Raw genomic sequence first — 72,089 nt, forward strand, 5'->3', positions numbered from 1 at the left:
TTTTCTGTAAAGAGCCAGAGAGTAAATACTTCAGTATTTGCAAGTCACAGAGTCAGTCTCCATCACACTACCCAATTCTGTCATCGTGGCCATAGATGACACGTGAACAAGTGAACATAGTTGTACTCTAATAAAACTCTATTTACAAAAAAAGGCAGTGGCTAGATTTGGCCATGGGCTGTATGACTTCTGGTTGAATTCATCTGATAGCTGTAACAACTCTAAGGTATTATTCTTAACCCCAATTTATTGATTAAGAAACTGGGGTTCAGTTAGGACCAATAACTTACTGGGATGCTGAGGGGCCAGTATTCTAATAGTTGTCAATTTGATCACAATGTAAATGTCATTATCCTTGCGTTGAATTTTCCCCTCACTTGTGACAACAAAGGTGGCTTTCTTGCCTGTTCTACCCCCTTTCACAAGAGGAACCACTGGACCTAGAGAAGACACGTTGGTTCTTTTAGTTCCTATTCAACCCCAAATTTCAGTAGGGAATGTGCATACTGTTTCTCAAGGACAGTTCCTGCTCCAGTGCCCAGGGGTGCTTGCTGACTCTGCCTCTTCACCCCATCTCTGTTGTTCTGCCTACACTGAAAGCCTAATAGATGAGCCTTATTTTAGTGTCAAACTCAATTTGTCAATGCTACCATCTTTCCTTGTGTAGTTCTGAAAAACAAGGGAGTGGGTTTGAAACCAAGGGCACACTCACTGAATACTAATCAACTATGATGACGTTCCTTCTTGTTGGGAAGAAAAGAAAAATCATGCTGGATAGTTGAACTTTAGCCAAGCGTGGCAAAGGAAATAATAGGAAAGGCAATATTTTCTGGAAGGAAGAATGGAGGGCCAAGGAGTCAAGATTTGCTGATTCCGTAGCTTTCACCTAAGCTTCATGGGCTTGGCTATGCCCCTTGAGTGTCATTATAATTGACTATAAGCAACATATTTTCAAAGAATGACCTTTCCAAGTTCCCAGAGCTCACCTGCCATCTTCTGTACATTGATGGGGATATTACCAGCCTCAGGAACCCTGGTGGGCACAGGTATTAGAGGGCAACTTCCCAACTTTGCAGCTCTTCTTCAACATTAACTCCAACATTAGCTGCATCCTAACACCTGTCCTCATTGTCCTTCTCTTGGTCATCATGCCCCTTTCTCATCAAGACCACAAATGTCACCCCTACCTAGAGCTTTTTGTTAGTTCTGGTTTCCACGATGAGAAACAACAGTCTCCCCAAAGGGCTGACATCAGGAGTGACTTATCCTTCTTAGGAAAATCTGTCCCCAACCTAGAGGAAAATAGCATTTTCCCACCTGCAATTTCAGTGGCATATAACAGTATTCATAGCACCATATAACAGGAACCAGGTATAAGTTGCAACTGTTCCCTCAAAGAATATCAAGGTCTCTTGTCAAGTTTTACTTATAAAACAACCTTATGGAAAACTACAAGAAACACTCCCATCAGGTCCTGCCTTAAATAGAAGAGCAATTTTCTAACATTAACTCCAAAGAATTACATTAACATGCAAGCCTCACCTCACTCAATTTTAACATCCTGTTTTCTTTAAAACCAGGCAATCAGAGCACATTCTGAGGTTGGCCCTAATACTAAAAAAGCAAATCTACAGTTCCATTGAGATTAATGTGTTTATTTGTACAACTGAAGGTGTGTGGCCAAATGTCACAACCTTCAGGTTGGAATGCCATGATTTTTTTTTTAAGTAAAATATAAATTTCATTTTTAATGGCAGCAGTTTAAAGAAAGCAAGCATTTTGCCTCCCTCCCCACCAAGGGCTCTTTTGTAAATTTGGGGAATGAATTGTTCCACTGTCCCTTTCCACATTACTGTTTTAGTTTCCTGGAACTGCTTAGAGCCTGTTTTTCCATTGGCAGTCAAAACTGCTCAGGCTTGATGCTTCCTGGAGTGTGTAAAATGTCCAGCTTTGCAGGAGGCTGAGTGTTGGCTCAGGTAATGTGACTGCATATACAAGAGCTTGCTTTATAGGGCCAGTTCATGTGAAATGCTTGCTGAAGAATGCTATTATCTGCCTCTAATGAAGGGCTTTTCCTTCACCAAATGGAGAAACTGTCCTCCAAACACTCAGAGATTTTCTTTTTTTTAAAGGGTTCATTTTTTACGTTCCTCCTACCTTGTCATCAGGTCCTTCAGATGTAGAGGGAAGAAAAAAGAAGCATGAGGCATCCTAATTGAAATTTCAAATTACAAAATAGTGGAAGGTATACTGGGTAGCAGCATGCTCTTTCCAATTACGAAGAGTTTATTTATGCTTTTTAATAAGGAAACTGACTTTTTTCGGTACGTACCATGTGTTCAATGCTTTACATTTTATATTTGCTATCTTTCACAATCCCTGTAAGATACATATTACTATCCAACCCCCACCACTCCCCCACTTACATAAATCAGAGAAGCTAAGTTACTTGCCTAAAGTCTCATAGTGTTATAACATGGGAATTGAGGGCAAAAAATCCATATTTGGAACCCTGGGGTTCAAATTTCACCTCCATCACTTGCTGATAGAATTGAAATTTCAGTCATAGAGCCTTCAAAATGGGGTTGGTTGATCTTTCCACATTAAAACAAAACAAAACAAAAACTATTGATAAGTTATGGTAAGCTATCATCAAATGAAAATATGGTGCTCAAAATTATTAAAAATTAATTTAACATGTGATAGAAGAAGTTTGACAAATAAGATACAGGAGAGCTTAAAATCTAAAACAAACAGAAACAAATTTAAAAGCAATTAAAATAGACAGAATATATAATTAGTCAATGGAGTAATATAAATAAACAATGAGCATAATTGTTTTTTCCCATTAACTACCGAATTTTAAAAATGCAGTAAGAAGTTATCATGTTATTTTAATATATCGTTGAAGAATAGTAAATGATTTTTAACACTGGAGAAATAGAGAACTTTCATAAGCAAAAGTATTAGAGTAACAGTACAACTTTCTCAGAGGGTAGATTTCTGATATTTTCTTACATATTCATACTAGTAAAACATGGAATACCTAAGTATTTATACTGAAGAAATTACTGGTGTATTGGAGTGAATTTTGTCCCTGCCAAAATTCATAAGTTGAAGCCCTAATCATCAATGTAATGGTATTTGCATATGGGGCTTTTAGAAGGTAATAGGTTTAGATGAGGCCATGACCATAAAGAACTCATGATGGAATTAGTGTCCTTGTAAGAAAAGGAAGAGACACCATAGCTCTCTCTGCCACGTGAGCACAGAGCAAGAAGGTCTACAAGCCAAGAGGAGAGCTCTCACCAGGAACCAAATCAGCCAGCACTTCAACCTTGGACTCCCAGCCTCCAGAGCTGTGAGAAATAAATGTCTGTTGTTTAAACTACCCAGCGTCTGAGCTGCCTAAAACAATTGGCCAAAAATATCAGAACGTTGGATAAGAATGGGGGTATTTACAAAACATCATTCATATATTTTAAACTCTTAAGAGCAATCTAAATACCATACAACAGGGAATTAATCAATTGATTTATGGAAAATCCAAACAATGAAGTTATCTTCATTCATGTAAAGATGTGGTTTGTTATTTTATTCATTGACTTGGAAAATGGTCTACATGTTCTTAAGTGGAAAGGAACGTTGTGAAAGACTGTATCTTGCATTCAGTAGGAAAAGCTATGTTACTACCATTGCCCATGAAAGGTAACACCTGCTGAGCCGGTGAGCCAGGGAGCATGCTAAGTTACATGTTTACATAGTCTTTTTTTTTTTTTTTAAGATTTTATTTATTTATTTGACAGAGAGGAGACAGCCAGAGAGAGAGGGAACACAAGCCGGGGGAGTGGGAGAGGGAGAAGCAGGCTCATAGCAGAGGAGCCTGATGTGGGGCTCGATCCCAGAACACCAGGATCGCGCTCTGAGCCGAAGGCAGACGCTTAACGACTGAGCCACCCAGGTGCCCCACATGTTTACATAGTCTTAACTGATAGGTAAACTCTCTTTGTTCATGGTGCTTTATTATTCCTTATATAGAGATCAGAAAATAAGCATAAAATTTTAAGGGGCTTGCAAAACATTTCTCAAGTAGTATGTGGCAGAATCTCGATTTGAACCCCGCGCTCTCTGATCTCACAAGAGTAATTGAAGTCGCTGGGCACCAGCTTGTTTTAGCTGTAGACCCACCCAATAAATGCACATGAATATTTTAGATATGAACTTGTATTAGAAAAAAGAGAAACGTTAGCTCTAGAAGCTTCTTTGTTGAACTTCCTAAGCCATTTATTCACCATGTGACAAATAGCTTACATAAACTAGATCATATAAACTAAAAATCCACTGAACTGGGCCAGCACAAACTTCCTGGTATCACAATAAGCAGAAGGAACATCAAGAAGGGAGGAGACTTATGCAAACTCTAGTTTTTAAAGTTTTGCTACTTCACTACTATGCCTTGTCTATTACACTGACAGTTAAGTTAGTCGGATCCAAAGGAGATTTAATAAATAGTCTCCTGTCTAGCCTGAATAGAAAGAGAAATAGGACAAAGAAGTAAGAAGTCTGCTCTATTCCTTATCTTTGTTTCTCTGTATAAAATGTATCTTGCTTTCCCTGGATGTTTTAAAATTTCCCTTTAACATTTATGTTGATCATTATTTCTTCCAAAAGTTTTTCTTTCTTCTCCTTCTCTGTATTCCAACTGAATGTCTTACCGCATCACCTAATATTGTCCCACAGGTCACAATTATAGATATGTAATAACAGACAATTCTATAATTATACAATTGTCTGCACAGTTATAAACAATTATGTAATTGTCTATATATTTGGTTGTGTCTACATACACAGTTGTGCATACATATACATACACATATATATACATGCATGTACATGTTACACAAATATGTGTGTGTATTGTACACACACACAGAAAGAGTATATTAGTGTATTATTCAGGGTCTCCAAAAAACAATAAAATATGTATCTCCATACATAAATATATGGATAAAGAGAAAGAGAGAGATTAATTGTAGGGAACTGGCTTAAATGATTATAGAGGCCAAGAAGTCCCAAGACCCACAGTTGGTTGGCAAGCTGGAGACCCAAGAGAGTGGATGGCGTAAGTTCCAGTCTGAACGCTGGCAGGCTGCAGACCCAAGAAGGGCTGATGTTTCAGTCTGCATGCAAAGGCAGGAAAAAACCGATATTCCATCTCAACCAGTCAGCCAGGAGCTGTTCAGGGAGGATCAGTCTTTTTGTTCTGTTCAGGCTTTCAATTGATTGGATGGTGGGACACTAAGAGGACAATCTGCTTTACTCAATCGACCAACTCAGAGGTTAACTCATTCAAAAACACCCTCACAGACAGACCCAGAATAGTGTGTGGTCAAGTTTCTGGTACCCATAGCTCACCTACATTGATGCATAAAATTGACAACCATATATATACTCCTTCAGATTCACTACATATAGCATTTATCTTCTCTCTTTCAGTTTAGGTTGTTTCTATTGCTGTGTCTTTAAGCTTGTTGATCTTTTCGTCATGAGCATCTAAACTATTATTAATCCTATTCAGTGTATTTTTTATTTCAGGCATTATGTTTTTCTTTTTTTTATGTCTTTATTTATATATTTATATATTTATATATTCCATTTATATATTTATATATTTATATATTCCACTTTTCAAGTCATTATCATGATTCCCAATACCTATTGAAATACCTGGAGCATATTATAATATCTGTTTTAATATCTTTTCCATTAATCTATCATCTCTGTTATTTCAAGATCTGTTTCTACTGAAAAAAATTTTCCCCATGGGTCACATTTTCCTGCTTTCTCATAATCTAGGGATTTTTAATTGAATGCTGGAGTTTGTGAATGCTGTATTTTTGATTGCTAGATTTTATTTTATGACTTTACAGAGTATTGGGCTTTATCTGGCTGGTAGTTTGTTACTTTTGTGCTAGTTTAATAATGTAAGGATTTTTTTAAAGCAAAAAGGAAGTGACTACTCTTTATTTTACAGAAAGATTCCCAAGTTTTAAAAAAATTACCAGTTTCTTTAAATTATCTGATTCCCTTGTGCTTTTAAGTCAAGATTTGATTTAGGGTATTTATTGTCCAAAGTAAGATATAATGGTAATTTACTGAAAAATGCCTTACTGCATCCAACCGAAGTTATTTTTATCATAGTCCTTGCCAAAGCTTCATAGAAGACTGTAAATGGAGATTTAATCTAATACTTGGTAAACTGGTCTTGTTAAGCAAACAGACTTTTTAATAAGCTATACAATTCCTAGAAAATAAAAAATTACTTTATGCCTATGCCACGCTGGGCAATATGATGAAATAAACGTGGAGCATAATAATAAGTCAGAATAAGCATTAGTTTTTAAAAGCTATAAAGACAGTTTTTCAGAAGGGAAGAATTGAGGATAGCATTTATTATAGAAAAAAATATATTTACTTTTACAGCACAGTTCCTCCCTTGTCTTTACTGATTATTATTAGAAAGATCTCTAATAGTGCCCAATTCTGTATGATCTCAGAATTATTTGGCTTATAGTTACCAGTGATTTTTTCCCCCCTGGGGATCTTATCTGCGCCCTATACATGGGGAGTTTGGTATTCACCTGAAGACTCAAGAAGACCCCAGTGAAGACATCTAGGACTCCTACACATCGCCCTTCTCCTGAGCACTCTGCTCCACATATTCTAGCTGCCATGGTTTTCCTCACTCTCTCCTTTCCCTCTTCTTTTTTTTTTTTTAATGATTTTTTATTATATTATGTTAGTCACCATACAGTACCTCCCCGGTTTCCGATGTAAAGCTCAATGATTCATTAGTTGCGTATAACACCCAGTGCACCATGCAATACGTGTCCTCCTTACTACCCATCACCGGTCTATCCCATTCCCCCACCCCCCTCCCCTCTGAGGCCCTCAGTTTGTTTCTCTGAGTCCATAGTCTCTCATGCTTCATTTCCCCTTCTGATTACCCCCCCTTTCTTTATCCCTTTCTTCCCCTACCGATCATCCTAGTTCTTATGTTCCATAGATGAGAGAAATCATATGATAGTTGTCTTTCTCTGCTTGACTTATTTCACTTAGCATTATCTCCTCCAGTGCCGTCCATGTTGCAGCAAATGTTGAGAATTCGTTCTTTCTGATGGCTGAGTAATATTCCATTGTATATATGGACCGCAACTTCTTAATCCAGTCATCTGTTGAAGGGCATCTCAGCTCCTTCCACGATTTAGCTATTGTGGACATTGCTGCTATGTCCTTTCCCTCTTCTAGTCAGTGAAACTTCTGGTCTCTGATTAACTTCCTCAGACCTCATTCTGCAATTCCCTTCAGTCAGAAAGCTGGGACGATCACGGGACTCCCCTGGTTGGTTTTGTTTTGTTTTCAGACATCAGGATTTTTTGCTGCATGTTGTCCAACATGTTAAAATGTTATTTCCTATATTTTGTCTATTTCTTTTTAGTTTATATTGCAGAACAATAATTCTGCACTTTTTCATTCCATCATGGTTACAAACTGAAGGTAAGGATTCATTCCATATCCTACTTTCCATCTTGAATGATGTCCAGCCACGTTGGACAGTATATCGTAGTACTGATTCTGCAATGATATTAAATGCTATTAAGATGCTCAAAATGCCAACAATATGAAAATGTCCCCAAATTTAATTTAAACTCTGTCCCATAATTTCAGGAAGAAATTGAAGTCCAAACATTAAAAATTAAATAATCTTGCAAGTTAAAGTCCAAAGGAATTAATGCTTAAAATAAAATTCTTCTTTGTGAGTTGAAGTCCAAGAAAATTCAGGTGTAGGGGCGCCTGGGTGGCTCAGTCGTTAAGTGTCTGCCTTCGGCTCAGGGAGTGATCCCAGCGTTCTGGGATCGAGCCCCACATCAGGCTCCTCTGCTGGGAGCCTGCTTCTTCCTCTCGCACTCTCGCTGCTTGTGTCTCTCTCACTGGCTGTCTCTCTCACTGGCTGTCTCTGTGTCAAATAAATAAAATCTTTAAAAAAAAAAAAAGAAAAGAAAACTCAGGTCTAAAATCTATCTTTGCAACTTCTTATTTGGCTCAGTTTCAACAGGATGCTCTTAATGTCTGGTTGGGTCAGGATCCCTTCTCTCGCAGCCAACAGCCCTTCTGTTTCTCTGTCTCTGTGTTTCTGTCTCTGTCTCCGTCTGTCTGTCTTTCTCCTTCTCTATCTCTCTCTCTCTCCCTCTCGCTTTGTTTCAGTTCCATGGTAAGTTGAATCTTTATTTCACTTCTGAGAGTCTAAAGATAATTCACCCTATCACAGCACTGACAATCAGAGAATGTCACATGAGTTATTACTAACTTCTTTCAAGGTTAAGAATGTGCAGTAATAGTGACCCCAGTCACCAGGTACTTTGAATAGGTTTGTCTCTATCTAGTGTATATTTATAAATTTATCTATATCCATATTTATAACTGTGTCTCTATCTATACCTCTTACTTTCCATTTCTCCTTATATCCTTGAATACAGTTGCTGATGCACGGGGTCTTTCTGGCAATATAATGTCCACTCTTTCCTGTTTAGCCATTTTAAGTCCTTTGGCTCAGTGCCTGCTCCCACTGCCACTTTCTGTGGAATTTGTCCTAGCCAGGCTTTAACGCTCATGAGGAATTACTTATTCTAGAGCTGACTTGAGACCCTCTGGCAAGGATGAACCGGTGGACAGGGTCAGATTCAGGTTTTGTGGGGTCTGAAGTTTATACAATTCGTGGCATTCTCTGACAAATAAAATAAGATGGAATTTCAATTACAAAACCAGCTATGCCCTCTGGTCCTGTTCCTGTGTGTAGAGCCTATAATGCATTAGCACAGAGATGGGAGGGACATTCCTGGAGTCACAGCCTCTGCCAGGACGGCCCACAACACTATGGCCTTCGGGAAAGTGACCATGATCTGCAAACATATATTCTACTCAACCCAAACTAAATGTGTCCCCACTTTAACTTCCTTTTAATTGGATCCCCAAAATGTCATGGCACCTCCCATCCCACCCATCAGTTGCAGAAGAGAGATGAAGGGGAGTCCGAGTTTAAATAGCAAACATCATAACAGATTGTGGCTAAAATATCTAACTTTTGCCAATTTTACAAAACATGTGACCTTATGAACACGTTGCTGGGAAGCCTCAGAGAGCTTTGGGGGGGAAACTGTGCAGAAGCCTACCCTGAAGCCTACATTTTATTAGCTTCACCGTAAAGCCACTTACGGAGAGGTGTGTTCATGAATCCGGGGTCAGCTCCTGGCCCTAAAAGAATTGAATCTGGAGCCCCTAATGTAACATCACATGGCTACTCTTGGCATGAACCCTTTGAAATCAGAGCTGCACTACTTTTATCTACTTCATGGGTAACACATGTGCCATTTGAAAGCAGAGAGTATTGTTCTCTAATACCAGAAAGGTCAACGAGGCTCCTTCTCTTATGGTGAAGTGTTTGCCTTGGCCAACCACGCTCAAGAAAAGCTGCATTTTCATAGCTTGAGATCAAGTCACAGAAATTTGGCCTACCCCTTTGCTGAGGTCACTTATAGCTTGACCTGATTTGTGACAATGCTCCAAAGAGCTAGTATCCGCTGGGGCCATTGTCGTGGGCAGTGTATGACTGGGGCTTCCAACAAAACCTACATTGGGCTATGGCCATGGCTTCTGCAGTGTGTTGTCAGGATTTAACAGCCACCCCATGCCTTCTACCATGGAGCCTGCAATCCAGAGCTTTACTGAAATCTCTACCTTTTCTGAGGGTAATGTGTCCAATATTTGCTTGCCAGACATTATGGTATGGTATTGTTGAAGAACCAGAACTTCTATTCCATTACTGAGTCTAGTGGCTGTCGTTTGACTGGACCGTGTGGCCCACATCTTTTCTGAGGTTCACTTTTGCATGAAACAAACAAGGCCTAATCCCCTATTACATAAAAATCTGTATGTATGGTGGTTCTGTAAAACATGCTGCTTGTCTTTGCACAGAATTGTCCTATAATGTAGAGCTCAATTAAAATTCAAAATCCCGTGGGCTTTATGGCCTAAGCTAGGTGCTTAGATGGCAGTGGTTAAAATCCAACTGAAGAAAAGTAGCTTGTGTCCCAGGATAAGCCTGCATGAATTATGAAACTTAAAATGCCATATCCATACAATAGACCCAACACTAAGCACGTTGAACCCAACACTAAGCATGTTGAACCCAACAAAACGTTTCCACGTATTATTTTCTAATCTAAATATCTGTTGTAAAGATAAAGCTTAGTGTTAAAAATATTAATATTAGAGACACAATACTGGGGTTGGAATCCTTGCTCTTCCATTTACTAGCTATGTGATCTTTGGCAATTTGCTTCCTTTCTCTGTGCCTCAAGTCCCTCATCATTATTTTTTTTAAAGATTCATTTACCTATTTGAAAGAGAGAAATAAAGAGAGAAGGAGGAGCAGGGGGAGAGGGAGAGAATCCCAAGGATACTCTGCATCCAGCGCAGAACCGAAGGTGGGCCTTGAACCCACGATCCCGAGATCAGGACCCCAACTGAAACAGAGTCGGATGTTGAACCAATTGAGCCACCCAGGTGCCCCCTTATCATTATAATGAGGGTAACACTGTGATCACGCTATGCTATAGTGTTGCTATAAAGATTGAGTTCATGTTTATAAAGCACACAAGTGCTCTCTAAGTGTTCGTTAAGCATACACACATATATAAATCAATCTCAGCCTATTTCTCAAAGTCTACAGGTTAATGCACCCAGTGAAGCACACTCGATCTCCAAACTCCTGCTCTTTCACCGCCATCACCAACACCATGGAGACTTGACCATTACGTTCAGGACTTGGAACATTCATTCCAGTCACTCTGGCCCATGCTGCATATGCTGAGATTGAAGACAATCCATGATTGGCATCCTTCTTTTTCTCCTTACATCTGAACAAATTGACAAAAAAAAGATAAGGAAGGAAGATGAGGCTAAAATACCAACGTTTTTTTTTTTTTTTTTGGTTTTTTGTTTGTTTTTTACTGATGAAGTTAATATTATGGAGGATGGCTTATTTTTGTGCACCTGTGAGCTTGGTCATACTGAACCTCAAATTATTTAAGTGACTTACCCACTCAGCCTGACCATCTGAAACTGGAACAGGTCTTTCGATGTGTGTTGTGTGTGTGTATGTGCGCATTTTTTCCACTCTATAAAACTTAAAACAAAAAGTAGAGTATCTCTTCAGGCTCCATGCACCCAAGAATAATGGAAGGAGAAATCTGTCTCCGATTTCCTCTTCCAAATTCAACAATCAGGCAGTTCCTCACTGAAAGAGAAGAAGTGAGAGGATGGGAAGAGGTAAGAAGCATTAGGCTAACAAGTGATCACTCGGACATTGCCCCTGAAAGAATGGGTCATAAAACACATCCAAACTCAGTGGCTAAAGGCAACAGTCACTTACCATTACTGATCTGAAACTCAGATAAACTGTGGATGATCTAGGCTGGGCAGTGCTGGGTGGCTATGCCTCAACCCACAGGTTTGCTGTGTGGGCTGCGGTGACTCTGCCCCATGTGCATTTATTCTGGGACAGCAGACACAAAGAACATTCTCCCTGAGGTGATGGCAAGAAAGAGAGTGGCAACTCACAATCCCTCTTCAGACCTAGACTCAGCTCTGCACACCATCACCACACCCACATACCATTTGACCAAGTAAGTTCCATGTCCAAGCCAGAGTCAAGAGGTATTGTAGGCACAATACCCTCAAGGAGGCCACAGAAATGGAGGGAGGCAGAGAAAAGTGAAAGATTAGGGCCAGTAATTCAATCCACTTCAAGTCCCTAATTAAAGTGTCTGGCATGCGAAGCCAGATTCCTCGTACTAATCTCCATCTTAAGTACTACTTACAGCACACACACCCACTTTGCAGACCCTTGCTCCAGACAACCAAAACACAACAAACACACAACCACTGGATCCTTGCCGGAATTAATACTGTCTAGCATAGGTAGGTACTCGATAACTTTTTGATGAATGAATGAATGATGAATAGTTGCATGCCTTGAATGTTACTTAAACTCACTAAGTCCCATATTGGAAACACAGTTATGAATAATGTAGCTATTAAAATGATCATGAATAAAATATTTCTTGTTATTAATTCATAGGTTTGTGCATTGATTTTTATATGTGCTTTTGAAAGTGTATGTGTGTGTGTTTTGTTTTATTTCTCTGGTATCTCAATCTTTGCCTTTGTATTCAAGGTTTGTTTTTCTGTACTAAATTATCCAATTTGTCACTTTAAAAAATACTCTGTCATCCGTATCTTTAAGGCTTTCCCTTTACTCCTTAATCTTTTGTTTAGGGCTCTGAAATTTAAAGATACGGTTTGGAAATGAGGATGAGTGGCCGAAAATAGAAGGCCTTAGAGCTGTAGGGCCTTGCCTTCAAGTAGGCAGAGATAATATCTTGATTTCATGTTATTGTGGGGTTTTTTTTAATATTTTTTTATTATATTATGTTAGTCACCATACAGTACATCCCTAGTTTTTGATGTAAAGTTCGATGATTCATTAGTCGCGTATAACACCCAGTGCACCATGCAATACATGCCCTCCTTACTACCCATCACCAGCCTATCCCATTCCCCACCCCCCTCCCCTCTGAAGCCCTCAGTTTGTTTCTCAGAGTCCATAGTCTCTCATGCTTCATTCCCCCTTCTGATTACCCCCCCTTTCTTTATCCCTTTCTTCTCCTACTGATCTTCCTAGTTCTTATGTTCCATTGATGAGAGAAACCATATGATAATTGTCTTTCTCTGCTTGACTTATTTCACTTAGCATTATCTCCTCCAGTGCCGTCCATGTTGCAGCAAATGTTGAGAAATTGTTCTTTTTGATAGCTGAATAATATTCCATTGTATATACGGACCACATCTTAATCCAGTCATCTGTTGAAGGGTATCTTGGCTCCTTTCATGATTTAGCTATTGTGGACGATGCTGCTGTGAACATTGGGGTGCATACGGCCCTTCTTTTCACTACGTCTGTATCTTTGGGATAAATAGCCAGTAGTGCAATGGCTGGATCATAGGGTAGCTCAATTATATTGTGGTTTATTTAAAAAAAAAATCTATATTTATTTTTTTAAAAAAATCTATAACCTAAAAGGATAAGATAAATATTGTGACAACAAAAATGTCAACTGTGGCTGAAGATTGACTTAGAAGTCCCATATTTCTAATAAATTTGCATATATTTGGAAAAACTACAAAGCAGTTTTGAGCAAACCTCAGAATACATGAATGCATAGGAATGTAAATGACATAAAAATTCCTGAATTGGAAAATCAGAACGGTTTTAAATAGTTGGATCTCCTCAGTGTTTACTGAGCGGGTACCACACTCTAACATCCGCTAATCCCTCAGGAATGTGAATTTGAACCATCATGGTACAGAGGACTTGGCAGAACTCTATCACTTACTCACTGGCCTGTGGCAGGAGCTTCTTTTATTTGCAAATACTTGCTCATTGTTCAAATTCACATTTGAAGAAACTGAGAAAGTATAAACCACGTAGGAACATCATGAAAATAACACCCAGGAGGAAGAAGATCAGATGTATAAATTCAAGCTCTGGAGCCTGGCCAGGTTCAAGTCAAGACTGTCACTTATTAGATATGAGAAATAATTATTACTGTTGTCTATATGTTTTCATGGAAAATGGTACAGTGGAATTTTCTATCTCATGGAAATGTTGTGAGGAATGAAAAGGGAACCCAAGTAAATTGCTTAGGACAGTACCCATAGGTGTTCTGAGCTCAGCACATTTTACTACGATTGGGGGTGAAATCCTTCATTGGCTTCCCCCGACACCATAGTCCATGCCGCTTTGACGTGCTCAGGGTTTGCAGAATGATTAAATAAAATTACCCTTGGCATTCGCTTTCATAGTGCCTGACAAGCAGTAAGTACTCAACAAACTTCTATTTATTTATTAAATAAATAGATGCAGCTCTTACTCTTTGGGAACTTAGTGGGGAAGTGTAAATACCTATTTGCATCCACTCTTTAAATTTTAATCCTTCGAGTCACAGTGACGTTCAGATTCAGCTTGTGAGCAAAACAGGAAATGCTGCCCTCCTGTTTTAGGATTAATCATTAGCTAATTAAAATCAGTATTTCCTAATCAGATCATACGTCTTCTTACTAGCCTTGTCTCTTTCTTGTACCGTTTTTAAATTGCCTGAAGAAAGATCAAGAAGCCTTCTCTGAAACAAACTGTATAACAACTAGGCGATCACTAACTTAACAAATTTGGTGCCAATACCCAAATCGGTCTAAGGCAACAACTCTTCTGCCAGGGCTTACTTTGCACCAGGCAGCATGGTAGGGGCTGGGCTCTAGCAAAATTAAGATTGGTCTTCTTTCCTCTTGAGGAAAACTAGTGTGATAAGCTGGGGGAAAACAGGCAAGGATAAAAAAGTATGGTCCATTTCATGGTGAGAAAACCCCAGCTGCTCATAACCCAAAGTTCTGTCAGCACCTCACAGAGGACAAGCCCTCATCTGGTAAGAAATAATATTTGGTGAATTCATCAAAAATGTTTTATTAATGTGAGGGAAAGATTTAAATGACACACACATAGCTTGCATACTTTTTATTTTAACCTGAAACAATGAATGTGCATGAATTCACTGGTCCTGTGTTGGAGACCCAGATTCCTGCTGGCGTTCTGTTACCTCTTTCCTGGATAAGGCACAGCCACAGTAAATCATCTATCATCTGTAATTTTAGAAGTTTCTTTAAAGTGGATCAAATTGTTAAAGACACTTTCTAAACAATATGTGTATTACATCTAATCAAAATTTTAAACTATTTTTTTCTGTATTTTACAGATGTATTTCACCTCGTTAATACATAATTTGACATTTATATTTTTGTAGGCCCTTCTCCTTTTATGAGTCAGGTTCCTTTTTTTAGAAAAATGATGACACTCAGGAGTTTGTTCTTGTGGTTGTGTGTTTTATACTTTGATGGCTGGTTGGTTGGTTCATTTGTTTTCTGGAATTCTGCAGGATAAACTCAAAGAGTAAGAGCTTGTCACCTAGACTTCTAGAAGCTCTGGGGAACCTAACACAGAAACTCTAGAGAAACTGACCTAAAGAACAGTAAGAGGCCCCTGGTTTAGATGATAGACTCTTGGATGTACATCTAGACTCTACCATGAGCTAAGATGCTCCTGGTTTATGTGTGTTAGAATAGGTCTTGTTTTTCTCAGACAACCTGCTCTTTCATTCCTGTGTTACAACCAACAACTATCCATCCCCTTGTGGGAACCTTGGAGCCCAAAAGCTTGAACCTTCCCCTGTCCTCTGTTGCTATATCTTTTATTGTTCTGTTCTTCTCCTGATTACACTGACCTCCTTCTTTTATCCCTCAGACCAGAAAATCCAGTGCGATTTGCCCACATTTTTCCACGCGTTTCCAGTTCATTTTCAACTTTGCTCATAGTTTATGCAAGTACTAAAGTATATTTATACTCCATTAGTTTCTGCAATGCTGAACCGCATCATTAAATAATTATAAGAATGTGTGTAACTGGTATAAACAGGTTGGGGATAAACACAACTGATGTTTGATATGCACCCATATCAAATGTTGGGAGTGAAAGATGCTTGAGGGCAACAGAGAGAGGCCAGTAGTGAAGCAAAGTCAGGCCGATCTGCAGAGTGAGTGATGTGGAGGTTGGATTAGCTTCCTGGGGCTGCTTTAACAAATCACCAACTAATGGTGTTGCTTAAAATACCAGGAATTTATCCTCCCTGTTCTGGAGGCCAGAAGTCTGAAATCGAGGTGTTAGTGGAGATGTAACAACCTACAGGATATAAAGGAGAACCCCTCCCTCCTTGCCTCTCCTGATTGCTGAGGGCAATCAATCATTGGCTCCATTCTTGGCTCCTGGTGCTCCATTCTGATCTCTGCTCCCATCTTCACATCCTCCCCCCGTCTTCTCCTCTGTCTCAAATTTCTCCCTGCCTTTCTCTTATAAAGATACTTGTCATTGGATTCAGGGCCCACCTGGAAAATCAAAGATAATCTCATCTCAACATCCTTCATGTGATTATACCTGCAAAGGCTCTTTTCCCAAAGAAACTCACATTCATGGGTGTCAGGGGATCGATGTGGACATAGATTTTGGGAGACCCTCATTTAACCCCCAGCAGAGGTGTTCTATAAAAAGAACTTTTCACATTGCTTTACTCCTCCATTTAAAACATATCAAAGGTTTTAATCTTGTTTACTCCAGCAGATATAAGTGCCACAACCTACTTTTCTGACCTCCTCCCACATTCCCTGTCACTCAACACACCAGCCACGTTGGCCCTCTTCCTACTCTTCAAATATCCTATCTGTTGCTGTCTCCAGGGCAGTTTCCATTGCTCTTCTTCCTACTTGGGGCTTTCTTTCAAACATTTTCACATACCCCACTGCTCGGCATCCTGGTCTCAGCGGAGTGTCACCGCGCATGGAGATTGCGATGGCTTTCCATCAGTCAGACACCCTCGGGAGACATGTAGCACACTCAAAGCAGGGTAACCTGAGGATTTACTTTCAAGGAGACTATTTATAACCATGTGGGTATAGGGGAACAGCAAGGGATAGATATTTCAGGATCCCTAAGTAGTAGTAGTTACCAAAAGCCAGAATGAAGAGTAGTGTAGAGCCCTAGCAACAGTAACCCTTACACAAGGGACAGAGCCAGCTCAAGGTGACCCTGTAGAGAGGGAGCAGAGGAAACAAATATTCTGACTTGACTTTCCTCCCTCTTCCAGTCTCTATTAGAGGCCAAATGGTCAAGGAAGCTGAGAACACCTATGATGTAGTCTCCCAGAGTCAGCTTTCTTCCAAAGGACAGTGTAGCATAGAGACAGGTGGATGTGTAGGGGCAAAACAAAGAACATTCTGTTTCGGTATTTCATCCTTAGGCATTCCTTATCATCCCTCTCTGTTTCCTTTCATCTACAACACTTGCCACGACACGAAACCCTCTGTTGTGTTATTTGTGTCTGTCCCCCACCAGTGTGTAAGGTCTGTGAAGTCAAGGATTTTCTCTCTATTGTGCGTCATTCTACCCCTGTTGCCTAGAATTGTGCGTTGTATACATTAAGTATTTGAAAAATATTTCATTGGAGGGGCGCCTGGGTAGCGCAGTCGTTAAGCGTCTGCCTTCGGCTCAGGGCGTGATCCCGGCGTTCCGGGATCGAGTCCCACATCCGGCTCCTCCGCTGGGAGCCTGCTTCTTCCTCTCCCACTCCCCTGCTGTGTTCCCTCTCTCGTTGGCTGTCTCTCTGTCACATAAATAAATAAAAACATCTTAAAAAAAAAAAGAAAGAAAAATATTTCATTGGAGTTTAAATAAAATCATATATGCATTAGTTGGTGTGTTCCAGGGAAATAAGCCAACAGGATGTGTGTAGTTACATAGAAAGAGATGTGTTTTCAGAAATTAACTCACATCGTTACAGACGCTGGCAAATCCGAAACCTATAGAGTTCAAATCCACAGGTTGTCTGTGGGTAGAACTCCTTCTTGCTTGAGGGAGGTCAGTCTTTTGTTCTATTCTGGACTTCAGCGGATTCGATCAGGCCCACCTACATCTTGGAGGGCAATCTTCTCTGCTCAAAGCCCACGGATGAAAATGCTGATCTCATTCAAAAACATCCTCACCGAAACATCCAGAATATCATTCCAGCACATATCTGGGCACTACGGCCCAGCCAGGTTGATCTATAAAATTAAGCATCACGATACCACACTATATTAGCAAACTGTTCCATTCCAACTACTTTCTTTTCAGATCCTGAGACCCATGTAGGCCCCGCTTTATAATCGCACTTCTTACATACTGAATAAACTCACAGAAACAAATGGTCTCACTGGTGGCAACCAACTTAAATATTTAATAGTAATTTCAGAACCAAGACTGTTTGTACATTATCAACATTCATAGGGACATTTTGAGTATCTACTCTGTGCTTGTTCCATGTATCATCCCACGCATTGCTTCACCCCTTCCAGAAGGTACGATAAGCATCTTCTCTTTCCGGATATGGGAAATAAGGCTGAGCAAGATGAAGCAACCTGAGCAGGAGGAACTGGTTGTTTATGTCTTCTGCCTAAAAATCTGTGTTCTCTCCACCCGTTATGGAATACATTGCCTCAAGATGTAGAGCCCCTAAAAATTTAAAAAATATATATATATTGAGGGAATGAGAGAAAAAAGTTATGGAAAGTTACCTTTCCTCTGTTACCATATCCCTGGTTGAATTGAAGACATGACCTGACGTCATAATCCTCAGCTTTCTCTATGAAAGAGATTTTACTAGAAAATTTCTCAGTAGGATTATAGTTTTGAAGCACACATGGAAGAATACTGCTCTTCTGCCTCCTGATGGTGTCACTGAAATGCAGACTTTGCTCGTGTCCTTTGGGAAATGTCTGAGAGACCTCCAAGTGTCAGCGCTCGCTGATGGACGTTTAGAAGCTGAACAACGCTAATGCTAATTGCTAAGGGGCCGTAAAGAAATAGGTGCAGCTACAAAGGGGTGACTTAGTCATAACCCAGCTGCTCGCACAATTAAAATAAATTCTCATTACAACGGGTCTAGAGAGAGAGGTTTAATACTGCCAGAGGCAGGAAGAAAGCTGAAGACAGAGAAGCAGCAATCAATGAATATTCTTCTCCTTTGACTAAAAATGCTAATATATATATATAAATTGCTGACTACTCGTGTTCAGGCCAGGAAAGCTTTATCATTATTTACCTATTTATAAATAACCTAATCGTTCCCGAACGATATTTGAGGCACATTATAGGGCAACGATATATGGGAGAGATGATTAAAATATCAAGAGCAAGGAATAGCGAGAGAGGAAGTTAAAAATGGGTGAGAAAGAAGCTGATTCAAGCTCAGCACAGATGAAGAAATTTTACTGAAGGAACTTTAATGAAGAAATCTCTCCTGTTTATACTGGCACTTGTCTGCTCCGGCTGCCGTCGCGATGCCACAGGGCGGCTAAACAGCAGAAATTTATTTCTCACAGTTGTGCAAGCTGCAAGCCCCAGATCAAGGTCTGGAGGGGCTGGTGTCTGGGGAGAGCTCCCTTCCCGACTTGCAAACAGCCACCTGTCCTCACATGGCCTTTCCTCCTCCAGGCAAGCGCGGAGAGAGGGAGTTCTCTCCTTTTCCTATAAGGCCACCAGTTCTAGAGGATTCAGACCCCACCCTTGTCACCTCATTTAACCTTAATTAACACCTAAAGGCCTTCATTCCCAATATAGTCACACTGGGGATTAGGGTTTTGATTTATGGATTTGGAAGGGTGGGGCATAATCCAGGCCATAGCAGTACTTTTGACATTAAACTGTGAAATGTATTCTTATCCCTTAGTCCTGTGCTCCTTGAAAACTTAAGTCAGCCTCAGTCTTCTGAGGTCAGTTTCGCATGGTCACCCCTGACTTCTCAGCTCTGGGTTCTGGCCCCTCCCCCTCTCAGACAATTAGCTTATTGCCGCCTTTTCTAGTAACATAGTCTAATGCACCAGGAGGATCTGCTAGCAGGGACTACGACACAAAGTGTCGTGCATCCATTCTCTCAGGCAGTCAATATGCATTGACTTCCACTTTGTGCCAGGGACTGTCCCTCGATATGTCCATTACCAAGTCTTTTATACCCCTGCCCTCATGGTGCCTTACATTTTACGGACTGCGCGTGGTGCCAGTGAATACCAGCGAAAAACAATTAAACTGGTACAGAAGAGAAACATGCTTGCTAGGTGAGTTTTTTCACAGAGCCATTAAATTAATGACTCTGACACAGAGAAATGGGGAATTATTCTAGAATTATTCTAGAATTATGGGAATTACTGGGGCACCTGGGTGGCTCAGTTGTTAGGCGTCTGCCTTCGACTCAGGGCGTGATCCCAGAGTCCTGGGATCGAGCCCCACATCGGGCTCCCTGCTCCACTGGGAGCCTGCTTCTTCCTTTCCCACTCCTCCCTGCTTGTGTTCCCTCTCTTGCTGGCTGTCTCTCTCTCTGTCAAATAAATAAATAAAATCTTAAAAAAAAAAAGAATTATGGGAATTATTGCCAGACTTCCCAGTAGTAATGGAAGACCCCTTGGCTGTGAAATTACATATTAACAGAAATCTAAAAATGCAAACACAGGGGCACCTGGGTGGCTCAGTCAGTTAAGCCACTGACTCTTGATTTCAGTTCAGGTCATGATCTCAGGGTCATGACATGGAGCCCCCCATTTGTGCTCTGCACTGGACATGGAGCATACTTAAGATTCTCCCTCTTCTTCTGCCCCTCCCAGCCTGCTTGCGTATGTCTCTCTCTCTCTGGGGGAAAAAAAAAAGACGCAAAAACATCCATCCTGCAAATTACTGTTAATTTATGTTTCAAGAAGATGCAACAGCGTGTCCAACATCCCAAAAAGGGCCACAGTGCGGAGAGAGTGGCGGAATACCTGGGTGGCTGATCACCTGTGAGGGCGAAAGAAGTCAGAGTGAAGGTGGAGAAATAATCAAGGGCCAGGTCACAAAAAGCACGTGATGCAGAGTCTGGTGCACAATAGAAGCTTATACACATGGCCAAAAAACCACAAATGTCCAATGTGAGGGGCAGTGTGGGCACACAAGTGAGGTGTCAGCCAAGGATGGAGACAGTGCTCCATTGAGGGTCTATACAGGGAGGCACTCGACAAACGACCCTCTTCTTCCTTCTTCCTTACCTCTTGCTACATTTCTCCCCTCTGCCATTCCTGCCTCTAAGACTTGCATGGTCTCTCTCTACAAGCATACTTTCTGTCGGAAGACAAAAAGCAGTTTTCAGTTTTCTAATAAAGCACCCTATTCCTTAAAAAAAAAAAAAAAAGCAAAGAAAAAGAAAAACTGTTTACAACGTGGGCCCCATCAGACCCTCCTTGTTAATTTAATTAAACTAATAATCACTGGTTACCTATCCTGCGTAAAGATTTGACGATTTGCTGCAGGAATGGCAAAGACAGACCAACCACAGTCCCCGTTTCCAAGGAACTGACCACACCAGCCCCGCCCCTGGCCAAAAATCTCTATTTGTAATAAATAGACAAATGTACAGGGTCCAATAAATACCTGTTACATGGCCACTGCACGGAAGGTGGATAGGGCGATTTAGAGACGCAGTGAGATAGTGTGCACCCGCTAAATTTCCCAGATATTTAGATCTCCGTGTCTGACACAAGGCAGGTTTCTAATGCATGTTACGTGAGTGCTCCCCACGCACAAATTCCGCAGGACCGTGTTAGCATGGCACGAGTGTGCTGATAACAGCTGACCGTTTAGTTTTCAAATTACGTGTCTAGGTCAATTTTCTTTTTTAAAAAATTGCATATAAGAAGAATTAGGTGGAGTAATAGGTCTGCTCAGTGAGGCTAATAGCAATTGATGTCATTTGATTTATCAAACAAGCAGTTAATGCAAACACACTGACCAGAAGCACATGTATTTCATTTCCTCACTGAAACTCAATAATCGTGTTGACATGTGACGAATGATGGTATTACTAGACATTGTATTTAAATATATGTAAAGAAAATTGGGATTTTTAAGATTCTCCTCCACAAGGTCTCTTTCGTAGACAATATTATTTACGTAGCTGTAATTTAGCCAACAACAACAGTCACAAGAGCATTTTTTTTCTGTGGTTTGAGTTTGCCACAGCTGGATTTAGACTAAGCAAGTATTCTGTGATGTTTACACATTATAAAATAGGCATGTTTCTCAGGGACATAAGCCTGGGCTTCAAGATGTCATTTTGTATTTGTTGATAGAGAAATCAACACTATAATTAATTAGATCTAGTAGTGACATCAGCTGGCTCTCTTGCTCCCATGAAACTGGTTCCAAGAGTCTCTCTCCTAGTCCAAGTCCTGTTCTTGTTCATTATCTCCTTTCAGTTGAGCAGAGATAGAAGTCAGGAGTCATTACCCTTCAACAGGTGTGCCGACCAATGTGGCAGCCAGGCTTTTGAGGGGGGACTTTAGAACAAAAGGGATCGATCTCCTGTATTTTGAAGTCCTTAGGAGATCACAGCTCTGTTTTCAATGCTTTTTCTTTGAGCCTCACAATAGCCCCATGGTTCGTCTAAGCACAAAACCTTATGCCAATTTACAGATGACGATGAGGGTCTGAGTGGGCCAGTACCCTGTAACTAGCAGATTGGTCCAGAGGGCTTACAGAACAGATTTTGAGAATCCTTATTCTCACACACTTCACTCCTGGCCACATCAATTCTTTATTCTCCCCGACTGCACCGGCTTCCTGCCTAGACTTGCTTTCATTCCTTCTCAGGAGGGCCCCTCAGCCGTCCCTTAATTACAAATCCTGCACGTGACCCATTTCAAAAGTCTGGCCAACTGTAGTCGTTTTTAAATCCAGTGGCAGACATTACCTGAGAAACCTTCATGAATGATGGGGGAAAAAACTATTAAAATGAGAAAATAGAGAGAAAAATTAAAGTGGAAAAAGGCTTTTATATCAGCTTTTCCCAGAAAAATGCTCAAGCTATTACACAAAAGAAGAGGCGGTCTGCTTGTTGGCACAGGAGAATATGGGAGGGAGGCTAAGGAAATTGGTGAAAAGAAACATTAGAAATTCCAGAACAGTAGGCTACACATACCTTTAAATTATTAGGGGAAAAAAAATCTTTCATTTTTAAAAGAGGTAATGTCACTGAAATGTCTTTATTTGCATATATATTTTTTTAATTTTTTGGTTTTTTTCAATGTTAAAAACAGTATTGCAAGATTGAATAAAATATTTGAAACACAAGGAAAAAAGTAATCACTTATATTCTCATCTACCAAACATAGTTGCATTCACATCCGTATTCCTTTCTTATCTTTGTATACGAATACACATGGTTTGGTAAAATATACTTCAAAATTGTCATAAAAACTTGTATGGTCTATGCTTCAGAAACTTCGGTTAAATAGAAATAAGTTGTCTGTCTTGTCTCAATTAGATTCACATACTTTACAACTGGCCCAATATTTTATCCATGGTGGGAAAAAAAATGAAGTTCCTTATATCGGTAAGGGGGTGGGGCAGGAGTCCGAACTGGCTTTCTGTTAGGGTGGATGTGGGGTGATTGGCCCCTGAGTCTGGGAGGAAGCGAACCAATTCCAAATACTTACCAAGTGCCAGCAATTGAGCTAAGACAAATGTTTGAGTAGGTATGCATGTATGCGTAATTTCACATACTGCTAGACAGATGTATACTATTAACCCCATTGAGTCATTTTAAATCAGATTTTTGAATAATATGTGATTCTGATAAATATTTTCCTTATGAAAATATCCCTTATAAGAAAAATAAATTTCAAAAGAAACTTGCTTAAATTTGACTTGGGGGAGAATGGGACTCGGTTTCAGGAGGATACACTCTTCTTCTTTTTTTTTTTTTAAAGATTTTATTTATTTATTTGACAGAGATAGAGACAGCCAGTGAGAGAGGGAACACAAGCAGGGGGAGTGGGAGAGGAAGAAGCAGGCTCCCACCCGAGGAGCGGGGCTCAATCCCAGAACGCCAGGATCACACCCTGAGCTGAATTCAGGCAGACGCTCAACGACTGAGCCACCCAGGCGCCCCATGGAGGATACACTCTTCTAAAACAAACCCAATGAAAGCATGCCAATAACAACCTCATCACTGATGCTCTGTTTTGTGCATGGTTCCTAACTTCTGTAGTTCTATCCTTAAACGGAACAATCTTATGGTGTTGACTATTTCCCCCTACCCCAACCTACGTCCCCTTGACCTTCTAAGGATGGCAGTGCCATGCCTGCCCTGAGACTGGACCAGACCCACGTGACCTTTTCCCTCCTTGGGGACATTCCATGTGACTGTCTATGTTATCCATGTCTGTGACCAGCACACCCGGGGAACTCCAGCACTCTGTGCCTTTGGGGTTGCCCGAGGCTAGGGTTCTGATTTCCGGAGGAGGTCTGGCAAGAGTACTTCAAATTGGGAGGCTGTATTTCCCTCATTGGACCACATCAGAACAGTGCTGACTCACTGACAACCTCCTTTCAATATACTGAGAAGTCACGAAGAATTCAACAGAAAGAAAAGAAAATCATACACAAAGTACCTGAAAGATTAAATGACATAATAAATGCTTGGATCAGAATACAAGTTAAATGTAATATAAGAACAGAAAAGTGTTCTGAAAAGTCAAATCCAAAAAAAAAATCAAAGAAAATTTGCTTTTTATGGTAAATAAAACTCAGACAAAAAATAGCAAATAAAGGTGCAACATTTATTTTAAACCTTTATGCTAAAGAGTTATTATTCTTTTCTTAAGATTTTGTTTATTTGAGAGAGAGAGCCAGCCTGAAAGAGCAGGGGGGAGGGGCAGAGGGAGAAGCAGACTCCCTGCTGAGCTTGGAGCCAAAGATTTGACTCAATCCCAGGATGCTGGGATCATGACCTGAGTAGAAGGCGGACACTTAACCGACTGAGCCACCCAGGCGCCCAAGAGTAATTATTTTTAATAAATAAATATCTCCATAGATCAAATATCAAGGAAAAAAAAACAGTGATTACAGTAGGCATTTGGTATAGATCACAAACAGTTCATAAAATAAGAAATATCAATGATAATATTAAGAATTACACATTCATTTAAAGACGATAAGTTAAAATAATATGGTTGTCTCTGGCAAATAGGCAGCAACAAGGGTTTTTAATACACTGTGGATAGAGTAAGAATCACCAGAGTTTAAAAGATAGATTAAGAGTTTGATGTGGGAAAAAATTGCTTAGAGAGATTCACACCAATATTATTTATAGAGCAAAAACCTGGAAGTATCTAACTGTTGAATAAATATGAAAATGATTAAATTAGAGTATTTCCACATATTATATTATGCAGCCTTAAAATGGTGTTTACAGTGACTTGTCAGTCACGGGATAATTTTTTGTGCGATGTTAGGTGATAGACACAGGATCTAGTTGTGAGAAACATGCATGGAGGAGCCTAGATGGAAAGGCTCCAAAATACATTTTTAAACAGCTATTTTTACATCATGTGTTCTTAAACTTGAGTGCAGCTAAGGCATTTGTCTAAAGTGCAGATTCCTGGTATACAGTCCTAAAATTTCTTATTGGGTGGAGCTGAAGAGGGGCCCCGGAGGAATCTGCATTTTTAAACAAGCCTATGGGATGCCTTTGAGGCAGGTGAGGGCAGACCCCACATGGGAAACACGGGTCTAATTAGTAGGGTTATGGATGCAAGTATGAACAAATCCATGTAAAAATATACATAACATAGATAAACATGATTCATCAGGATTATATAATATATAACATAATTATATAATATGAACTATATTATATATATAAATATATAAAATACAGTTCTGATTATGCTTTTTTCTATTTTTAACTATATTTTCCAATATGTATAAGCAGTTTTATGATCTGCATTTTCTTTTAATTTGAAAGGATTTGTGAGGACATCACAGTCACTAAAGATATTCCTGCTGTCTCCGTCCGCTTCTTCCTGACGTTTCCGCTTAACTGGGAAATCACATTTCTGCGTGGCTCATTTTATATCTCTGCCCTCCGTGGAAACAAAATGCAGTCTGAACGGCGGGGATTCCGGTTCTGCGGACTTCCTAGTACACTGATAAGAAAACGGAAAGGAACTGACATGCAAAGGGACCTAAAAGCCCATTCTGTGAAAACCCAGGCTCTGGCTGGGGAGAGCATGAATGAAGAGTGTCAAGTTGAGAGCCCACGAGGACAGGATGGTCGATTTCAGCTCCAAGGACTACCAGAGACGCTTGGAATGTAGAAAAGAGGATCCCCACCTCAGAGAAGCGGTGGGAAGCTCTGTACAGACGCATTCCCTTGCATGCAAACAAAACACGCCTATTGACCCTGATTCAGTTGAGAAAGAAGGATGGATGTGGTTTACGAGAGAAGGTCAATTTCAGGAGGGGCTCAAATATCACATCTAAACTAATTTCTTCTGCTCAGCAAACCTGCCTGGCAGGCATCAGGCCTTCAGGCGATTCAAAGAAAAGAGCAGAGCGCAGGCTTCAGATTCTCAAACTCAAATGGACTTCTTTGTCCTGCTAGGACCAGCTGTTTGCGCTTGGCAGTTAATTTACAAGTGTTGCTTTCCTCCCGGTTGTAAAATGGTTGATTGGAGATAGAAACTTCTCAGGTATAGAATTTTCTCACCCGGTATTTGGCAGAGTACTGTCCCTAGTCCTAAGGTGAACAATGGCATTTGCCTTATTAATGGAGGCCTAGTAAGACTTGGGGGGATGAGCTGGGGTGGGGTGGGGGGACAGAGCCTATGGTGGGCGGATCCCCAAGCAGCTCCAACATCTGTAGGAGAGAAAGCGCAGCCCCTGGGGAGGAATCACGGATGTCACCGTCTTGCAAAGGGAGCGAAGCCAGGAGGCTGAAGTGGGAGCTCGGCATGTCAATCAGGAAGGGTAGCTGCGGTGGTACCGAACTGAAAACTCCTTACCAAAGTTGCCCAAGAGAGAACAGGGCTTGTTTTCTCTGCAGAAGGACAAAGAGGAAATAGCTAATGACACTGTTTTCAAATAGAATTTGAAAGTCACATATAAGGAAGCGTGGTGTCCTTCAACTGTACATTTCAGTGGATCTGAGTTTTAGGATTTGTGAATCATTCGTGTGAGACAAAAGAAAGGACTGGGAAAGTGTCACAAGTGTGAATTTTTGCTGTGACTTCATCTATCTATCTATCTATCTATGCATAAATATATACAATCATTGTATTTTAAATCAAAAGTTATAGATTAAATGCTATTTTAACGTTGGCATTGTGTTAATAAAAGTTATTTTAATATGAAAATGATAGGTATTACATACTCTTGAAATAAAAGATAGTCCTTGTGAACACATTTTGCTTTATAAAATATATCTAAACGTCTTCTTTTAATGATCAATGACAACTTTATCACAGACCTGTGCCCGAACTTTGATGACAATTGGGGACACATTTATAAGTACGGAGGATAGTCATGGAAATAGGTGAAGGAGAGGTAATTTAAGGTTAAATTTGACTATAAAAAAGAAAAATATAATTTTAAAAAATAATGAGTGCTTCTTTTTGGTAAGAGGGCTGATTATAAAAGTGGCTTCTTGCTGAAAAGTCGTCTCCATGTCACTGGAAGCTTCCACAAAGGCTGTATGATGGATTCTGAAATACCCAGAGGCACATGAGAGAGAAGCGCCCACCAGGTTGAACACAGTACTAAGCCCCGCATATTTATTATCTCCATTAATGCTAAGAGAGGCTGATGAACTTTCCCAAGGCCACACAGCATGTAAATAGGAGACACGGAATTAAAACCCAGGCCTACCTGCCTTTGGTGTTGCTTTATTTACCTCCATGTATTGTACTAGAAATAGTCTGGGAGGCTGAACAGGGTCTTCACAAATATACTCAACAATAGTGACAAAAAATAAATTTTCTACTTTTTTCTTTTCCCCTTGCATTTTGACATTACTCATTGTTTAACTTAAATTTTCGGTCCTTAAACAGCCTTATGGATAGACATTTGCTAGACCAGGTGTCAGTAGCCTTTTCCTATAAAAGACTAGAGATTAGATAATTTTGGTTTTGCAGGCCATAATTTCTGTCTCAACTATTTAACTCCGCCATTGTTGCATGAAATCAACCATAATCAATGTGTAAATCAAGGCATTTGAGTGTGCTTGAGTAAAGCTTTATTCACAAAAGCAGGTGGCAGGCTCCATTGGCCTGAGGGCTGTGGTTCTCTGACACTGGTGCTAATGACACTGGAGGTCTCTTTCCACTCAGTTCTCTGCTCCTTCCCACAGGACAAGGACTTTTATCTAATTGATTAGTTTAGAAGAGGGAAGTCTTTTCCCCCTGCCCTCCTCCCCTCAATCTGGCTCTCTCCTTTTCTCTTCCATTATTTCGGTCTGTTCTCTGCTTTTAGTGAAGATCCTTCCATGACAGAGGCCTGTGGTTGTTCAAGTCTACTTGTAACTAGGTGGGAGTGTTTAATCGTCAGGCATATATTTTAAGACAGTTTCTTACCCCGGTGTGACAGCCAGCCTATCCCGAATGATGCATGGAGTAGAGCACAAGGACCTCCTTCCTATGCCCATATTTAAACACATCTTCCAACTCAGCATTTTAGCAGGAATAAAGCTGATATTTAGATTTCCATACATCTGAATCCTGTGGCTAAATCCCAGTTGGTTCCAACGTAGGGTGATCTTGTATCCATCCCTGCAAAATCATAATTGGTCCCCACACGAAGTTTGGTTCTGAGATTGGGAATGGTGGTGCTACCCTCACTCATGAAGAGGTATGAGAAGGTTTGTAACTCCCAGAGTGGAGGTCTCTGGGCAGAGCAGAGGCCTCTCACACCGGTGAATTAATTGCATGAGAGAATCGGGACAAGAGACGAGGGTGTGCTTTAGTGTACGTAGAGAGTGTGGGCAGGGCGAGCGTCCTCATGTGTGAGGAGGGGCTTGCCTACTGTGAATCTCTCATGGCCACCTAAGGAGGGAGGACCTGGGTTTTCATTTTAGCTTTCTCACATATGCGACACAAGCAAAAGAGGGAGGGGTAAAATATAACATCTAAAATGCAGTCAGCTTCTCTGATACAGTAGAGACAAAGAAGAGAAGTTTTATTTAACTAGGTACCCTATCCCTACCCACCTGGAATTAAAGATACATATGTAAGTATTTCCTCTTGGTTCTTCTGTGTATTCCTATATAGAATATTTCTTGTCTTATCAGTTTATCCGCACTCATAGTTCAACACATCTGGAGCAGAGTACATGTCCTTATGTGCAAATGTAATTAATCGTTCCTTTACCTAAATGATGCAACCCAATTAGCTAATGCATTTAGATAAACATACCCAGGCACACTCAAAAGGGGTTGTTGTCAGGTTGGTATGATGCTGAGAATTTTATGGACCTCTCTACTGCTAATAATTGTAATTGTATCTAAGTTTTATTGCATTTCTCCAAGATAAAGTCAAATCTTCCAAACTGGAATGAAAGAGGCTAACGGAAGGAGGCACCACCAAGTTTCCCAAGATATCACATTCCCCAAAGCATCTAAAGGTTAAGAGGCACAAAATTTTATACAAGTGAGAAGTAATGCTTTGTGTAGAAAGAAAGTCTACCTCAATATTATATTATGGAGTAATCTGAGAAAGTATCCAAATGGAACCTCACACCTCTCACTGTATAATGATTGTGCCTTTTCACAAGGTCAAATAAGACATACGAAATATAAACTTTGGTCTTTAGGAATGAATGCCAGAGTTGCTGAGACATTTCCAAATGTACAACGAAGTAGAAAACGTGTGATCTGAAACCCTCTTGTTTAAAGTATATTTGTTTTGCAACCTTGCCTGGTTTTTTTATTTTGAATTATGGAATATTGCATTCTTTAATGTCCTAAGCAAGGCAAAATAAGTTTATGCATTCATTGAAGATCCAAAATTTCCATTCTAGTAAAAAATGTTTACACGGTTGGGAAATCCCCTTCCCTGGCTGAATCATGCCAAGAGTCTCTCCATGGATTTGTTGTGAAAAGACCTTTGTGTATTCTCTCTCCCAATCACTGTTGATCAATGGCATTTCTGCATTCTAGGAACTCTTAAGGATTTCTATATTCAGACACCTGCTCAATTGGATCAAAATAGAGAAGAATATGGAAGCATTACTTCTTGATAACCATCTAGATCCCAATGGCATTATGAACCAGATGGTACTAAGATTTTCAGTACATTTGAGGATCTAAGTAATTCTTATGGATGAAGGCTATGGTCAAGAGTCAGTGGTCAGAGAATGTTTGAGGTTTGGGCTGGTTGTTTAAGGTCAAAGCAATAAATAATCCAGAATACTAAGTATTTTAAAGAAAAGGCACCCAAGTGAGTCAATGGCATGCGATTGAGCTTTTAACGCCATAGTTGGAATTGTCCTCTGTATGTTCTACTTACTAATTCCTAAATGGACGTTCTGCAGTGACTTAACTCTCCTAAGTGTATGGGCATGGGACACTGGAGGTAGAAGGATAGGTATACAAGTTAGTTTAGAAGTGATTTAGTAGAAAGAATTGTATGAGGAATAAAAAGAGATTCTTTTGGTCTAGATTTTGACACGCTCCTTTTGACCATTTTTAATTTTCTCAAGAAGAAATATTTTGCAGAAATATGGATTTGTTGCCAACTTAGAAATTGACACCTACTTGAATATAGGTCACTATAAATTAGATATAAAGAAAGGTCAAATTTAATAAAAAAGTTATCACTGTGAACAAGAAAGTACTGTTTACTATTATAGCATGGGCTTATATTAGAGCCATGTTAAAAACAGTGTCTAGGATTATAAGATAGGTTCTTAAAAATCATTTAGGCCAATTCCCTACTTAAAAAAAAAAAAAGGAGGAGGAGCAACTTTGGGATATAATGACTAAGGCTATTTTCCAAGACCACACAACTATTTGGTAGATAAACTAAATTTTAAATATAAGACTCCTGATTTCTAATGGAATGTTCTTTCTAAAAAGCTGGCAGAGTATGGTCCCAAAGTTTAAGTCATATTTCAAATCTGTTGTTCTTATACATGTAAGCTGTTTAGTTTTTTGTCGCTCCATTCTAAGCTACTCATCTATATGTTGAAAGATCATTAAATAAATAATTACTGAATGTAGTAATTTGAGGGAATTTGATCATGTCAGTATGTCCCATGTAGTTTACGTTCAAACTATTGCATAAAAAATTTGTAGTCTCTCAGACAGCTTCTCTATCCTCCTCCTTTCAGCTACTTATTCCTGCTGGCCTTGCTTGTATTCAGGCTAGATTCAGTTTGCAAGGTATAGACGTTATTGTCTGACATCTCCTCTATCCAGCTCTTATCTTTTCCCAGCTGCTGCTGCGGGGCCACCCTATCATGGTTCGCTTCAAGGTAGGTCTACTGGAGTCAGCTTGGTGGCCCTGCCTCCCACTGTCTGACCATGCTCCAGGGCTGATTTAACTTTGATATGACAGTGCCCTAGGTTGGTATAAATTCTTGTCCTCCGCTGCAATTACAGAGAAAAGCTTTGTTACCTATGACTGGTTTGGTAAGATTCCATGATTCTGGACTCCAATATTAGCAAACATTAAGAAGCCTGACTGCCTAGCCAAATGAACTATGTCTTCAACCTATCTTTTGAGAACAGTAAGAGTAATATCTTGTCCCTCATCTGTTGAATCCATTCTTTTATTTCTAAGTTGGTTCAGAACCTTGGTAAAGAAGATGGGTAGCTTTATTTGTAATTCCTTCAACCAAAATGCAATATCAAGAGTAATCTTAGGATTTTTTTCTATATTTCCTGACTATAATAATTTATTTTTCTATCTTTTATAGCATAAACACACTGATAATAGAACACTGTATATCTTCTGTTAGCTCATGTTTTAAAAAACACTTTACTAATTTGATAGGAAAAGTAATATGCAATATGCTTACAAATCTTACATTACTTGTCAATATTCTACCATGATTTGAATTCTAAGGGTTTTTTCATAATACAGTGAAAGTGCCAGATATCTGTATCTTGTAAAAGGTCATTCTACCCATTATATATTTCAAACAGTTTCCCCAAATGATGACATGCACAAACTGGAACTCATATATATTTTTGCATTACCTGCATTCAAATTTCTCCCTTGCCAATAGACATACTTTTTAAATCATTCGTAAATCATGTTTATAATCTTTTGCCAATTAATAATGCAATAACTACAGCACAGAAATATTACCAGTAAGTGGTTTATTGGTGATGTGTTATCATGGGAGAATTTGGTACATGCAAAATGCATATAGAAATCTTCTCAAACAAAAGAGCAGTCAGAGGAATGTGAATGTAAAATCCTATATTTGGGGATTTTCTAACCTAAGATGTAAAAAGAAACAAAAAAAGATAACTTACAGGCACATTTCAATTGCTAAACTCCTTAGATATGTTGATATCTTATATTTGATAGCTACACCGTATTGAACATTTTCTCAGGACAAGTAAAACCAATCCCCATAATCTGAGAATTGTAAGAAAATTACCCAATTTCAGAGGGAGAGATATGGAAATAACCACATAATAACCATAAAACAATATTCAAGATCCATTGTTTCAAAACTAGACTCACAGAAAACATAACCACAGAACATTAGAGATTGTCTGATCATAGCCCCCATTTGAGCTTTTATCTCCCTTTTTTGTTAAATGAGCCCTCAGATAATCTGAGTGGGTTTTACATCTCATATAAAAACATTACTTGCCCATTCATAATTCCGGCCAGTAGATTTCATATCCGATGATAAAGGAATATATGGATATCAAGACAGGCTAAAGGGAGATATTGTAGACAGTCTGTGACAGTCTGTAATAGATTGCTTACAAAATAGCTGCAATTATTCCCCTTCCTGTATCCATACCCTATCGCAAAGCCCTATCTAGTTCCACTCCCCTAAAATCCAGTTTACCTCTGTGACTTGCTTTGGCAAGAGAATGCAAGGAAAGGGGCAATGTGTCAGTTTTGAACCTTGGCTCTAGGGGAGTGGCATGCATCTATTCTCTTTCTGCTTTCTCTTGGACTCTTGTTCCCACAGCAAAAAGAAGTCCAGTCTAGTGTTCCAGAGCGTGCAATGTCACTTGGAACAAAGATGAATCATCCCAATCGAGATGCCACAACAAAACTGGTAGCTGATCACAGCTGCATGAGGGAGTCCCATGGACTAGAAAAATGGCCTGGCCAAACCCAGTCCAAATTGCTAATCTACAATTGTGGGCCAAACAATGGTTGTTCAGTTAAGCCATAACTTTTAGGGGAGTTGTTATGTAGCGGGAGCTAGTAGATATTCAGTCTTCCTCAGCACTATTAAAAAATGTTCTTGTTTGCTAGATTAGTGACTACTAACATGTGAGGCTCTGCCCAACTAAAAGCCTAAAGAGAGGAACAATGCCCTTCTAAGATGACAGCTCCCACTCAGGTTGAAATCTGACATTAGTGCCACTGGAAATGCAAAATATGCCACTCTCTGGTCACCAGCAAAGGATGATCTGTTGCAGCCAGGTCATCTCACTAGTAAGATTAAAGAGTAGAGCTGATAATAAGAAAACATCCCTTTGCACCCAATGGTGAACATCAGTGACTTAGGACAACAGGATTTCTTTGAAATTAATCACCAGAGTGCCATTGCCCAGCTGCCATTGGCCAACACCAACGCAGAATATAAGATGAGGAGCTCTCTTGTTACTCCAGCCAAGTGACCATTTAGAAAGCTTGATGTGTATTGTCAGGAAGATGAGGGATATAGCAAATGGAATTTGACACTTGCTTTGAGAAGTCCCTTCTGCCAACAGCATAGAGGAGACATGGGATACCTTGAGAACAAACAGTCTGTGATAAGAGATAAGACAGCAAAAGCATTCGTGGTTGGGCCAGATGTGGACCCTGTGGAAGTGGGGGTAGACAGAGTGGTCCTGAGGAGTTTACCCAAGAGGGCAGCCTGGAGGGGTAAGGTGCCCCCAACTATGATAAGGGTGATGGGAGGTGAGGGCCTGAGTCAAGTTGTCAGTGACTGTGAGGAGTTATTGCCTAAATGAAGAAAACTGGAACTGAGAGCAATTGAGTAAGCACTTCATATAGCCCCCACTAAAATACAGCATAAAGGGAGGAATTAGCCACATATTTTGAACATTTGGGTCAAATAAAAAGTCCTAAGAGACTTTTTCTTTCCCTTAACTCTCCTCTTGTCATTTCTTCCTGCTCAGAAGGAACCCAAAACAGCAACTGATGATTAGAGAAGAAAAGGAGTGGAAAAGAAAGAAACAAACCACAGACCCTTCCCCATTCCAAGTTTTCTGGTTTAAGTCAGGCCTAAGCTTTAAATTTTTAATTTTTTTTTAAAATTGGGTGAGTAATCTATGGTTTGATATTACGTTGAGAGGGACTCCTTTTAAATACAATGGAAAAAAATAGACTATTTTTCATTGCTTGAAAATAACCAGAAAACTTTTTATTTTCCTTTAATATCATCCAAGGAGAGAAAAGCAACTCCAGTAAATTGCTTTGGGAAGACATTGGTGAGAAAGAATAAAGTGACAAAGCACCAAGTCCAGCTCAAACAATACATAAATCGTACATAAATAGAGTTAAAGTTCTAATTCCCTATAGAAGACCCATGTTTAATAATAATAAAGAAATTATCTTAGAAGAAGCAATGATTTTATTCAACCAAAAAATCAATGAACTATTAAATGTCTAACTGTTGGGGAAAAAAATGAAATCACAGAAGTTTCCTTCCACAATTCCTAGCTAGTTGGTATATTATGCTTGCCCAGGTACACGAAGATATCGTGCGGGAAATGAATATCGTTATTTTTCCATTGCTGCAATATTTGTACAAGAGTGCATCCCATTTGGGCCCCCCTTCTTCTTGGCATTTTTTTTTTTACCCATTTTATTGTCATCCATTTATTTGATCAGCAGCTATTTATTGTCCATCTACTTTGCAAAACCATGTAACTGGTACAAGAGATAAAAGGAGAAAGCCACTGCCCCATTCCCCACTAAAAGTTCATTAAATGGTAAGGAAGAAAAAACATCAGACAAATGCATCCATATAATTGAGATAAGTAGTTGGCACGTGAAAACACAACAGAGGCTGCCTGCTTCAGCCAAGATGAATTGGGAGGAGGGGACCTTTCTGAGCTAAATTGTTAAGAACAAACAGAAATGTATTCTAGGCAGAGAACCGGGAAAAAGGGGTCCTAACAGAAGAACACAGGGGATAAACACATAAAGAATCAGAACCAGCATGATGTGTTCAAGATATGACACATGTCTCCTCCGGCTGCAGAGAAGAGCATTTGGGTCCAAGATGGAAGTGAGAAGAATAAAGAGGTAAGAGCCAAATCTTGACTAGACTTATTCCGAAGGCAGTGAGGAACCCCGCAGTGGCAAGATCCACTTTCAGGTTTACATTTTCCTTAGTCAGTGTTGTACCGAATCTCCAAGGCGTCCCCTACCTAGCAGCCACACAGTCTTCTGCTGCATGCCCTGAGGGGAACACGGTTTCTGTAAGTCTCCCTGCTTCCCTAAGGTCCGGGCTGTCAGGTGGTCCTCATTGTCTAGTCCTTGGAAATGCAGCAGTAATTCTGCAAAAGAGAGCTCAAGGAGGTAGCTCTACAAGACTGACAACCATCTGCCTTCTTCCCATTTCTCTCTGCTCTGGGGACATTTTGTTATAAGAGGAAAAGAGACTTAGCAAGACAGGAGAGAAAGGAGACTCCAGTAGCCCCCACCCCTTATCCACAGTTGTGCTCTTTGTGGTCTCAGTTACTCACCATCAACCACAACCCAGAAGCAGATGATTCTCCTGACCTATCATCAGGAGGTCAAAAGGAGCACAACACCGCATCACAATGCCTGTGTCGCTTGTATCTCCTCACATAGGCATTTTGTCATCTCACATCAGCACAAAAAGAAGGGCGAACACAGTGCAATAAGATATTGAAGCATGAGAGACTACGGACTCTGAGAAACAAACTGAGGGCTTCAGGGGGAGGGGGGTGGGAGAATGGGATAGACCGGTGATGGGTAGTAAGGAGGGTATGTATTGCATGGTGCACTGGGTGTTATACGCAACTGATGAATCATCGAACTTTACATCAAAAACCAGGGATGTACTGTATGATGACTAACATAATACAATAAAAAAACATTAAAATAAAAAAAATAAATTAAAAAAAAAGATATTTTGAGAGGGAGAGAGAAACCAGTCACGTGATTTTTATTGCAGTGCATTCTTATAATTTTTTTCTATTTTATTATCAGCTATTATTAATCTACCGAGCCTCATTTATAAATTAAACTTGATCATAGTTATGCATATAGAGGGAAAAACAGTATCTATAGGGTTCAGTACTTTCTACAGCATCAGGCATCACCGGAGGTCTTGGAATGGATCCCCACAGATAAGAGGGGACTACTGTGATTGAAGAGGGGATAAAAGAGACACCAAAAAATGCCAGTTTAAAATTAAGATAACAGAGAGTTGGAACTGAGAAAAGAGAAGAAAAGTCAAGTAGAAAGAAGTGAGGGATAGTAACTGAGATTTGGCAGGTAATCAGTATAACATTTGTGGCCAGGTGGCTGGCAGAAAGAAAAGAATAAAGCAAGCCAGCAAAAGAAAGATTAATAAAGGAGTATAAATATAATGGTGGTAAAGAACATTTTATTACAATACCTTATTAATTTAGACTGCATTATTTAATACTTGGCCAATAGCACATAGAGCACTTAGATATTATTTCAGTGGATGTTATGGCTCTAATATAAAAGGGAAATCAGAGAATATGTATTTTGCCTTGTATCTACAAAGGTCAAATGAACACTGAGGTGACTAGTGTCTTCTGGTGCACAAGTGGTCAGTGCTGATATGGAACACCCCTGCTTCCTCACCTTTTCTTTATAGTTACACACATGGGCTTCTCTGCAAATGTTTGTGGCTGGGGGTGAAGTGATGAACAGGAAGCCACAAAGTAAATCAATGGTCAATATGTAAAGAGAACACTAGACTCATGACTTGCATTTTTAATCGTGGCTACACAAAGTTGTTCTCACATGCATGAAAAGCAGTAAAATCACTTGAGGGAGACTTCTTCCTGCTTCCTCATGATTCAGTACTTTAATCCAGGGTAGGGTTTCTCGACTGTGACACTGTAGACACTTGGGGCCAGGGAATTCTTTGTGTGAAGAGGGGTTCTGTGCATTGCAGGATATTAACAGCAACTCTGTGCTCTACCTAATAGGTGCCAGTAACATGACAACCAAAAATATCTCCAGATATTGCCAGATGTCCTCTGAGGTACAAAATCACCCCCTACTGAAAACCAGTGGTCTAGTGGGAATGGCAGTAGATCAGGTTGCCCCAGAAACCAGACCTAATTCCAGAACTAAGTGTACGACTTGAGGCAAGCCATTTTTCTTTCACGCCGCTTCCTCATCTGTCTAGTGACAAACCTTCTCTCACTGACCAGGCTCTGCTCAGGCTCTCCGGACTCTTTTCCAACTAGTCCTGACTTTTGGACTCCTGTGTTCCTCTTGGCATTGTCCAGCTGCAGCAAGGATTCCGATGAGCCAGTTAAACCAGAATTCACACTCTCAAGACCTGATCATACTCAATGTCTAATAGGGGTTCCTCACCACCACTCTTGAGGCAACATCTGATCACCCTGGCTTATCTTCACCAAGAATCCTGTTAGATCACTTGAGCCAGAATCCTCCCTACCCTTGAGATTTCCTCTTGTTAATTTTCCTTCACTGACCCTCACTTTGCCCCTTGACTATGACTTCCCCCTTGCACATGATGCGAACTCATTGTAAAATTCCATCACAGCTGTCCTCATACCCACCATGATGAATAAAGTTTTCTAAACTGTGCTTTAACAGGGACCACTGAATAATTTTTCTTTGACACCAGTTCTTTTTTACATGGCCAAGATGCATTAGATGTGAATCTTAACTAAAGGAGAAGTAAAGTTAAGAAGATTGTCAAAACAGCTCAAGTCTGGAAAGATGCTGGTCTACAGCAGTCATTGATGCAGAGAGTTTGGTGAAGACTGGAATCATGGATAAGAATAAAAGTTATAGCTGGGGGGTTGGGGGTCATTGTCAAGAGCAAAGAGCCAAGTGAGTATGGAAGATGAAGAATGAGGAGGAAGACTGATGGCAGTGGAGTCAGTGGGGTCAGTGTGGAGAGGAATCGGATACAGGGAAGGAAGAGGAGAGAGTGCGTATGATTCAGGTAAAACTAAGAAGGGGGCACCACGCACATGCCCAGTGCACCTGCTTATGCAGGGCTTCGTGCCTGCTCTGAAGGTCAGCACGGCAGCGTGATAGAGGTACAGATTAGAGAATGCTCGCCCCTAGTGTCTCAGATGTCACACTTGTATTTCATGCTTGACTTCAAAAAGTATTTATTAAACTAAGCCACTGGCCCGGGCACTTCATTATCTCAGACCTTTTTTTTTTTTTTAATATTCCGAACATCTGATTCCTTTATTTGCAAACACTGAGATAATCCCTTCTGAATACTCTGATGTATCTGAAACGAGCTACAATAGATCTTGAATCGTGGTAGGTTTCTAATAAAGCCTATATTACATCCTTTCTTTCTCCTCTCCTGGGAAGCACAAATGTAAATAAGACATAATACTTTCTTCTATTAAAGAAGGAGAAGTTGTGGAAAGAACGGGTGGTTAAGCGTTTTCCTAGCACACCACACATACATATAGTCATTCTTCACATGCTTGTGTGAAGTATTATTACCCTGTGTTAATGGACAAGAAAAGTCAAATTCAGAGGGAGAAAATAAGTTATCTAATATCAATGTGAATAGTTACATGAGCTGAAAGTCATACTGGTAGATGACCCCAGAGTCCACCCAGTTTCACACACAGCATGTCTCTAATCTTAACATCTACCCCGGTAGAATCAAGCGGGTGAATGTTATTTGTAAAAACAAACACACTATAAAAATACAAGATGTTATTATTACTTCAAAGTCAGGAAGAGGAAAACACACCTGACAATTGGGAACAAAGTTGGCATCCCCAATATATCATATCTCAGAATTTTAGAGGAAGTTTTTGTGATTCCGTTAGCTGTGGGAGTAGCCAAACGATTCTAGAAATGTGAAATGAAACAGGTATCAAATATTTGGAAAGCCTCCAAACTTGGCAAAGGGATTGGCAAGCATTTTTAAATTCAGACTTTCACTCCAACTTTGCTAACTGAAGAATGTGGGCAAGATTGCAATGGATGAAAATATCCACAATACTTATTTTCTCTATTTAAAATGCACAGAGTAATTTCTGAATCCATAATACTTTCACAAAAATCCAAGTCAACCATTCTATCTAATAGACCAAGCAATTTTTTATTTTCTATGAATGAGAGAAATGCACTTGCCTGAATAGAAGAAGCTACCCTATCAGGTGGTGAGAAGCAAAAAGAAGTCTTTCTTCATCATGGTTACGATAATACAACATTTTCTGAAAACTTCTTTTCTCTTTACCCAGAACAACCTAAATAAATAAATAAATAAATAAATAAATAAATAAAATAAAAAAGAAAAAGATAATCAGTGAGCCCTTTTTGCATGGAAATATTTGAAGAAGCTCATATATCATAAGTCAAATGTTTGGTCTTTTCTTCCATTGTCTTACCTGGGAAAGAAGGAAAGTTGAATGAATCTGCAGTTGCTTAAAATCGTTCTACTTCAAATTGCCATATCTTAGTCTTTGACATTTTATCAGTGCCATGCATTGGAGAAAAATGGTCTTTAATAGGATAGTATTTAAAATAAGAAGGCACAACCTTGTCATTATTACCAGCACAATGGCAAGGCTCACTGGAATCAGCCATCCAAGCTACAGAGGGGCTTGAAGTTAATTACATCACCTGAGACAATAAGTTGGTCTTTGTGGTTCCAGTTATCTCTGCACACAGTTGGCTCTATTTTTTTGTTGTTGTGTAATGTCCCATTAATCACAGTTACATTTGTTCCCTGCTGTGTGATTCATCATCCTTTCTCCCTGAAAGGACTTCCTTTCTCCAGGACTCAAGATAAACCACTAATTTAAAGTGGCAGTGGCCAACCTTGCCTATCACAATGGCGTCGTTTGAATGAGGAGGGTCAACAGCAACATGCACAGACTCTAGGAGCTTCAGTCGATTCAAATTATCCCCAGTGATTGGGTTCAGGCACTGGGACAGAGATCAGGTGTGACAATTACAGGATGAACTCTCGAAATGCAGCTGAAGGTGCATTTGCCTTTGGACCATTTCCAAGCACCATTTATTCGAAAAAGATGACAAAGTGCAGTATGTGGAGAGGAAGCAAAGTGTAGCGGGGAAGACACTGAACTCAGTGTTGGGAAATGTGCTCTAACTTTTGCTTTAAAAGAAAATACCTGTATGACCTTGAGCAAGTAATTTCATCACCCTGGATTTCATTGTCTTAATAAAAATAAAGAAACCAAGAACATGGAACAGGTGACATGTCTCATTTGGCATAGGGAGGTTTCCTTTTGATAAGAATTTCAACGAAAGTATCATATAACACATTTTGAAATGTTTTTAAAGATTACAGATTATTATTTGGGGGATAAATAGACTTCAGCTGTGAGTTATAGCTCCTTCCCTTTAGGGAGACCAGGATTCGGCATCCAAGAATCCGAGTCCCGCGGGAGGAGGGAGTAGCTCTCTGCAAGTCAGTGCTTATTTTATTTTCATCAGCTACTAATCCTAACTTTGCCGAACAACAGTAAATCCCTCTTAACTCTCTGGTTTATTATTTTATGCAATTTAGCAGCCAAAGGAAGACACCGCTTGTCTGATTCCCTTCAAGGCATTCCTTGAGTTTAGGTACAAAAAGCCCATTTCAAAACACAAGTCGCTAACACCAAAAAGAAATTTCCAGAGACCTGGACTATTGATGAAAATTTTGAAATTGCAAACCAATTATTATCTTAATATTGTCACATAAATATGGTAGATAGATAATCATTTTCATCACATAAATTCTTCCTCTCAAGATGAGACATTGCAGGAATATCTCCCCTCGAATTCTGTCCCCTGTGCTGGTCTAATTCATCCATTATAGTACAGGCCACCATTTTCACTGTTTCTTTCTACCTTAGTGCACTTCTTAAAAACAGGGTCTGGACATCATACCTTTGAAAACTCAATTCTAGCATGATTCCTAGACGGGGAATTTAATAAATATTCCTGGCAAAAATGTATCGTCCAGGGCAGCGTTGATCGAGGAGTACATATTTTCCAGCCCTCCAGCCCCTCCCCCAGGTCTTAGGAGGAGCTCCTAATTGCTTGATTTCAGAGAACTAATAATAGCTACAATCATATACTGTCTAAGGTGTGCTCTGGGCCAAACATACTTCATTTATAACTTCATAACATGTGCAACGCAGTGGTTCCCACCTCTCCCTTTTATATCTGAGAAGACTGAGGCTTGGAGAAGCTGAATCACGTGCACAGAATCATATACCCACTAGGCAGTGGGTTGAGAACCACATCTGGGTTATTGGTTCCCTATGCCTGTGTGTGTTCCATTACTTAGCGCTGGCTAAAGCATATTAACCGGTAGACTTATGATTACCTGGAACCAGAGACTTAATCTATGTGGGGGTCTGAGGAAATCATCTGGCATGGCTCTTTCTTATGGCCAATATGTCAGGTACCATAAGTTTTTAAATTAAGAACCGATTAAGATGATAGGGAACATGGGGGACATTTAGACCAAAAAGAATGGGCTGCATGCGGCATTTAAAAACCAATCCGTACCTTCATAAAGATAAGTGCTTCTCAACCAGGGGCAATTGTGTGCCTCACAAGACATTTGGCAATGTCTGGGGACATATTTTTTTAGTTATTGCAACTGGGAGAATGACTGCTACCGGCATCTAGGGTGTAAAGCCAAGGGTCCGGCTAGATATCCCGTAACGCACAAGGCAGTGAATGATCTGGCCCAAAATGTCAACTTGCGCCAAAGTTGAAAAAACCTGTCATAGATAATAATGAATTAGAAAATTGGGCACACATTAAGAATAACAACAAAAGCTCTATACAGAGAGAAAAACGTAAGAAATATTCAGACTTGGGGCACCCGGGTGACTCAGTGGATTAAGCGTCTGCCTTCGGCTCAAGTCATGATCCCAGAGTCCTGGGATCGAGTCCCGCATCGGGCTCCCTGCTCAGTGCAAAGCCTGCTTCTCCCTCTCCCTTTCCCTCTGCTGTTCTCCCTGCTTGTGCTTGCTTTCGCTCTCTCTCCCTCTCTCTCTCTGTGTCAAATAAATAAATAAAATCTTTAAAAAAAGAAATATGCAACTTGTTTTTGGGAAAAATAATATAATTTTTGTATAGGATGTAGTTATAAAAAAGAAATGGGGAAATAATACAGCTCATTCTAGGTTAGAGAAACTTAACACAGTAGCCCCCTCTCATCTGTGGTTCCACTTCCCGTTGTTTCGGTGACCTGTGGTCAACTGCCTTCCACAAGAAGGTGATCCTCCTTTTGACATACAGTCAGAAGGTCAATCGTAGCCTAACACTACATCATAGTGCCTGCATTATTCCCCTAACTTCATCTCCTCACATAGGCATTTTATCATCTCACATCATCACAAGAAGAAGGGAGAATACAGCATATTTTGAGAGAGATACTACATTCACATAACTTTTATTACAATATATTGTTATAATTATTTTATTTTATTTTATTATTAATTATTAATTTCTTACTATGTCTAATTTATAAGTCAAACTTTGTCATACGTATGCATGCACAGGAAAAACACAGTATTACAGGGATGGTACTATCCTTGGCTTCAGGCATCCACGTCTTGGAACGTATCCCCCGTGGGTAAGAGGGGACTATTGTAATGTAAATATGGCAATTCTTCATAAATTAATCTCCACAGCCAATGAGATCCCACAACATTGTTCACTGAAATTCTGAAAGAGCTTAGGGCACAAGTATGTGTGGTAGCAAGGTTATTGTGCGAGCAGTAAAACTTGTGGGATCTTGCAGGACATTGTAAAAACTTTCCCCTTAGTGAGAAAAGCCAGCACAGGAAGATTTCAACAGGTGTAATTATTTTCAAGTCTCCATCAGGCAACTCTGTGCAAATAGTCTGTGTGTCCACATTGCGACAGGGGCACTGAGGGCTGACGAAAAGGACATGTCTTAGCGGGATCAGCAAGAGATGGTGGTGTTTGTTCTCAGATAATGATGGTGAGGGTTATGGACATGGGTGGGTGAAAAGAAGTCTGCGGTTAAAGCTATAACAACATTCACTTTGCGATGGGTTCTCATCAACGTGGGGAGAGAAATTAGTCAGGAGTGACTTTAAGGTGTTGGCTAAGCACCAGCTGCAGTTTTGATTTGTCGTTTGGTGACGTGGGGATAACTGAGACAAGAGCAGTTTTGAGTGCAGGTGGAAAACAAATGTAGGTTTGGGGAATGTTAAGCTTGAGGTGTATTAGACATTGGATAGATGTCCCAGTAGACAATGGGCGTGAAGTTCACGGGAGAAAGCGGGACTTGAGATATACCTTTGGAGGCATCAAGGTTAAGGTGGCACGTAAAATCGTGCAATCAATGGGGTAATCTAAGGAAATCTGATGACAAACAGCAGCTCTAAAGACTGAACCCTGAAACATTCTAATGTTTAATGATCTGAGGAAAGAGAAAAATTTACTGAAAATGAGTGGCCCATGAGATTAGTGGACAAATTAAGAAACCATAAAAATTAAAGTTTAAATAATATATTTTATTACTTTCATTGTAATTGATAAAACTCTTGCTAGCAATTAAACTACTTCCCAAGAGTAATATTTTAAATAAGCTTCAAAATTAAATACTTTTAAATAATTTACTATTTAAAAATCACATATGTATGAAACTTACCCTAAAATGATAAATAATTCTGCTTGCATGTATTAGCAAAATTAAAAGAAAAGAAAAAAAAAAAAAACCAACCTGTAACCTGAAAAAGAGGAAATATTGAACATTTGTATTACACCAAGCTAATGATAACTATCAAATAATATTTTTCAAAAATATTAAGTAATCTAGACAAATTCAAATAATGTGGTAGTAGGGAGCAAAATAATGTATATAATATGATATAAATTTCATTAAATAAACAATCAATGTGCATATATATCTAAATTCAAATATATGTATAATGTCTGGTTATAAAGAGAGGGAAAATTGAGATGAAAATAAGGAAAATTTAACAGTGAAATTATGGGTGTGGGTATCTTTACATTTCTGGAATCTTACAAATTTTGAAGATCTGAATAAAATTTTATAAGTTTTTTAATGTAACAACTTTATAAGAATATAATAATATACACTCATAGTCATACAATGTATTACTTGTGGTTTATTTTAAGTCTATAAAGATATTCATGCCATCAGCCTTAGATAATTCAAACTGTGTTCCAGTTAATGCCCCATCTTTGAATAATCTCCTTATATTTCTAGTGTGGCACTCTGCCTACTGCCACCAGAGTTATAAAAGTTTCATGCGTCTTACACATTTTATGAAGAAATATTTCCTTAAGGGAGTTATTGCCCACACTTTGAGAAATGCCTTTGAATGATGAAGTCACCCTTAGGGAATAAATACATAATGAAAGAGTAGAAATTGGTTTTGTATGCTGGCCACCGATACTTGACTACATCAACTACTCAAGTCCTTCCACTTTGTACGGCTATAAAATTGTTTCAGTGAGAAACAGTGGTCATTTTCCCACCCTTCCTTCCAAAAATAATTATTGCATTACTGATATGTGACAAGCACCAGTAGTTGTCGGTAATAAAACTGAATAAGATTTACTTTCTGCCTGCAGAAGAGAGACAAGCATACAGACAATTACAGTACAGCATGGTAGGTGCTAGAATACAGGCATATATATACAAGAGGCTTGGTATTAGAACATAGGTGCCTAAACAGATTTGGGATACAGGTGAGGAAGATCAAGAACACTTCTCTGAGGATGTGAAACTTCAGCAGAAACATGAAAAGCTAGCAGGAATCAGACAAAGATTATAATGAAGAGAATGAGCAGAGAAACAAGAGCCGGGAGAAAGGCTCAGGTGACAGACAACATGTCCCTATTATGCTCATAACAGGGAGAAGAAAGTGCATATCGTGGTGACACGATAAGATGTCACCACGGCAAGATGGCAGAAGCAGTCCACCCCACATTCAGACAATAAGGTTGCACATTCTGAACAATGTTAGTGCAGAGAATTGTTGCAGTTATTGGAGTTTTTATAGGATATATGCAAGATTCCAGTTGGTATGTATTTGACATGTATCCTTTACTAAACATGATATTCTTCATAGAAGTTAATTGGGTTAATGCCAGTTAATACCACCAGCCTCGTGCCACACATACTTAGGTAAATGTATGCTATTTGAGGGTAAGTACAAAAGTAATTTCACAAAGGGGTAGAATAGTTCAAGCTCACTTGGAGACTGGATTTCCAAGGTCTTTGGTACTTTGCAATTCTGCACAAAAAGGTATATTAGAAATAAACAACAATAGCACACTGTTTCTAACATTGCAGAAAAACCACGTGAGTCACTTCAATCCTATCATTCCACATGAACATTTAGAATACTTATTTGTATTGAAAATAGTGAAACAATGGGAAGTGTAATAGTTTCACTTGGTAAATCCAATGTTAGCACATACAGAAAATTATTTTGCTGAATGTAAATGAGTAATATCTCTACAACTGAAATGAATTATTTTCAAATTGGCAATAATTTGTTTTAAAAGTGAAAAAGAGGGGCCCCTGGGTGGTACAATTGGTTAAATTTCCGACTCTTGGTTTAGACTCAGGTCATGATCTTAGGGTCATGAGATCCAGCCCCGCGTCGGGCTCCATGCTGAGCAGAGTCTGCTTGAATTCTCTCTCCCCCTTTACCTCCACCCCCCCTCTTGTGCTCTCTCTCTCTAAAAATAAATAAATAAATAAATAAATAAATCTTTTTAAAAATGCGAAAAAAAGAAAATAATGATTTTTAGTGATCATTAACTGTTACTGACAGAAATTCAATTGTAAGGAGGAAATATGATGCTGAGTGGAAGAAAAATGATCTCTGAACTGTGAAAACAGCAGATTTCCTAATTCATTCTTTTGTAAAGACAACACAAAATGGGCATAAATTGTCATAATCAAAATTTTCAGGACTCTGGAAATTAACCAAAAGCTTTCGAGAATTCAAAATTGTTTGTCCAAGAGAAATGACTGACTCTTGGTATGAACCGTGAGACTTGTGGTGTCCTAACTTGACCTTGTCCCATTTCCTGCTGTCCAGTTCTGTGATAACCTTAAAAATCAACCACTTGCTATCATGATGGTAGAATGGGGCTGGAGTTCCTTCAAACCTTATTCTCAGAATTTTGACATTATTTCACCTGTCTAGTGTTTTCCTTGAAGTCCCCATGTGAAACATCTTATTTGACCTAACTCAGTGCTTACCCAGTGTGAAAAAAACTTTTCTCTGGGGGCTGTCAAAAACAATCACAGGAAATTGTATAACTTCCTAAGGAAGTGTTCCTATGTTTAATTTCACAGTTTCCTAAGGCAGTGGATAACAGTTGAGGCAAACAATAAACTAACTGAAAAGCTTAAGAGGAAAGACTGGTGAATGAGATAGGCATGGGGCCTTGAAAGGCTTTGACACGTTCCTGGAAATGCCATGTGTATGTGTAGGTCTGTGTTCTTGCCCAGAGATTTCCACATGCTCATCTGAAAGGGCTCCAGTTCTCATCCTTAACTACGTCTGAGGCTCTGCCCCAGTAGGAAGTGAATTATAAGGAAAACGTGTCAATTGTCCATCAGTTGTATCTGAGTGTCTAAGGTAGGCACAAGCACGCATACAGAGCCCCTTGGCAAAGACTGGGAGACTTACTGGTTACAGGCATTTAAGGAAACTGTGCAATCACTAGCTGACTATTGAGTTAATATAGAAGAGAAATTTCAGTGAAAATACAGACTTTAAAGAATTAGTTGAGAAAAATCACTACACAAAAAGAACAAACAATAGCAACAGCAAATCTTAGGAGGGGTCAGGTCTGATTTACAGAATAGCCATCTGATATTATTTTAAATGTCTTTTTTTTTAACAAAAACAATTATGAGTTATGAAAGAAGCAACAGAGTATAGCCCATATACAAGGAAAAAATTTGATCTACAGAAACTGTACCTGAGGAGGTCCAAGCATTAGACTCACTAGACAGACTTGAAACAGGGCTGTTTTAAATATTTTCCAAGAACCATATGTAACCTCATCTACAGAACTAGAGGAAAGTATGAGATAGATGTTTCACCAAATTAAAAAAAAAAATCAGAAAAAAAAATTAGGAAAAAGAAAAAGAACCAAACAAATCCTCAAATTGAAAACACAATGACCGACACAGAAGAATCCTTAGAGGGGGTACACAGCATATTGCAGCAGGCCAAAGAAAGGACCCACACATGTGAAGATGTTATATGGAGATCACCCAGTCTGAAGAACAGAAAGGGAAAAGAATGAAGAGAAAAGAAGAGATGCTGAAACCTGTGGGACATCATCAAGCACATCACACTCACATAAAGGAATTCTAGAGTCTCATAGGACATGAAAAGGAGAATGGGAAACTAGCAATATCTGAAGAAATAAAGTTCACTTTCTACATTTGATGAAAATCTACATACCCACAAAGGCCAATGAAATTCAACTCAGAAATCCACACTTAGACACATCATAATCGGACAGAGGAATCAAAGACTGAAAATTTTGAAAGCAGCAAGAGAGACATACTTAGTGCACAAGGGTTCCTCAGTAAGATTAACAACTGATTTCTTAACAACAAAAAGATGAGGGTTAGAAGCCAATGTGTTGTAATCAAAGTGCTGAAAAGAGCATGTGGAATTTTTTCCAGAATAGACCATATATTAGTCATAAGAAAAATCAGTAACTTTAAGAGGATTAAAGTCATACAAAGTATATTCTCCTACTAAAATGGTATGGAATTGGAAATATATAACATGGAAATTTAGGAAATTCACAAATATGTGGAAATTAAACAATGCACTCCTACATAACCAATGGGTCAAAAAAGAAATCCTAAAGGAAATTCAAAAATACATTGAGATGAATGAAGAAGGAAACATAACATATAAAAACCTCATGGGCTATAATGAAAGCAGAGTTTAGATGGAAATTTATAGGTTTTTATGACTATATTAAAATGATACATAAAAAATACCTCTTTAGGGGGCGCCTGGGTGGCTCAGTCGTTAAGCATCTGCCTTTGGCCCAAGGCGTGATCCCGGTGTTCTGGGATCGAGCCCCACATGGGGCTCCTCCGCTGGGAGCCTGCTTCTTCCTCTCCCACTCCCCCTGCTTGTGTTCACTCTCTCGCTGGCTGTCTCTCTCTCTGTCAAATAAATAAATAAAATCTTTTAAAAAAAAAAAACCTCTTTAGTTTTCTAGTGCTGCCATGAGAATATGCCCAGGTGACTCAAACAACGAAATTTTATTTTCTCAACACTTTTGGAGGCTAGAAGTCAGAGATCAAGGTCTTCACATGGTTATTTCCTTCTGAGGCCTCTCCCTTTGCTGATAGATGACCACCTTCTCCCTGTGTCTTCACATGGTCTTCTCTCTGGCCATCTGTGTCCAAATTCCTCCTTCTTACAAGGACATCAGTCATACTGGATCAAAGCCCACCCTGATGACCTCATCTTAATATAATTACCTCTTTAAAGACCTCTCCACATATAGTCACATCTGAGGCAGGCGTTGGTGGGATTTCAACACAGAAACGTTTGACCCAGGGGCGTCAGGGCAGCCCAGTCAGTTAAGGTCCAACTCTTGGTTTGGCTCAGGTCATAATCTCAGGGTCGTGATATCGAGCCCCATACATCAGGCTCCATGCTAAGTGTGGAGCCTGCTTAAGATTCTCTCTCTCCTGGGGCACCTAGGTGGCTTAGTCAGTTAAGTGTATGCCTTCAGCTCAGGTCATGATCCTAGGGTCCTGGGATCGAGCCCTGCATTGGGCTCCCTGCTCAGCAGAGAGCCTGCTTCTCTCTCACTCTCTGATTCTCTCCCTGCTTGTTCTCTCTCTCTCTCTCTGTGTCAAATAAATAAATAAAATCTTAAAAAAAAAAAAAAAGATTCTCTCTCTCCCTCTCTCTCTGCCCCTTCCCCCACTTGCCTGCTCTCTCCCTTAAAAAAAAGAAAGAAAATGAAAGAAATGTTTAGCCATGAAATTATTCAAATCAAACCTAACCTTTCATCTTAAGAAAGTAGGAAAATAAGAATGAACTCAAAGTAAGCAAAAAGAAGGAAATGACAGTGATTAGAATGGAAATACAATAGAAAATAGCAAAATAGCAGAGAAAACCAACAAAACCAAAATGGGATTCCATGAAAAGATTAAAATATTGACAAGTGAGTTACACTAAGAAAAAAAAAGATGAAAGCTTGCTAAAATCAGGAACGAACGATGATGCATTATTAGCACCCTTACAGAAAGAGACAGGATAATAAGGTTTGTGAAAAGCAGAGCTGTGAGGCTTATTTGGCCCTTGTTTAGCAACATAAAGTGAGTCTCGGACCCGGAACAATGCCTTATGTGGACATAAGGAACCCTCATGTCTGCATTGTGCTTATTTCTGGGTTTGAGCATATCTTTCCCTGTTCTAGACTTGATATAGACTGCTTTATTCTACTCAGTCTATGTGTCATATGGCACCTGGCCAACCCCACTGCTCTATCTGTTCTTGCTGAGAGGGAAAGGGCTTCTTTGGCTGAAGCACAAAAAGGGCTCATGCAGTACCATCTCCCTGCATCAGCTGCAAGATGGGAGCCATTGGCCATGGGGACCAATGCTCATTCTTAATGCTGATCTTCTCCGTCTCTTCTGTGTGTTCCATCTGGTGACCATGTGAGTCATATCTTTCTTGGTGACCCTGACACCAGCAAACCACACACTGTGTTGTTATTCTGGGACTGCTGCTTCTTCTGGGAAGCAGGACACTTGCTCAACACATGTAATACCATAAACATTTTGGATGCCAACAAATTAGCACTAAAGTTAAAAGCACATATTCCTAGAAAAACACAAACCACCTGAACTATTTCAAGAATAAATAGAAAATCAAAAGACACTCTGACAAGCAGAAAGAGTCGTTTATTCACCAAAAACCTTTCTACAAGGAAAAGCCTTGGATCGGATGGCTTCCCTGGTAAAATCTACCTAACATTTAAAGAAGAGTTAACATCAATCATTCACTAACTCCTCCAAAATACCGAGAAGGTAAAATTTTCCAACTTCTTCTGTGAAGTCAGTACCACTCTAATACCAAAATGAGCCAAACTTCTCACATAAAGGGAAGCTACAGACCAATAGCCCTTACAAATACAGACACAAACATTTTCAAAAAAAAATTAGCAGGAAACCAAACCTAGGAACACATGTAAAGGATTATACATCATGACCAAGTGGGATTTGTGTCAGGAATGAAAGGTTGGTTCAACATATGAAAGTCGATCCGTGTAACTCACCATATTAATAGAAAAATGGACAAAACTAATGTAATCATGTTAGAAATACCCACAGGATAAGCATTTGGCAAAATCCAATGCCCATTCGTGACAAAACTGCTCAGTAAACTAGGACTAAAAAGAAACTTCCTTAACCTGATAAGGGGCATCTATGAAAAATCCACAGTTAACATCCGACCTAACAGTAAAAGATTAAGATCTTTCTCCACCATAAGGATCAAGACAAGGATTTCTGTTCCCATCACCTCTATTCGACCTTGTACTGGAAGTTCTAGGAAACAATTATGCAAGGAAAAACAAAACAAAACATACAAATTAAAAAAGAAAAGGAAAACTCTTTTTATTCTTGGAAGCCATAATCTTTTATAGTCCTAAGAAATCTGCAAAAATAACCAGCAGGGCTAAAATCAAATTTAGCAATGTTGAAACTATCAATATAAAAACCAGTTCTAGTCTATAGGCCAGCAATAAATAATCTAAATTTAAAATTTAAAAATCATTTACAAGAGCATCAAGGTGAATAAAATACTTAAAAATGAGTATAACACAAAAAGTGCACAAGCTGTGTGTTGAAAACTGCAAAGGATCATTATGAGAAATTAGGGAAGATGTAAACAGATGAAATGACATCCGTATGCATGAATTAGAATACTCGATATTAGTAAGAGGACACCATTTTTTAAATTCACCTACAGATTCAGTACAATCCAAAATTCGAGCTGCCTTCTTAACAAAAATTGGCAAGTTGATCCTAAAATTCATATGTAAATGCAAGAGAACCAAAATTGCCCAATGTTTTTTTTTATAATAATATTTTTTGTTATATTATGTTAGTCACCATACAGTACATCCCTGGTTTTTGATGTAAAGTTCGATGATTCATTAGTTGCGCATGACACCCAGTGCTTGCCCAAACAATCTTGAAAAAGAAAATAAAATTTCAGGATTCACACTTCGCAATTTCAAAACTTACTACAAAGCTACAGCAATCGAGACTCTGTGGTACTGGCAAAAAAAATAAGTTTATGCTTATACGCCAGTGGAACAGAATTGAGAGTTCACACTAAGCCCATTCATTTAGGGTCAACTGACTTTTTATAAGGCTTCCAAGATAATTCACTAAGAGAAATAATATCTTTTCAACAAATAATGCTTGCACAACTGGTTATCCGCACACAAAGGAATGAAGTTGGACCTCGGGTTCACTTTCTGTACAAAAATGAACTCAAAATGTGTCAAAGACCTGACGGTAAGAACTAAAACTACAATACAAAATTCTTCAGGAAAATATGGGAGTAACGTTTTGTGACCTTGGGTTATAAAAAGAATTTTTAAATATGACACCGAAAGCATCAGAAACAAAAAGAAAAAAATACTAGATAAATTTGGCTATAAAAAAATTAAAACGTTATGTGCTTCAAAGGGTAACATCAAGAAAGCAAAAAGACAACAAACAAAATTGAAGGATATACTTGCAAATCGTATACGTAATGAGCATCTGGTGTCCCGAACATATAAAGAACATTTAAAACTCAAGAGTAAAAAGACAAATAACCCAATTAAAACGTGGGCAAATAGTTGAATAGACATTTCTCCAAAGAAGATATACAAATGTCCAAGAACCACATGAAAGAATGCTTAACATCCTTAGTCACTACAGAAATTTAAATCAAAACCAAAGTGAGATGCTATTCCACACACACTTGAATGACTAACATCAACAAGATGGACACTAAAAAGTGTTGAAGAGAATGTAAAGAATTTGGAATAAAATTTTTAAAGACTTTTGAAATGAAAAATTGTGCAGCTATTTTGGTAAACAGTTTGGCATTTCCTCAAAATACTGTGAATAGAGTTACTATTTGACAAAGCAATTCACTCCTAGATATACATGCAAAATAAATGAAAACATATATCCGCACCAAAACTTATACACAGACACATAGCAGCAACATTTATAATACCCACAAAATAGAACAACAGTAGTGTTGATCAACCGAGTTACAAATAAACAAAATATAAAAAAATCCGAAAACTGGAATATTATTCCATTACAAAAAACAATGAGGTACCGCTTCATGCTACAACATGGAAGAATGATGAAGCCGTTATGCTAAAGGAAGGAAGTCAGACTTAAAAGGTCACATCTGGTATGACTCCATTTACATACAATGTAATAGAATATAATAGGCAAATCCTTAGTCACAGAAAGTAGATTGGTTGTTTCCAGGAGCTGGGAGAGGGAGGAATGGAGTGTGACTACTAATAAGTACCTAGGTTTTTTTTTTTGGAGCAATGAAAATTTCCAGAATTAAATTATGGTGATGGTTGTACTTTAAAAGTGCAAATATTATTATGTGAGAATTGAAAGAGAAAGAAAAGAAAAGGATCTGTCTCACATGTCAAATACTCTATGTTTGCCCTGGATACCCCCATGTGGTCTGTCATATCATGCCCCAACTTGCTTCTCTCTTCTCTTGCTTCAATCGGCTTTGGACTCTCAACAGATTCTCATGAGGGCAGTTGCCATTTACTTATGGAAGACACAATGTGGATACACGTTATTAGATATACAATCAGTTGTCCAAGGAAAATGTGTTTATTTTTATTGGAAACAATGAAGAAATTCCAATTGTCCAAACCATAAACACGAGTGTGTGAGATCTTCCTTGTCGGAGCCAACTTCCTCCTAGGCTCCTACCCTAGCATGTTCCACGAACCTAGTTGACCATCACAAGCCAGTGGGGTCAAACTTTCAGATACCCTCAGCTCATCCCTCTCTAGATGACATCGAATTCCCCAACTGTTGTTTTTAATTTGATGGGCTCACAGTTATCAAATGTAGTTATTAACCTAAAATAATCCAAAATAAATGTCACTATAATCTAAGTCATAATTATATTGGAATTGAAGGTAGGAGACTGAATTAAGTTTAAAATCAGTATGAGAAGTACAGTATAGGGGATACAATCAATAATTTTGTAATAACTTTTTATGGTGACCACACTTATGGTGATGATAATTATACATTGTATATAACTGTCAAATCACTATGTCCTACATTTGGAACTAATATAATATTGTATATCAACTATACTTCTATTAAAATGTTCAAATCAATGACTTCCTTATTATTATGTGATGTTTCTTAATAAATAACAGAAATAATTTATGTGGGACAGTGCAGTCCATGAATGGTAAAAGCATATGAATGGGAGATCCCATTGAGAGATCTGTATGAAGTATTCAAGAAATTTGGTTTGTGCTTTTACTGCACATCACTTTGAAAGGTGGTGTGTGTGTGTGTGTGTGTGTGTGTGCATGCGAGTTTACACACTCACAATGATGGCTACAGTGTATGTAATTATATATTTAGAGCGGTCATAGCCATTGGCAATGTAAAGTTTAATCATTTTGGTTACTGCTTTCGTAAGCTTTCATTAGGTTATACTGTGATGATAAACCCCAATCCTGTATCTCAACAGCCTCCAGCAACACAGGTTTCTTTCTTTCCTGTTTCACATGTCAGCAACTGCAGGTCGCTGTGGCTCTGCTCAGAGCCTCTATTCACATCACAACTCAGCTTTAAGAATCAACGCTTGCTCAACCTTATGATGAAAAGGAAGGAAACAACATCCAAACCATACAGGGATCTTAAAGCTTCTGTTTGAATGGGACAAGATCACTACCTTTTTCTTTCTACTGCCCACAGAAAGTCATAGGGTCGATCTTGACATCCACGATGTGCAGCCATCTCTATGTACTGGAGAGTGGGACCAGAAGTCACATGGCAACACACCAAGTTGCAAATTCTCTTACAGAGGAGAGAAAAAAATAAGGAAAATAAAACAATTTATGACATTAATGTTATGATCTCTAAGAAATCAGTCTTGTACTTACTTTTCTGCCTTTCAGACACTGCTCCCCTGTCTAATATCCTCCCACGTCTTGATGCCTGGCAACTCGTATGAATTCCCCACAATCAAGTCTCTCAATCTTGTTTTCCCAATGAAGGTATTTGGTACCTTTGTCTTTCCATAAACTTTTTTTTCTAAGCCTTTATTATAAAAATTAATAATATTCTACCATGATTTTTTAATTATTGATTTTTCTATTACCTCCGTCTAACTGTAAGCTACTCAAGACTAGAACTATAGAGAGTTCTCTTTGTTACTTGGATTCTGAAACTGTAAGCTTTCAGTGGGTATTTGATAAATTAGTGACAGAACACTCTCAAGATCTATTATTAAGATGGACATTTTACGTCTTATTTGATGACTTCCTTTTCCCTCCTTCCCTGCCTCCTTTCCACCTTTAATATTAGCTGAGTGCTTTCTATCTGTTCAACAATGTAGTACAGAAAAAGTAATGAATACAGCATTGCTTGTATCATTCAGGGAACCAGGCACTAGAAGACAGAAATACTTGAAGAAAGAGCCAGATTAACTTAAATAACGTCCAGATTGATGTCACCAACATGAAGTTGATATCTGACAGCCTCCATATCTTACCAGCAATTCGATTGCAGAGCTTTTGGTATTCCAATTCAGGGAGTTTTGAATGGCATTATCTTAATTGCAGAATGTCTAAGGGAATTCTGAACTAATTTCCTTTATGTCAAAATTCTTTGGTCATGTTTTATGGTTGACACATTTTCTTTTATTTTTCAGACAGCTGGCCTTCGTGGCTCATGCAAGACCATCATTTCCTCATAAGTCTATATTTTTTATGGTTTTTAAACTGGCCAGCTGACATTTAAACAACTCTCATCCTATTACTATCCCAACATTCACCAAGTCACCATTATCATCTCGTCATCTTGACCCCAATATATTACAATCATCACCAATGCGTTCGTTGTTAATTAAATAATAAGTATACTATAAATGTTAACAATGTGCCATATCCCAGAGGGGTTCATCTGGATGTGGTTAAAATAAGAACTAGTCATCTGAATTAAAATAGTTACTGGTTGGGAGCGCCTGGGTGGCGCAGTCATTAAGCGTCTGCCTTCAGCCCAGGGTGTGATCCTGGCGTTCTGGCATTAAGCCACACGTCAGGCTCCTCCGCTATGAGCCTGCTTCTTCCTCTCCCACTCCCCCTGCTTGTGTTCCCTCTCTCGCTGGCTGTCTCTCTCTCTCTGTCAAATGAATAAATAAAATCTTTTAGAAAAAGAATAAAATAAAATACTTACTGGTTAAGATAAGGAGAAAGAGCAGAAACACTTTTTCTAGACAACTGAAGTTCTAGGAGAACAAAAAATGTCTTTGCAGTAACACAGTTTTTGAGATAATGAAATATCTACAAGTTTGGCACTCTGTTCAGAACAGACAAATCTAGATGGGATAAGGAAAAGAGCTAATTTTTGGTGGTATAACAAAGTTTGATCTCTTCTTTAAAATAGGTTTTCTCCATGATAGGTTGACTGAGTTAGCCGATAATCCAATCATCTAACATTTCAAATGCTTTTGAGGAAAACAATGGGCTCAGTTCCCTGAAATGATTACATCACTGTCACGGGAGGAAACTCCACTCTTTCCACCACTCTTTTAACTCCTTCTGTTTATAGAAAGAATATTGAGTAGATTCTATGTGTCATGCTTCAGAAGGAAATTTAAACAATTGTCACCTCCCAGAGATGGTGAATAAACTGTGAGGAAGCTGGAAATATGACATTGGAGCAGAATATTAGCTACATAATTGCTGCATAACAAGTTACTTCAAAACATGGAAGCTTGAGACAGCAATACATTCATTATCCCACACAGTGTGTGAGTGGGGAATTTGGGTGTGAGTTAACTGAGTATCTCCAGCTTAAGATCTCTCATTAGGTTACATTCAAGATACTCCCCAGACTTGTCATCTGAAGGCTTGACTGGATTGGAGGATCCTCTTCCAAGATGGTGCCTTCACGTGGTTGGCAGTACATGCTGGCCGTTGACAAGAGGTGCCAGTTCCTCCCAAGGTAGGCCTCTCCATAGGACTGTTTGAGTGTTCCTGTAGACCTGGTTTTCCCCAGAAAAAGTGATCCAAGAAAAAGTATGACAGACCATTTCAAAGACTATGCCTACCAAATTGTCTAAAGTAAGTCTTTAGCCTAGAGTCTGTTAACTTCAACACTACTGACATTTTGAGCCAGATAATTATCTATTTGGGAGCTTTTCTTGTACATCAAAGGATGTTTAACATCGTTCTTGGCTTCTACCTACTAGATGCCAGTAATACCACTCCCCAATTGTTGACTACCAAAAAAGTCTTCAAAGGGCAAAATGGCCCCCAGTAAGAACCATTGAAACTCTGAGCACAGCCAAGCTCTCAACTAACTCTGAAAGAAACTACAGTTAGCAAAGATGATAATCAGGTTAAAAAAAAAAAAAAACTTTAAGAGGAAAAAGAAAAGAAGAAGAAAAATCTTCTCTAGAGTCTACACAGTTTCACTCCAGTCCCAAATTAAAACCTGATACCAAATCATATACAAATACTGACTGATCACTTTCTGTGGTCTAAGAAAATGACAGGTCTGGAGGCTAACAAATGAATAGAATGTGGTGATGGTTCTAAAGAAATCGCCCTTTTCTGTTTTTCTTCTGAAGATTTCTATCTCTCATCAGTCATATTCAACAAAGACTCAATAGAGTACTTTAGGTAAGAAAACTAAAATTATTAAAGAGAGCACACTTAACCACAGTATATTATTTCCTTTTATAGCCTTAAATTCCCCTCCCAGTAACTGTTTTTGCTGCAAAGTTTTTATACCCAGCCTCAGGATCCAAAATATAATAAATAGCTTACAAAAATCTGTATAATGGAATAAAAAGTGAAAAATACAAGAACATCAGAAACCAGATAATTTTGTCATAACAACAAGAATAATGACAATAATAATACTGTGTCCAAATGTCAAAGATAAATAATTTAAATATGGTAGTTATAATGTCTTAATTGATTGCTGAATATATATTCAAATTTTATTTTGAGCTTCCTGAAACCTACAGCAAAATGGGAGATATGACCAGCTCTATTAATTTCATAGAAATATTCATTCTGTGTAATTATCATCAGTGATTTCTTTCCTCATTCCTCCCCAAACTGTTGATAAAAGTTGAACTGACGTGGAAGGGGGGAAATTAGTTTTCTACATTAAAAGCTGATGATTGTGACCGCCGTTAATTTGGATTTGTGCACCAGTCTGCTACTTACTTGGGTTTGAATTCAAGGGAAATATAAAAAAACAATGTTTAGACTTGGAAACGTGCCTAGTTTTCCATAACAAATATTGATAGAAAGAAAATTTACAATTAAAGTTTTACCAGTAAGAACCTTGAGAAAGAAGTAGATTGGTTGCTAAAAGGTAGGGGGAGGGGAGAAAGGGTAGTGGTGTGGATGAATATGGCTTTCTTTGGGACTGATGAAAATGTTCTAGAATTAGTTAATGGTGATGTTGGTACAACCGTATGAAGAGGTTAAAAACTACAGAATTGTACATTTTAAAAGGGTGAATTTCATGGTATGTGAAATATATTTCAATTTTTAAAAATTACAAACGTTAATAATATGAATATTTGACTTGAAAAATAATCAAATGAAATAGAAGATTCTTCTACTGAACTTTCAAACAACAACAACCACCTTTGAGTCTTGTACCTATGTAATATTTATGAAAACAACTAGTCCTTTTTTCTTTTACCAACACAAAAACAGGACTTATTTCTTTCTTTTTTTTTTTTTTTTAAGATTTTATTTATTTATTCGACAGAGACAGCCAGCGAGAGAGGGAACACAAGCAGGGGGAGTGGGAGAGGAAGAAGCAGGCTCCTAGCGGAGGAGCCTGATGTGGGGCTCGATCCCATGACGCCAGGATCACGCCCTAAGCCCGAAGGCAGACGCTTAACCGCTGTGCCATCTAGGCGCCCCAGGACTTATTTATTTCTTAAATTGATTTATTTGTTAGATGAACTGAATTATTGTTTTGCCTTTTCATAGACCCAACACAGCACACTTTGCAGTTAGGTGCCATGTAGTATAGTTCTGTTATATCCTCTCAAAGTGACTAGCACAGTTTGGGAAGCAGAGGGATTGAATAACACAAACTCAGTGATTGACAATTGACATGATCTCACTGACTTTTAAAATCCTGTTACAGGATATTGAGCCAATCAATTTGAAGATGATACAAAGATGGAAAGAAACCCGAGTATGTTCAATTCAATGACAGATTGGTATCCAAAAAAATGTATCAATAGTATATAAAGATGAGTTGAGTATAACATGGATTTTAGAAAGAAACATAAAAACAAACAAACAAATTCTGGGATGTGAGTTTGAAAACCAAATTGATGAAATATCCAAGAGTGAAAACAAGCTTAGTTACTGCACTTGTGAAAATGATTCAAAGCTCCAGTTGGCAGGCAATGTGCTGTTAAGAGCTGGGCCAAACACTTCGAAGACCCACGTGTAAATCTGAGTGATCTCAGTTTAGCCACATTACCAAATGGGGACAATTTCTAAGAACTCATTTAAAAATACCCATTCTGTCTTCAAGTTCTTCTCCACCCCCATTCTTTCTATTTTTTTCTTTCCTTTTGCAACTTCTGGCAGCTAGATGTCATGTCTCTCAATCTACGTCTTTATCACATTATGCTTCATTCTGGATAATTTTCTCTGATTTATCATCTAATGTATAAACATTCTCTTCAGCTGTATCTAGTTGACTTTTGGCTCCCCCTAGTAGGTGCTTCTCTGCTTCTTTCAGAGGGCTGTTCTCTTCTGGGTATGTTAAGAAAACACACAGAGTCATTTAAAGTGAAGGGTCTGCTCTCAGCCAGACCTGGGTCTCAGTCACAAATCAGTTTCCCTCTAGCAACAGACCTGTGGACCTTGGGAAATTCTTGGGACTTTTTTTTTCTTATTCAAATATGGGGAGAAGAGCACCTGCCTCACAGAGCCGTTGTAAGGGTTTTTATTAGTTTGGATCCCCCAAGATGTAGATGCCATAACTAGAGTAAATGTCCAAAGATTTACCAGGTGGAAACTCCATTAGAAAAATAGGAGCTGGAAACACTTGGGGACTGTTTGGGAACAACCAAAATCTTAGTGGCGGCAAGAGGCAAGGAAGGTTGTCGGAAGTGTCCTAGACCACCAGGCAGTCTCAGACACGTTCAGCAAGACTATTGTCAGGGAGGCCTCCAGTCAAAGTGAGCCATCATTAAGAGGCATGTCTCCAAAAAGTGGAACTGTTTTCTTTCTTTTTTTTTTTTTTAAAGATTTTATTCATTTATATGACAGAGAGACAGCCAGTGAGAGAGGGAACACAGCAGGGGAGTGGGAGAGGAAGAAGCAGGCTCCCAACGGAGGAGCCCGATGTGGGACTCGATCCCGGAACACCGGGATCACGCCCTGAGCCGAAGGCAGACGCTTAACGACTGCGCTACCCAGGCGCCCCCCAAAAATGGAACTGTTTTCATCTCCTTGCCATGCTCAGCCATTGGGTGAGAGTGTGGTCACAAGAAGAGTGGCCTTCATGCAAATGTAACAATAGACTGCTGAGACCAGCAGGTAGGGCCTTTGGTTGAGTAAGCTCCCTTTTTTGGAAGGCCTCCAAGTCCTGCTGCTACAGTGTTTAATAATGATGTACAATAAGTTCTCACCATAGGCTCTAACACAGCACATTCTACTAAGTAAATTATCAATGAATGGTCGCAATCATTATTATTTCTGGATCAACATAATTGAGACATGATGTTGGAGTGGTAACCCTGCCCATGGCTGAGTCTGAGGTTCTCCCTAAAACAAAAATCAACATCTAAATATCATCTTAACTAGGGTGTTCCACAAATGTCAGTAAACCACAGCCACTGGGGTTACAGGGCCCAGGGGTATATTTAGGAAGTCTTAATGGACAAACTTGGAGCCCTAAAGAACAGGAGTATCAAGGGAATCCCAGACAGGCAGAGAGAAAGTATCTGTGGATGGATCTACAGCCACCCATCAAAGATGAAAGTCGTGAATTCATAGATGAGCAAAGGCCAACAGCAATATCGAGAGAATGGTGATTCAAAACATTTCCTCAGTAAATGTGCTGCTGGTGACCTTCTTCCACAGAATGTGAGAGAAGTACGTTTGGGGAAAGAGTTTGCTGCAGTCATCTTCCAAAACAAATGAGACAACAATGGGCCTTGGAAGGACTTCGCGGGGGCTTAGAGTAAATATTCACAACTTTGAGATCACAAACTGAACACATTTCCATGACGCCAAAGAAGTTCTGAACCAAGGAAGTGGGGCTTCTGGGAAAAAGGAAACTCAGCGATGGAAGATGGAGAATCCCACTACCTCTATTTCATCCATAGTTCTGCCCTCATTGCATCTGTGACTTGGAGCAAGTCCCCTACCTCTGATACTGCTTTCTCGTCCATACGATAAGCGGTAGGACTGCTTGTTCTCCAAGGCCATTCTCAACCAGAACAATGCTACAACTTTGCCCTAGGTAATCGCTAAAACCAGTAGACACTGAGGATTTCTGATCCAAAAGCTATTTTATCCCTTTCAGCTCTCTGCTTCTTATTTTACTCCTGGGGGGGAGAAAGGCAACCAATGCCATCCATCAAAGGTGAAAGTCATGAAACCGCTAATTGGTTTTGAATTTAGTCTCATCAGGGGGTCAAGAAAAAATGTGGATCAGAGCTGACAGTTTTGAGTTTGTCCTTAATTTATTGTCTTTGACAAAAAGAAAAGATGAGATACATTTTTCAAAAGTAGAAGAGAAAATGATCTCCCAGGTATCTAATTTGCATGTTAGAAATCTGCCTTGGCCATCAAGGTTCATGAAAGTTTGAGTTTGTACTGAAAGTGATAGTTGACTCCCAGATAACAAAGGAATGAAAGGAAACCTGGACGTGGATAACCCACAATCACGGCAGCAGGGGGTACTGCTGGGATGACGGAGCTGGCACCACACCTGATCTAATCGTTGATAGCTCTCCCGCTCACCCACTGTGGGTGTGATTCTCTTATCCTCTCTTTTCTCTCTAAGGACCTTCCAATGTCGTGCTTGCCATCTACGCTCACAAAGCTCATAGAAGAGGAAACATATGGAGAGACCCTAGTCAATGAAGGCTTCTATGCCTTCCTTTGACCGATCTTCATCAGCTAAAATGTCAACTTCTTCCCTCTAAAATCCTAATTATGTGGAAAATCCAAGCCCCACATCTATTAATTACTGCACACCAGACCCAGCCGTAGTTACTTGATTTAAAGTAGCCTACGGAGATGAGTGATGCAGGATACAAGGGACTGTGTGTTGAAGTTAGGGAGAAGAGAAATGAGAAGTTGGATAATAATGACCCCCTCATACTTTCCTGAATGGGAAGGCCATCTCTATGTCAACCACAGAGAATTTGCAGACCCATTACCCTGACCCTGGGTAACTGACATTTGAGCACTTATATCCGATATTACTGGAGTCATTAATCATAGGCCCTAGAGGCATGCAGTGGGTATACACCTGCCTAGCCCTCAAGGCTCAGTGACAGCTAGATTCCCCTGCAAGCATTCACAATGTTCTTAATTTGAGAAGGACCCCTTCTCCCAACACCCCTCAAGTTGAGTTCAGTTTGACAAACATTATTTAGACACATTTTATTTTATTTTTTATGGAGTTTATTTATTTATTAGAGAGAGAATACATGGGAGGAGGGGGAGAGGGACAAGCACGTCCTGCTGAGCAGGGATTCCCGACTCAGGGCTCAATCCCAGAACCCTGAGATCATGACCTGAGCCAAAGTTAGATGCTTAATGGACTGAGCCATCCATGTGCCCCTAAACACATTTTATATACCAGGAGATGAGATACATGCTGAAGATTATGAATAAGATGGGGTCCCATGAGCTCATAGACCATTGCGAGAGCAGTTACAAATAGATTATTTCAGTGTTGTACTATAAGCTCATTGATGAAGGGAGGTCTTGGAGGCTGTGAAAGCAGAGGGAGGTGGGAGAATTTCTTTCTCCATCTATAAAAAAATGCACTTAAGAATTTCATTGTCCTTTCAACAATATCTCTGAGTGGCCATAAGTCATACAACAATAAACTTTAAGATGAATTTAAGTTTGAAGTTCAAGCAACCTCACCAGCATGATAACCTCCAGAAATACCCAGTTATGAGTGTTCTATTTCAATAGAGGGTGCTAATTATCTCTTGAAGCTTTTTAGCTTAAGGAAACAAACTCCGTTGACTCAGTCTCCTTAGAATAATATGTCTTAGTTGCTGAATCCTCAGGTTTGCTCATTTCCTACACTGGAACATAACTCATTCTCACCGGGATTCCAGGGACAGAGTGTAGAGTGACTTCTGAAGCTGCGGGTGGCGGTGAGGGAGGAGATTGAGAGGCAAAGAGACATAACGGGAGAAATAATGAGGTACTACATGAGCCAGAAAGTTAGAGGTTGGATTAGGAGGTGATTAATACCAAGGAAGTTTGGTTGTCCACTTTCCTCTCCCTTAAAGCAAAGCAGTCCTTGTAAGTAATCCAGGCTAGTATTCTCTTTGCAGCCTGGATTAATGATAGAATCTTGGTGGATAAGTGTTGCTCTGAAAGTTAGTCCTCTGAGCCAGGAAGCTAGTGATCACCTACTCCCTCCACAAATATTGGTGATACTGTATTGCTCTCCACCCTCCATGATTGGATATGGAAGAGAAACATGGATGGCAACATTTGGTTGTGCTGAGCTGGTCCTTAGAGATTATTGATCAAGAGTAAATTTAGAAAAAAGCAACATGCCCTGAATAAAAAGGAAAGATGGTGAGGGAACATGGTGAGGCATTGTGAACCAGTCAACTGGACTGATATAAAAAGGGCTGGAGTATTTAAGAAGCTGGTACAATGAAGCAAGAGATACTAAGGAACAAACATGGACAGGACAAAATACTGGAGAATTGAAGGCTGACTCCAGACTTAATGTTGAACGTTGACATTCATGCCTGTGGAGCTTGTCTTACATGTGTCATGACTTGTCTTATCTCAGTTTCCCCCCAAAGGGAACTGGGGTTGTGACAATACCTATCATCAAGTTCTGTGGAGGGCTAGCAAATGCATACAACATGCCCACCTGCACACAAACGTGTGTACACATACACATAGAACTCTGTTGACCTGGCATAGAGAAGTTTAGAAGAAATTCAATCAATATCCATTCTTAGTATCGTTTTTATTATTGTTGTTGTTTCTGTTATCTTTGGAATCACATATTCTAGAGTCTGGGAATGGATTTTTGGTCATAATGGATATTTATTTTTAAAGATTTTATTTATTTATTTATTTATTTATTTATTTATTTATTTATTTAAGAGAGAGAGAGAGAGTGAGCCAGAAAGAAAGTACAAGCCAGGGAGAGAGGCAGAGGGGGAGGGAGAAGCAGACTCCCCACTGAGCAGGGAACCCGATGTGGGACTCGATCCCAGGACCCTGGGATCATGACCCAAGTTGAAGGCAAACACTTCACCGACTGAGCCACCCAGGAGCCCCCATGATGGATATTCTTAAACATCCTTCAAGGCTCTTATTTTTGCTCTGGTTCAACCATTTCTTTTCATCTCCAGTAATTGAGGGTGAGGGACTGTGTCTCTTCTGCAGTTTGTTATTCGCTCCTATCCTTCGAATTCATGACCTTAAACTAAGCATTGTAAATTCTGTTTGGTCAGAAGCACATATCAAATGTGATCTGGGACTCCAGACTTCTGATGATCATTAGCTGAGTCTCTCCTTATGACCAATAGAAGTATTTTGATAGTTTATTTCTTTTAACAACAAGTTGCGAGGTATCTGGCATAGTTTATTTAATCCCTAAGAGGTTAGGACAGTTGTACCTATTTTACAGAAGCGAGTGTCAGAGGGATGAACTCATTTACAAAAAGTCGGACCACTGGGTAATTTGGAAATGCTGGACTTGAACCAAGGGCTGTTTGGTGTTGGAGTTCAATCTCTTCATCCTTCTTCCTGCTGCCTCCCCATAATGCCATCATCAAGAAGTTATAATAGTGCCTCAGTGGCCCCTTTTTCCCCCTCCTTGCACTGCACTCTCAAGAGTCTTGCTAACCCCTTATGTTGAAGCCATCTGCTTTTAATCTTGTGACTTGGAATGCCCTAAGGCACATTTCTGATTTTCTTAATTGCTGAGCTCCGTTCTTACTCTGTTATCTGCTGAGTTGCTCGTGTATCCCCCATCCCCTCCTTCAGTGAACCCAGCAGGCATGTGTCTCCGTCTCCTTCACGGTCCCACTGGCTGACCAACACCTCAGGATGCTACAGCCCTGTGGTTCTCAGCTACAGCAAACTTTCCTGGGAACTTGCTAGAAATGCAAATTCTCAGGCTCGTCCCCAAACCTCCTGCACCAGCAAGTCTGGAAAAGAGGATCTCTAGATGATTCTGAAGCTCATACAAATTGGAGAACTACTGTGAGAGTCTAGAAATGTGGTCCCACACTTTGTTCAGTATAAAAACTCTAGACGGATCCTCTCTTGTTTCCATCCATGAAATGAAACAATGTAAAATTTTCAAAAATGTTCTAACTCTCCTTATGTAAATCCTGCATGTTTATTACTTAGATGGTTACAAAGAAAAACAAAAAACAAAAAAATGGGCACATGGTAAGCAGGATTTTGGTGCACAGAAGGGACAAAGAAATCCCATTTGAATGCTAGACTTTAAAGGAAATTGTTAACTGGGAATTAAACTCACAGACTCTGGGTCACAAAAAATTCAAATGTTACAATTTGAACCTGTATGTTAATTTCTGATTCATGGGCCTGTCCATGACTTACTCTTTACAACATAATCTGGTATTTGCCTTCCAAGTTCTTAAGAAAAATTATAGAGCAATGCAGGGACTTAGGGAGAGGCCAGTGTCCAAAGGTAAGACAGAAATTTAATTTTGACACAAAAGATATGGCCTGAAGAAGCACTGCTTGTAGGAAAAACTGTCTTAACAGGAGAACAGTTAAATTTGAATGAATTCAACCAATTGAACTGTTAAAAAGCTAATTATAGTCTTTTTTTTTTTTCCCCACTCTGCAGAAACAAGCATCTGTTTGATTGCTGAGATATCGGTTTAAGTGTGTGGCACTGTCCAGAGCAACCAAGTGTTGGATGGATGAAGATGTGTTTCATATTATCTTTCAAAAATCTGAAACCCTCGAAATTCCAAGCACCAAACACCACTGAGCACCTACACTTCAAAGAGGAATAATGAACCCATGAGCCAGGGAACCTGACAGCTTCCTGCAGCCACACTCCCACAGGTTCTCATATTCCCTTTCACCTGCAATCCCTTCGTCTCTTCCTCTTGAGCAAGCTCCTTCGCAGCCAGCAGGAACCTTAGGGTAATGATCCTTTTTATGATATTGCCGGAGAGAGAGAGAGAGAGTTGCTTTTCCTTTGGACTCCCATTTTGCACCTCCCTGCCCATAGAAATGAAGTGATTTTCCTCGTATCACATAATTACACAGGTTAGGGACTCAAGCTCAGACTCTGAATCCTTAGAAACGGTGAGGAGAGGAGAATAGCAAGATAAGAAGGAAGTACCGAGTAGGCAGGACACCCATCTAGGTGCTCAAATGTCTGAAAACTCTTGGTTCCAAAAAATTCAAGAGAGGCACGAGGGTTGCATTCTGTAATCCCAGGGCCAAGTAGGACACCCTTGAAACATCTGCCTTCACAAAGAGGATGTTGGTCATTCTGCGCTCCTAAATGGCTCTCTCATCTTCCATTCAGAGGCACAGAAAGAGGCAGCTTATTCCTGATATGTTTCCTTATCCCTTTAACTGCTCCCCTCTCCCCAACACAATGCCTCCTGGAGCGATCCACTCATCACACCTCTCCTCTGTTGTGTTCCAGCCCTAATAAGTTCCTATTTACCACAGGGAGCTTATTGCTAAGACTTTAATGAGCTGCGGATTGTATTTACTTCTCTTGTAAATTGTTCATTACCCTTGTAAGGAAGGACACTTTTTTCTTTTTTGCCATTTTCATTATTTGAGACACTCATGTTAAATCACTATGTGTGCATTTTTATTTTGTTTTATTTGCAAATCATAGATATCCATCCCTCAACTTCAGTTATAGGAAGAATAAAATATTTGCAATGTTCTGACACCCTTTAACTTCTCAGATGAATTTTCTGATCATTTTTAAGTTGTAATAATTTCCTTCCAAAGACTGGTTCAATTGAATTCATAAAATGACACAACACATGATATGTGTGCGCCTTAATGGTGGAGAACTCCTAATTCTGGAGACAGGCTGGCTTGCCTTTTACAGAATGCACTGCTGTTTAGGAGATGTGGTTTACTTGAACTCTTCAATAACAATAACAATGGTTAATATTTATTGTAAGCCCCTTAGTGCAAGGCCACCATGAGCACTTAACAAACATGTTCCCTTTTCAGCTCTACAATAATCACATGGGATGAATACAAATATTGTTCCCACTTTATGGATGAGAAATCTGAGGTACGGAGAGATCAAGCAGTGTGCTCAAAATCACTCAGCTAGTAAATGGGGGACTGGGATTCAAAGCCAGGCAAGGGACCTCCAAAATCTACTCCCAAGGTCATTTTTTTTAAAAATGCAAGTTTCCTCTTTTGTAAAATGGGGGTAATGTTACTGATCTGAGGGGTTCTTAAGAGAAGGAGGAGAAAGAGTGGGGCTAAGACACACAGCACCCAGTGAGGGCTTTTTCTAAAAGCCACCATGAGAGATCACCGGTGAGGAAACAGCTCAAAGGTATGCCGGAAGTTAAGGGAAAGGTCAAACAAATGATCGTGAATTTGGGGGGGTTTAAAAGCTGGGGCCAACTAAACATGAAGATGGACATTTGGGGAAATAGCCCCTCGTGTCTATTTTCAGAATCCCTGATATATTAAAAACAAAACCAACCAAACAACAAAAAAAACCCACACTCTTATCAGAGACATAAAAAATGCAGAATTACTTACTTACATTGGTTTTTCTAATCTCCCCAGTTATTGGTTTTGCAATCTTTTTCTTGTATTCATCTTTTTCTTCCTAAATTTTTTCCAGCGAAGTAGTGAAACTGTTAACGTTTTGCCACGGTTTATGAAAGGAAGAGAAGTGTCTTTTTAATTGTCTTCTCTAAGCCAAGACCTTCACTGAGCTCCCTGGCCCAAATCACCCCTTCCCTACCTTTGCCATTTCAGCCTCTGCTGTCGGAGGGTCTTGCTAAAGTAACAATTCGGAACCGTAATCATCCCATTCTTCCTGCGGGTTGTTTCCTTCTCCTCTGCCCCTTGTTCTCCCCTTCTTCTAAGATTGAAATGACGTTACTTATTTCAGAATGGCGTGGTTTTATTTTTTCCCTTTTTCTAGATTGGTGGCAATAAAATGATAAACGTAAGAGAGGGGGAAACTGAAGTTCCCTTTTTTCCATCACACATCTAGGCTCCCTGGAGGCTCCCCCAGAGCTGATTTTCCTTCACTCTAAAACTGCCTCCTGGCACAGGCATTAGCACATAGTATCCCTTTTGGCATTTTTTTTTTTTTTTTAAGCACAGTAATGTAGGCAGGTTGATTTCAAAGACTTCAGATGAATTAACTTTATGGTGTGTCCCTGAGGCGATATTAGCACAATGGAAAAGAGCCAAGAGGGGAGTAGGTACTTAGCAAGTAAGTAGATAAGGAATTTGTGTTTGGTCATAAAAACCCAGATGAAAGAAATGGACAAAAGAAGAAGCCTGGCTGGATCTCACTTTTTGTAGAGCGATAGGCTGGCTTAGTCATGTTGTCCAACTGGGACTCAGTTTCCTTCTGCTGTGCCAAATGTCCATGAGATTCTGGTGTAGATTAAAAAATACTACTGAGAGGGGTGCCTGATTGGCTCAGGCAGTTCGTTAAGCATCTAATTCTTGATTTTGGCTCTGGTCATGATCTCAGGGTCCTGAGATCGAGTTCCCCGTCTGGCTCTGCGCTCAGTGGGTAGACTGCTTGAGATTCTCTCTCTCTCCCTCTGCCCCACTCTCCACTCTCTCTCTCAAATAAAAAAAAATAATACAAAAAAGATACTACTTAGAGAGGAAAGAGTGAGGGCACTGCTAGAATCTGCACCCCACCCCCCTTGTCTCTGCCCTCCCAGCCTCCCTCCAGGAGAGGCCCCTTCCGCCGTGTAAAAATGAACCTTTTTCCTAAGCACTGGTTTCTAACACCTCCTGATTCCATTCTCTCTCCCTTATCTTATCATCTCTTCCTGTACTGATTATTTCCATAAAGAATCAAAGCCCCTGAGTCTCTCTCAGGGCAAGTCAAAAAACAAACAAACGAACAAATAAGATGTGATTTTCTTCTGGCCCCATGACTCCTCCAGGTATCGCTCTCCCTGTGCTCCTCCAAGAGCCAACCATGTCATTTTCTCTACATGCTTTCCCACTGCATCCAGTCTCCCACACCCCTCACCCTTATTCTTTCTTCTCCTTTCTCGTTTTCCTTTTTCAATATTTTTGTTTTGCCTTCTAGGGGCCATCTCTATATTGGCACTACTACATTTTTTTTTTAAGACATGATTTGTTGGCTTTGGCCATAAACGGTGAGAATATAGCTAATTATTTTCGCTCTGCTCCTTTGCCATTTCGATAGTTTTTTCTATCCACTTCTTTCCCAAGTCATCAGTTTCATGTTGTCTTTGTGGCTTCCCATTATTTACAGGAAAATATGAGCACACCCTCTTCTAGTCTTTACCTACCCTCTGCTGCCTTCCCTCTTCTGTCAACTGAACCTTGACTTTGGCATTGTAAAAATGATGAGCACTGGGTCTTATACGCAACTAATGAATCATTGAACATTATATCAAAAACTAATGGGGGCACGTGGGTGGCTCAGTCGGTTAAGCACCTGCGTTTTGCTCAGGTCATGATCCCCAGGTTCTGGGATTGACCCCCACATCCACCTTCCTGCTCAGTGGAGAGCTTGCTTCTCCCTCTCCCTCTGTTGCTCTCCTGCTTGTGCCCATTCTCTCTCTCTCTCTGTTTAATAAATAAATAAAATCTTTAAAAAAAAATCTAAAGATGTACTATACATTGGCTAATTGAATTTAAATTAAAAAATGTAGAGCATTTATTTTCTGGTCTCTAAACATTATTTCATCTTCTGACAAAGGTTGATCCCTAAAGTCGGACATAAACCAAACCATGTTATTTTATTGACTTTGTTTTGCATTGCTGAAATAGAAATCATGTGTTTCTTTACACACTTGAGAATATTTTCTACCTTCTTAGTATTTCTAATAGTTGAGGTCATCCCATACTTCTTTCTGTAGTTTATAGGTTTAATATTTTAATTTAGACCACAAGCGTTCTGACCTGATTTTCAACAGTGACCGGGGTTTTTGTGCGGATTCCCACTCTAACTAATATCTATCTCGAGTCATATTTTGCTACTGTCCATCCTGTGAATTTTGTTATAATTTAAGGCATACAGCTGTGTATAATATTAGAATAATTTCTACAGTTACTATGGCATAACTCTTTGGGGGAGGATGGGTTTCACTAAAACTTAAATTATAAAACACATGCTGTTCAAGAAGCACATAATTCATGAGAGATTAGATTTTTAATATATTTTTTATTTAGAAAGGAAGATGCCCTTAGACTTGGCTAAGCATATTTTTTAAAGGTAGTAGTAAATAACAGAATGTTCAACCCCTTGCTGTTTACCCTTTCTAGGGTTATCTCAAGAAATGTCGTGAGTGGAATTTTTTTATATTGAGATGAGATTAGAAAGACCCATTTGAAGATGGACCATGGTATAATAGAAACACTCCACACTCCTGTTTCTCTATCATTGCTTTATCATATATAAACCCCTATAAAATCAGTTGTTTTAATAATCATCATCATGGTTGTCATTTGAGCATTAAAACAAAAAAACAAAAGTAGCAGGCACACCTAGGTGGGCTAAGCTGGTTAAGTGTCAAACTCTTGATTTCGGCTCATGTCATGATCTCAGGGTCCTGAGGTCAAGCCCTGCATTGGGCTCCATGATCAGCGAAGAGTCTGCTTGAGATTCCCTCTCTCTGCCTCTGCCTCTCCCTGACCCTGCTCTAAAAAAAAAAAAAAAAAAGAGCAAATTAATCTACATCGATTTTCTGTGTCTCTCTCGTTCCCAAACCCTTTAGCTTTATTTTTTTTAATTTCAGTTTTATTGATGTATAATTGACATATAAAATTGTAAGATATTTAAAGTGTGCATTGTGGTGATTTTATATACATATACATTGTGAAGGGATTCCCCTCTGCTATCTAGCTGATTAACACCTCATGAATTTGCTTTTTTTAATTTGGTGAGAGCACTTAAATTCTACTTTCTTAGCAGACTTTAACTATACAGTGCAGTATTACCAACTATAGTCGCCATGTTATACATTAGATCTTCAGACCTTATTCATCTTACAGCTGAAAATGTATACCCTTTATCCACCTTCTCCCGATTTTCCCCAACCTGCTGCCACTGGCAACCACTTTTCTACCCTGTTTCTGTGAGTGTTTTTTTGTTTTGTTTTGTTTTTTCGCTTTGTTCTGTTTTTTAGATTCTACATGTAAGTGATACCATGAAGTATTTGTCTTCCTCTGTCCAGCTTAACTCACTTAGATTCATGCCCTCAAGTTTCACCCATGTTGCGGCAAATGGCAGAATTTCTTTATTTCTAAGAGCTGAATAATATTCTTCTCTGTGTGTGTGTGTAATATATCTCACATCATTATTCATTCATCCATCAATGGACACTTAGGGTAGTTCCGCATCTAGGCCACTATAAATAATGTTGCAATGAACATGGGAGCACAGATGTGTCTTCGATACCTAGATTTTGTTTCGTTGGGCTATATACCCAGAAGTGGGATTGCTGGATCCTATGGTGGCTCTACTTTAAAATTTCTTGAGGAATTCATCACTGGTTTTCATGGTGCCTGCACCAATCTGTGTTCTCACCAACAGCACACAAGTGTTCCCCCTTTTTCTACATCCTCACCAACACTTCTTATCTCTTTTCTTTTGGTGATAGGTATTCTAGCAATTGTACAGTGAGATCTCTTTGGGGTTTTGGTTTGCATTTCCCTGTTGATGAGTGATGGCGAGCATCTCTTCATGTACCTGTTGGCCATTTGAATGTCTTCTTTGGAAAAATGTCTATTAGTTCCTCTGCCCATTATTTAATTGGATTTGTTGTCTTTTGCTATTAAGTTGTATGAGTTCTTTATACATTCTGGATATTAACCCCTTATCTGATATACAATTCGAAAATACCTTTTCCCATTCTGTAGGTCGTCTTTTTACTTTCTTGATGGTTTTCTTTGCTGTACAGAAGCTTTTTTAATTTGATCATAGTCACATTTGCTTATTTTTGCTTTGTTGTCTTTGATATTGATGTTAAATTGTAAAAAAAAAAAAATCATTACCAAGACCAACATTAAGGAGTTTATCCCCTGTGTTTTCTTTTAAGAGTTTAATGGTTTCCTGTATTATATTCTAGTCCTTTAGCCATTTTGAGTCAATTTTTTGTGTATGGTGTAATATAGGGGTCCAGTTTCATTGTTTTGCATGTGACTGTCCAGTTTTCCCAGCACCATTTATTAAAGACATTATCCTTTCCCCGTTGTATATTCTTTTTCCTTTGTTGTAAATTAATGGATCATATATGCTGGGGTTTATTCCTGGGCTCTTTTTTTCTTTTTGCATTGATGTATGTGTCTTTTTTTAA

This window comes from Ursus arctos, unplaced genomic scaffold (genome assembly GCF_023065955.2).
Source record: "Ursus arctos isolate Adak ecotype North America unplaced genomic scaffold, UrsArc2.0 scaffold_9, whole genome shotgun sequence".
Taxonomy (NCBI): domain Eukaryota; kingdom Metazoa; phylum Chordata; class Mammalia; order Carnivora; family Ursidae; genus Ursus; species Ursus arctos.